Raw genomic sequence first — 62721 nt, 5'->3', positions numbered from 1 at the left:
AGATTGGATCATAGATGCATATCTGGTTGCATTATCGTACGCATGTTTATGTAACCTTTACCTAAAGTATTTTCATGTGATCCTGAACCCCATCTTAACCTACAGAAAGCTTGTGATGAATGGGCTGATTACAACAATTTCAAAGAAAGTGCTACGCCAGTAGATACTTGAACCATCATACATGCATTTAATTTGAATGGCATGTTAACTGATTTTATCAATTTTAGAGAAAGAGGTATGCCACCAGAGGCTCAAACCAGAGATGTTATTAATTTCAATCACATGTTGAAACTATTAGCAAAAGTAAGAATGATTGAAGAAGAAGGCACTAATATATCTTGACTGATCAGCATCCAAAATCTATCCTGGCACGTGAGAAATGGAGAGAGAGGCCTATGTAGAATGCATCGCTAAATTAATTTAAGGAAAGGAAGCGAGCAATCATGACAATAAAGAAAGTGAATAAACTGCACGAAATTCCACAAGGAGAGCCAAGCTTACAAAAAGAAAAGAAAAAGAGTATATACAGAGCGAAGCAGAAATGTGAATTGCAAAATCAAGATGGAATCTTGCCTCTTTGATGAGAGGAAGAGGAGGATGTCTTTCTTCAACAACTTGCTTCTCTGTGTGCATGATGCATGACTTAAGACAAGGCAATTTGCAGCTACTATGGAGCTTCAATTTGATGTTACTCCCCTAACGAACGACCATGGGTTTTGGATCATTTATATCTCTTCATTCCAATGCTTTCCTTGAGGGGTTGCAGCCGCTCAAAATTAAAAGAAAGAACTGATTGTAAGGATCTGAGGGCTCCCTTTTCCTACAGATCCTACAAAAAGAGAGACAGACAGAGGCAAGAAAAGCAGCAGGAAAGTTATATGTATACAGTATAAGCATATGCTCACCTTTGTGTTCTGCTGTTCTTCCCCTTGGTTTTAAATGGTTTGGTTTACTTTTTCTTAAATGGTTTGGTTTAAATACTTGAGAGTTCATAAACGGTTTGGTTTGGTTTGGTTTTTGGTTTATATGCATAAACGGTTCAGGTTCGGTTCGGTTCGGTTTCTTTGCCTTGAAACCGAACCGAACCGTGCCCCTCGCTACCCAAGGGTCTATTTGTTGGGAAATGGATGGGTTGGGGCAATACATATATATCCACATATCTCTATGTGTGGATGGATGTATACATATGGCATGGCATGGCATGGTGTGGTATGATATCGTCATGCATGCATGGTATGGTATGGTATGGTATGAGACCATGCATCTGTTATACATCTATGTTTGAGTTTGTTCTAAATGAACGAGCAACATCGATTAAGTAGCTTTACCCAACCATTGACTCACTTTACCCGCCCACCTCCCACCTTCCAAAGGGTGGTAGTCATGATGATGGTATGGTATGGCATGGTATGGTATGAGACCATGCATCTGTTATACATCTTTGTTTGAGTTTGTCCTACATGAATGAGCAACATCGAGCAAGTAGCTTTACCCAACCATCAACTCACTTTACCCACCTTCCAAAGGGTGGTAGTCACGATGAACCACCCAACCCATTTAGTTCTACCTCATCTCATTCCACTAATTCACCTTTTTTAGGGTAGTGATCATGTCGTTCCAAAATGTCACCTTTCAAGGGGTAGCCACGATTGTCTATTCCAATCTCTTTTCATCTCATTCAACCATGTTTGTGATACATTGCTTTTACACTACTCGGCCATACCTCCTTGTGAGGGGTTTAATAGAACTAGAACCACTCATGTTTACAATAGGAGGCAGGAAATGGTAATGCCTTCACTCATTGCGAGCTCAAACTAAAAATTCATTCTTTTACCTATTTAAGATGGTTTAAACTTTAGCATATGTTTGCGTGGAAAGCTTCAACTGACATCTCAATGTTGTAAAGCCTCCTACCATGCTTTTGAGAACTCCATCCTCCTAAGGAATGTTGAACCATGTGGAGGCATTTGTGCATTTCCATGCGAAACAATTATTCAGCAAAAAAAAAACATATTGGTATTTTTAATAGTATAAACCTTTTCATCACGAAATGTTCACTTATTATTTTAAAAAACATGATTCTCGTCCATCAGAAAATACATGTTTCTAGACGCGGTGGTTATAGCTTGAGGTCATCCCACTTTATTTGTTTCAATTTTGCTTCATTATAATCTAGCCTTTCACTAACACTCCTTTCCATTTCATAAAAATTGTAGTACTTGATACTAAATATATATCCTAGGAAATTAATGAATTTGTTCCTACAAAAAAACTGGATCAATCAACGATACAATGCAACAACTAACCTTGCAACTAAAATGCTTGTTGCAAAGGCACTAACAAAGTGCCAAAATTATTTGAATGTCAGAAATTGATGTCATTACTTTTATTTGTTCGCCCACCCCTCGAATTTGGCATAAATACTAAGCACCAAGAACGACATTGGCCTCTAATTAAATACAACCCACTTCTTTGTGAAGACCAAGGTAGTCCTAACATGCCTTTCTAACATGTGTATGAAGGCTTCGCAATCAAATACATAACCTATTTGTGAATCTTAAGAATAAAGCTAGGGCATGGTTGATATGACTCTATTACAAATGTTTGGGAGGAGAATCAATATAATGTTGTTGTTGTCTAAACGACAAAGTTGCCATAGTTATATTGCTGCCAGTTGCATTTTGAGAAGGGGGTCTCTTTTTCTTTTTAAGAAGAGGAACAAAGCTTTTTTAAAAACAATGAGTTTGTTTGGGGAGAAATGCACCCCTAAAAAGAGTTGGTTTTCTTTTTATTCTCTATTTTTTGCTCCCTCACTATCAACCCTAGTCATCATGAAGCAAGCATGGGCTAAGACATCACTATGTATCATCAAGTGGCACTGCCACACTTTGTAGTTGTTGTTCATTGTTTTCCTCGTTAGCTAACATTCCAAACAATGACATTGTTAATCGTTGTGACAAGCGTTAATCATTGTGAATATCATTAGAGCTTGTGGTTGTTGCTCACAATTGTAGTTGTTGATGTACAGTCATATACGGTGCTCAACTCATACTAGTATTACTATGAAATGAACTACAAAATTGAAAATATATTTAACTTCAGAAAGGAATATTTTGTGTGCCTATGGATCGATAACACTAAAAACATATGTTTCAATAATGTCATAGTTCAAGAGTTGGACATCCCAAGATTCATAAAATGTGTGTCCACATGCACTGTAAAAAACAATTGCTCGTGCTTTTACAAGGATATTAACAAACATGCACACAAATCTCCTATTTATCACGCCAATATATCCTTGAGGTAGCTAGTTTGTCATGACAATTGTGTATATCCCAATGCAAAGTGGGAAAGTATTTCAATAGTGAATTCCATTGTTAAAATTTTTGTCATAAATTGTCTCAAACTATAATCAAAACTTGACCGAATTTGGTTGAGGGCGTTCAATTGAACAAAGTTCTTGTTCAATAAAATTGATCATTGTGAAAATGGATGGACAAATTGATTGTACTAATCGAGTTCTTGAAGATATCATTTTTCCAAACACTAATGCAATAGAAATGAATTGGGGGGTCCGGGGATATTCTAACTCTTCGAGAATCCACACACAACAGTGCAAAACATCTCTATGGGGTTTAGTTCATACATGTTGATATATGGTTTGTACTACAACCATTGATCGGTATATGCCTACACAGATAAAGTCCCCTACATTCAAGAATTCATTGAAGATCATTAGGTATATTGGATATTTAAAAGTTTCCACTAGCTTTGTATTGACTTCAATGTGTATATCACATGGATTTCATAGACTTCAATTCACCTTCACCATGCTTGCACATCAAGATACATTGAGAGGGATAAGGATCATCAAGTCACGTGGATGCAAACCAACTTTCCATCAGCTTTGCAATGACTTTGAGTATATTGTCCAAAAGCGCGTAGGAAGTTTAAATGGTGATCATCTTGAACTCCACATAAAAAATGTGTAGTTCATTCCATCAAGCTTGTTGTTATGAGCAGAACGATAACTTATCTCGTGGTAGGGTTAATCAAGAATGTAAAGAAAAAAGGATTACTTTTAATCCTATGATATGGTTATCCTCCGTAATACTCGCTCTTTGAGAGTATTAGTTGTCACGACCTTGATTCAGATTCTCTCTTGTCTTTTTCATCTTACAAGCCTAGAGAACCAATATAACTCTAATATCATATATGGTTGCATGGGCAATATGGATGTAGACCAAATAACAAATAAACAGAAATGGAAATACCATGCACATATTGTAGAGTGTCCAAAGCATAATAGAAGTAGAGAGATGACAAAATTAATATTTATGCATAGTTTGCTTAAAAAAAGTTATACTTTACACATAGTTTACTAACACTAATGGTTACTTGGAGCCGCCGCCCACTCTATTGGCCACGTTTACTTAGTATGCTCAACTATAATTATCCCTCGTGCATACAAACCCTAGCATCTCTAGCCACCCATTCGATTGGGCACAACGATGTGGTTCGCGCAACTAAAATTATCCCTTATACATACTTTACTAACTCTAACGACTACTTTCACCAATCACCATCTCCATAGATCATGGCCAATAAGTTCACTCAACTAAAGTTAGCCCCGTACATACGAACCCTAGGGCCGCTTTCCATCAACCATCCATTTCATTGGCCTCAACAATGTAGTTTGCTCCACTAAAGTTCTCCCTTCTACATAACTTACTAACCGATGATGATTACTTTCATAAACTATCCATTGCATTGACCACAACCCCTTAGCTCTCTCAACCAATGTTATTTATACATACCCCACACAAGCTAATCCCTGTGGCTCCTTTCACTAGTTGCCCATTCAAGATGCTAGTCATCACACTTTGCCCCAACTAGCAAGTGGACAATCCGATAAATGGAAAGAAGATGAACAAGTTTGAAAGAGGCGCTTGTTCCCTGGTGGTGGACGGACGAGAGCACGTGTTTCGAGATGGGTGTTTTGCGATCACGTGAATCGAACCAGAACTAGAGAGAGAGAGAGAGAGAGAGAGAGAGAGAGCCCAAGTGGATGTAGCTCAGTTGGTAAGGTTGCAGGTGGTCATGGGTTCAACCCCTATATTCCATAGTGGCATCTAGTGAAATAGAGATATATATGAAGTATATAATAGAGAGGTGAGGAAATTGGGTTTCGAACCCAAGACTCAGTGCTTGTAGTGTTGTCGACTTACCACTAGGGTAATTAAATCTAATTACGAGAGCGATAGAGAGAGAGAGAGATTACCGGCCAAATTTGGCCCATGAGACAATTGGTGTACAATAAAATAGGGTATTTACCCAATCATCAAAAATAAAAATAGAACTTGAGCTAAAAAAGTTCTAGTATTGTACAAAACGTGTTATGATGTAACATATTCAATAAAGGAAATGACTTTGTAGTAGCACTAGTGTAATTTCCACCCAAGCCTCTCGAAAAGAAGTGGGAGGTCAAAGGGTTTCGGTGTGGGTGTGACCTGTGGTCCAACCATGGCATCTAGGCGGTGTAGCTCACGCTCCCTTATTTTCTTTAATTGCTTCTACACCATGTTGAGTTGCTTTGAAACCCGACATCTGAGGGTGTTTGGTTCTTCTTTGGTTTTCTGCTTCATCAAGGAAGAGATTGAGTGGTTGTAGGTGTGTCCACATTCGCCATCTCCCCATGTCCCCGAAAAACTTCGTTTGTGACATTCTAGTGAATCTTAGAAATATTATCGTCAAACCTTTTGTAGTTTGTTCTCTCTAAGTTGTTTTCGCTCTAAGATATTGTGGTGTGCATGTGTTCCTTTGTGCCACCCTTTTAGCATGTCACCCTTTTTAGGATGCATGTACCTAAGCCGACCCACCCTTTTAGCACACCCTTTTTAGCTAAGCCAACCCAAATGGGTACCTTTGTATTACTATCAACTATAAATTGAGTAAGAACTAAGGAGTTAAGTTGGCTGGTTTTGATCTCTTATGTGCATTTCACAACATATCTGCCTATTTTCTTTTATATCTAGAGTATCTAATAATAGTTTGGGGAGGGTGGGAGAGGGACCGACCAGGTATGTCTCGGGTATTTTGCTCGTATCTCGGCGTAAGCTGGACATTTGCATGGAAAGTGGTACTCATCTGGGTCTATCTCCATGTGACATAATTATATATCCTTTCCGGGGGATGCCATTAGTATGACCATTCTCAATATATATACATACATATATATATATGTATATATATATATATATATAGAGAGAGAGAGAGAGAGAGAGAGAGAGAGAGAGAGACCTCTCTGGGACGCCATTAGTACGACCATTCTCAATAGAGAGAGAGAGAGAGAGAGAGAGAGAAGAGGGCCAATAATAAGGTTTCTCTTAGATTCTAAGGAAGCATTCCACCTGTTTGATTTGGTGGTGATGGTGATGGTGATGGTGGGCGATGGTGATGCTTCAACGAACGTTTAGCTATGGAAGAAGGAGACAATACGACCTTTCTCTCTCTCCCTTCCCTCTGAAGCCAAAGCTTTCTTTACAGCGCAAACAAAACCTACTCCAACAACAAACCCACCTTATACAAAGGTACTTACTCTGTCTCTCTGTCTCTGTCTGCCATAGCTTTTGCTCCCCCCCCCCCCCCCCCCCCTCCCCGGCCCTGTTCCTCGGTTCCATGGACTCCCCTTCCTTTGGAACCTTTTTCTTGTCCCTTGGTCGTCGTGACAAACAATGCTGCTGCAATTTAACTGGGGTCTTTTCCATTGTTTTCTTAGGCTTTGGTGCCTTCAATTGTTGGTGGTTCTTAGTCCTTCCTCACCAAGGACCGTTTCCAATCACCTCTGTCGATAGTCACAACACCATCCCCATACTCATCAATGGGTCTAGTAGAGATAGCAGCAGTAGTATGCCTCCTCATCAGCCAGAAGAAGCTCCCACCATCCTCATCAATGGGTGTAATGGAGATAACATCAGTATGTTCCTTCAGAAAGAAGAGGCTTCTCCTCCTCTTTATGCACCATCCCAAGGTATTCTTTTGATTCCATTTTTTCTATTCTAATTTTATGTTTTTTTTTTTTTTGTGTGGAGCATAATTCAGTATTAAGAATCGTTAACATTCTGTATCTTCTGTTTTTGAACTCCACACATGCCCATATAAGACCACCATCTCCATATGTGGTAATTTTCAGATGGGGACATAGTTTTCTGACTCATTACCATTACTATTATGCTCCTAGATATCCTGATGGGTGTCTATATATAATGTCCAGCCTAATGTGAAAGGCCCAAATTGGACAGGCAGCTTGTGTAAGGCGTCCTTAGGGGAGGGAAAGGTTAATAAGGCCTATAACACATTGGCTCACCATTTTGTGGAATAGTCTTTACTGTCAGCCTGTGAATGCAGACAATTTCCGCAATTCTAGACCTACCAGATGTTTTTGGTAGATGGGTTTCACTATTTTGGAAACCAGTTTGTGACTACCATATTGGGATACCCTAGGACATAGGACTGACTTACACCTCAAATGCACCGATCAAAATTTCGGGGATATGTGATGATCATAGATCTCCCACCATCAATCTGGTTAAGTTCTGTACATTGAATTTAGCTTATAAGAATTTCAAGCTTTTTGCTGACTCGCCATAGCCTAGTTGTGCTTAGATAGGCTGGATTTGGTGATCTCTGTAGTTAACTTTTGCGATAAAAAGTGATTCTTTCTGCCGCTTTTTATTCTAACCATTAATGACAGTTTGCATTACATTTTATATCATAAAATATGCTGCTTATGATTTTTCCAAAGTTATTTTCTTAGGAATATTTATGCTTGACACATGTTTTAGGGAATTTCTGTGATCTTACTCGAGGTCATTGGATCTCTGATTCTACTCCACCATTGTATACCAATGACACGTGTAAATATATTCTACCGAATCAGAATTGCATGATGAACGGGAGGCCAGACAGAGGCTTTCTCTACTGGAAATGGAAACCTATAGACTGTGAACTGCAACCATTTAACCCTAAATCATTCCTCGAAATGATGAGGGGGAAGAGAATGGTATTCATTGGGGACTCGATTGCTCGTAATCAAATGCAAGCTCTTTTATGTGCCCTGTCTCAGGTCAGAAATATCTTCTTCTTTGTTTGTCCTCTTTAGCAAATTTGAACAAAACTGATTATGGACATAGTACTTACCTCAATACCATTGCAGGTTGACGACCCGACAAACTTGTATAATGATGGGAAAGAGAAAGAGTACACATGGGAATTTCTTTATTACAACTTCACATTAGCAAACTCATGGTCGCCATTCCTCGTGAATCACTCAGTTGAAAATGATATTTACAAGATTCATCTTGACCAACCAGACATGGCATGGTCACTCCCATTTGCTAATTACGATGTCGCGATAATCTCAACTGGCTATTGGTACTTTAGACCTAGTATATATTACATGAACAATACAATATTAGGTAGTAATCCTCGGTCTGGACTTAATCTTACACAGTTTGATATGCTCCCTGCCATGAAGATAGCCTTAGGAACTGTTTTAAGGCATATGGTGGATAAATTCAATGGGATCACCATCATGCGGACGATAACAGTACCTCATTTTGAAAATGGGTCATGGGGAAATGGAGGATCTTGCAATAGAACACAGCCTTACGCTGACACTGATATGAAAATGCCGTTACCATGGATGAGCAATGCAATGTACAACATTCAGATGGAGGAGTACATGAAAGTGATGGTGATCAAGGATGGGTTAATGCCTCCAAGATTAAAGCTTTTGGATGTCACATATAGTGCTCTCCTACGTCCAGATGGGCATCCGGGCCCTTATAGGATCCAAAAACCAAATGAGCCTGTAAATGACTGCTTGCATTGGTGCTTGCCAGGACCCATTGATATGTGGAGCCAGCTCCTTACAGAAACAATTAAACCATATTTTTATCACCTCGCGTGATGGTACACCTATAATTGATCGATGTCAAATGAGCATGCACAAGACCTTAATACCTTCTTTGGGAATGTGTTTCATGTGTGGAAAACCAACTACGTTACTTGCTGAAACCTCGAAACCATATCCTCATAATCTTTTAGCATACACAAGACTTGAATACCTTCACATCAACGAGTATTACACAAGACTTGAATGCCATCAATGGCCTTCCACTTCAAATTCGTCGCTCATGAGTAAGAAAAATTCTTTCCCCAAAAACAAAACCTGGCTTCAAAATCATGAAAAAACACAAACAGTTGTTGTTGAGGTGCAATTATCTATGAAGTTGTTGAAAGTGCAGATTTTGTTATAAATTAAAGATGTCGACAACTTTGAAAGAGTAGTTTTTGTAATAAATTAAAGGTGTTGACAACTTAGCACTTTCCCTCGCAAAAACTCTTAACACCTTGAATTTTCTTGTCCTTTCTATTGTATCAATCTTAAATAAGACAAGATATAGAAGACAACTCAACTCCTCTTCAATACAAGCATACATGATATCCAAACATGAATGGAATATGTAGAAACTACCAATGGAAGTTGAAGTTGGGGATCGCTATCCATGGACCATTAGTGCATTGGATTTTCATGTGAAGAATTATGTTACAAACCTTTGTATGTAACTTTTAAAAAGTGTGGGGCACATAATTCTAAAAAAAAATCATACTAATAAAATTGTGGGTTTGTATATGCACCTTACTATGCATTAAAAGTTGCATTCTGCTCGCACTTAATTGTGACCCTTGTCTAGTTGACATGTTAGCTACATCTATTTGAGAGAGAGGGAGAGTAAAAGACATGTAGCTCAATGGGTAAGTGTGGTCATGTTTTCAACCCCTACATTCAACAATGGTATTTGGTAAAGTAATGCAAATAGTGATATTTGAACCCGATTGCATAGTTAGTAAATATTAGCTTAACTTTACCACATGAAACAAATGGATATATAGTTTTAAAAAGGAGGAAGAAAAATGATCATTATATACTAGAAAGCAAAGATGGCCCGTGAGACTAAATGAGACATCTCATCTTGGCAAACAACAAACCACACAAATGTAAATATATAGGCAAAACCTCCTAAGGTACTTTAGTTTCCTTGAAGCATGTCTAGGCATCTACATGTCGACATTCCATTGCTCTTGAAGACATTCTTGTTAGCCCAAAATAAGATGAACCAAAACTTCAGACTTTAATAAATCTCCAGTATTGGTTGGTCCAAGATGGAGTAATGGCCTATGTACAAGACAAATTGCTTCTGAATTGTAACATCATAGGGAGTGGTGATGGCGATGAAGAATGTCGTGAGGATTCTTTGTAGTTACAAGCGTATCTGGTCTTCATATTCCATTATATTACGCATTAGACTTAAGTCATAGAAACAATACAATGGTGAACTAATACTCCTCCCATTCAACCTCGTAACGGTGCAAATCCATTCCACTATAGTGCATAACCCATGTGAAGAGCTCTTGCTATACCCTATCGTATCATAGAGTAGGAAATATATGTATCAATGTTAGAGGATTGTATGACAAATCCTCCACGTAACAAGTGTAAAAAAGGGCCTTATAATGAGCCATCTTCCTGCAATTAGCATGATGGGATAGAGCAATGTCCTCTTCATATCTTGCTTCAACTTATATATTTAGATGACCTTACTCTTTCCTTTCGTTCATGGGGGATAATGCATCATGCTCATTTCATTTGAGCATATTGATACCAACATGCCTTTCAACCAAATCTTTTGGTGGCATTATCTTTGGCAAGGTCACGCTAACATATCATTGAAAGGCATTCCGATATGAAAGATGGGAATAACTAGAGGTAAATATATGTTGCATAAAGAAAGTCAGAACATCAATGTAGCTTAGTTTCGATATGGTTTTTAGTCCTTAATGCAGAGGTTTCAACAAATTTAGGAAGCATCAATTGTCTATCTTTTACATTCAAACCTCATCTAACCTAACATTACTTCATGATGTAGGTGTGAAACAAAATTTGATAGATGTTGCAAATATTGAATTCATGGAGATGGTCACAGCAAATGCTTAGAGAACAAAAAGTAACTAGAAACCGGAGTATGAACCAGTTACTACATCAAAAAAGTAGACCAACCTATTCCATCTAGAAGAGCTGTTGAAACCCTTTGTTTCTATTTATGATTGTCACTTTTCCTTTTACCAACCAAGGTTTCGACTTTTCATGCTGATTGCAGAGCTAAACTTTTATCTGACAGGTAGTTGTGATTTTATTAAATTGTCTCTACTCAAATATCCACTTGTAACTAGGGGCATGTTCAATTCTTTTGTATGAAATGAACGTTAGTATTGGAGGGCTTAATCATATTTTCTAACAAAGACAAATCATTTTCATCAACAAACAAGTTCAATGCATTAAGATGTATCATTACCGATACAAGCTCCGAATTTACAATCATTGGCAGAGTCTCATTATTACATTTGCTTGGCTTCTTTTAGACTAAATGTTTGGACTTCCCTAAAAAATGCCAAATCTAGGAGCTAAGTTAAGCTGTTAAAGTGAAGCTTTAACTCAACCAGCAGATTCGACTCAAGCAGACACTTCGATGTAATCAATGGCTTGTTTACAGATCCCTGTCATGCTAGCCTCTGGACCATACACCTAAAAAAGCAATAAAAATCAAAAGTAAGCAAACTAAAAGCATGAATCACCCTAATACGTATATATAAAACCGCAGCTGAACAAAGAAGAAGAAAAAACATGCACATGCCTCAATAGGCACATTGATCTCTTTGCTCAATGACCGCATCTTTGCAAGACCTTGTTCCCAATTCGGGCCACCTCTCCGCACATACACTCGCAACTTACTCTCCTTCATTTGGTTTTGCTGTGCATGAAGAAACAAACCATAAAGAGAATAAGTTTCCTTTTTTTTTTTGCTGCACATTATATCTGTGTTTTCAGCTACAAGTAATTTTCATGACTTCTGTCACCTTTTCGCGCATTGCTCTAATGATACCACCAAAAGTAGCAGCCACATCAGTAAAATTAGCAATTCCTCCACCAACAATGAGGGCTCTTGGACGGCCATCAGGATTGGCTGTGGCACACTGCAAGAGAAAAACATATATCTTTTGACTGATGCTTGGTTTTTATAAACAATAACATACAAAACGGTTTTGTGCTTAGGGAGCCTACATCTAATAGTACTCTCGCATAGTGGAGAACTTCGTCTTCCTTTGGGGCACCACTATATTCAGCATAGTTACCCAGGTCAGCAGCATAACCCAAGTCTCCCACCTGCATTTCCAATTCATTTTCATATTAGTGGTGTTAAATAAATATATAGAAACATTATGAGAAGACACTATAGTTAGGTTTCCTTACTGTATCAGCATAGATGACACTTGCACCTCCACCTGCAACCATCGTCCAAATGCGTGCATTCGGGTTCAATATTGCCAACTTCAGGGATGCACTAGTCTGAGTAAGGCAAGAGAACACACATTAATTTCACAGCCACTAAAACTTTCATTTACGACACTCTAATGAAGCAAATTGAACGAGTAGGTCAGGAATATACTTTCTCATCCATTGCATAGACAAGCTTCTCTGAAGGACTCATGACCCTTCCGAAGGGCAGTGGAAATTCCACATCACCCCACCTACAGCATTTTCAGCACAAGCCTAGAGTTCATTAGCAGAATTGATAACTGAACATTTCAAGAATGGATATAGTTGTCTAAACACAATCATTACTTCTTGAAGTTTTTGAAGGCAGCAGTGTCATCAAGTTCCCCTCGCATGTCAAGAGGAAAAGGCTCCCCCCCAACAAGAGTAAAAGGGTTCATCTCCAAAAAAGTGAAGTCAAGATCTGTTAGCCCATAAGAAGCATTTTCAGCCAAAAAATAGCTAAAACTTTTTGCTACAAGAGAACCACTTCAAAATGCAAATTGCAGAAAGATGGCATCACCTTCAAAAACAGTGAATACACCCTTGATAAAAGCCTCAATTTTGGGTCGGATCTGGAGATGAAGATCCATTAAATGACATCTGAACACACAAAGAATCGAGACTTTCTGAACACGGAATATTATCACGAACAATGATGACCTACCTCCAATGACAGAGTGGCAATAAGAGGGGCAGCAAGTTCATCACTCAATGGCTGTGCAGTTGGAACAAACACCTGCTTCACCTGTGCAGCATTTGTACATATTACTCACTGGCTGGCTTTTAAAGTAAAAAACACATTGCTCAGAGTACATATTTTCACAATTAAATTATACAGATTTGGAAATCGGACTTATTAGATGAGGTGGAACCTAATTCCTTTACCTTGTCCCAGTTCTCCTCAATCTCAATTCCCCCACATTCAGAGAAACTAACTGTTGAACCGAGGCGCTCCGACACAATTGAGAAATAGTACTCGTCGTCATGAGGCACAAAAGGCTCCACGATGAATGTGGTGATTGGGGCTTTGGCTCCACCCATTTCAACCTACACAAAGTCAAGGAAGAACTCATTTGCTAGATTTGAATTGGATGTCGAAAATCACCCAGATATATCCATTCAGTAGAAGCTACCAATAAAGACGGATGCAAGAATCGCCTAGGGAATCTTGTTTAGTGGAATTCAATTAGTATAGCTATGAATAGAAGCACACAATGACACAAAACTATTCATGGTTGATGTAAATCCATATATTTACTGAGGTTATGTATTTTTATGTTGTATGTGCATAGAAAATCAAAGCTAAGAGTGCAATCTGTCCACGGAACGTAAAGACTGCTTTGTGTCAAAACTGAAAATCTTTTTAAAGGTTTATCTTTTACGATCAAAGGTTTAGTTTTAGTTTAGATTTGTGCTGCCTTACATACCTCTTTTCCAAGGCGCTCTTTCACAAACGCCCTGACTCCAGCAAGATCCAAATTGAGAGCAACCTAGACAGAAATGGAAAGGCCAGGGGAGAGAATAGGGAGGTTGATATACAGATCTACATACCACTAGAAGAAAGCAAGAAAGAATAGACAAGAATATATATATATATATATATATAGAGAGAGAGAGAGAGAGAGAGAGAAGGATACATACCAGTCCGCTCTTCCCTCTCTTGCCAAAGAGCATGTCTGGTTTGACGACGAGCTTGGTAGAGTTGAGCCATGGCTCCCTGGTCACAAGCTCATCAAAGTCTGTGGATTGGGTCACCTTAGTTGATGAAAAAGGAAGGAATGGGATCAGTTTCATGACCACATGTATGTATGTATGTATGTAGGTAGGTAGATAGGTATGGGTGAGTGTGTGTGTGTGTGTGTGTGTGGGGTACCTGTGCGGACTTGATGGCGAGTGAAATGTTGGCAAGCCTCTGCAGGTGTTCCTTGAGGATCCTCTTCGAGTCATACTCTCTGATCTTCTTCCTGGCCATGGGTCTGCAGAAAGCACTACAGCAGTCAAATTACAAGAAGGGGAGATTAAAAAAAAAGAGAAGAGAAGGAGGGGAAGAACAGAGAGTAGTGATAGTGTGTGTGGAGTAGAGGGGTACATACAACAGGAAACACTAGAAGCAGGGGGAAGGAGAAAGAGAAGAATCAGAGAGAGAGAGAGAGAGAAACAGAGCTACTGAATGACTGGTGATGGGTGGGAATGGCGATGTCTATAGGCTATGGCGGGGTTACGCACGAGGTATGAATGAATGAATGGAATGAATGGAAGGAAGTAAAGTCCTGTTCTTCTTCTTCTTCCTTCTTCTTGTGTCTTGCTTTTTCTTTTTCCTTCTTCCTTCTTCTTCTTCTTCTTCTTCTTGCCAAAAAGACTCTACTCTGTCTCTGTTCACGTGAGTCAGTCTATTGTTGTATATATTAATTATATCATGTAATTAATTCACAGACACTACACACGCGCTCTCACACTCTCTACACACTAAAAGCATTTTCTTTTCTGTTTTTTTGTTTCCTTTTCTTGTGTTCCTGCTCTTCTTTTTCCTTCACATACATACATACATACAGCCCCCACTCCATCACTCCCAAAGAGCATGAAGCCCATGGTCGACCACTCCCCCAAAAGAGCATGAAGCCCATGGTCGGTCACCCCCAAAGAACATGGAAAGCCAAAGGCAGGCACGTTGATCGCTTTGCAAAGTACATGGAAAGCCAAGATGCTGGCAACATCGGTCACTCCAACAATCGTGACCCTTTCCATCCATTTGCCTTTCTATCTCTCTCAACCAGTCCTGATCCTGATCCTGATCCCGATCCCGATTCTGGTTCCATTCCTGATTTCGATCCCATGACCATTAATTCCATCCCACATTCCACCCCCCTCTTGAGCAATCGTACAAACAAAAAACAATATACTAACACGTATATATAGTATAGAGATATACTTGAGTAAAGTTTTATCCCAAATGATGGTACATTGTTCATCGAGTAGCCACCGAGGTCACAAACTTTTTTCACGAACAAGAGTTTATTGGAAATGTGATGCCAATGGTGTTGCCATATCACCCATTACATTATCACGTATATGATTTTGAAATTTATAATTGATGGGGGTGACAATGAGAATGAGATGAGGAAAATGGTGATATAGTTCATGCGGATTAAAAGATGAAGGAACATTGGTTTCTAACCACTAGAGCTAAGAAGGTATTTGCAAGAGGTTAATGTTGAGCATACAAATATTAGCATTACCCAAAGTGTACATATCTCACAATTTTGCTGACACACAATGTTTTACACAAACAATGCAAATCTCACATACCCACAAGGCTCACTGGCTCATTTGAAATATTTAGTGACATGCCCACAAGGGTTTAACAACTAGAGGGGAGCTAATAAGGCTTGAATGTGTCCAGATTCTATACCTTTGAAAACCAACATTTATGCACCCAGCATTAGGCAATGAATTGAATAAACATAGTAACATGGAAAATTGCACAATTACACCGGTTTCTCTCTTTCTATGCTTTTAATGGTCTATATATGCAACTTTTATAACCAATTAAAGGAGTACCCCTCGAGTAATGTGTGATCATATTTACCTACCTTATTTTACTATTTGCAAGTTGCAACATTGAACTCCCTTATGTGCATATGTTGAGCAATGGCCTTTTATTGGTTAATATGCATACCCACCAAACCACTTATAATTTTATTCTCTTTCTTTCTCTTCTTGTCCTACTGTCGTATTGCTTATTGTTCAAACCAAGGTTAGCATATACATTTGGGTTTAGGAGTAGGGTTGAAGATTAGAGTATTGACTTTTTTAAAGTTTATGTTTTATTTGGTCCATCAATGTACGCGACTTTTGTAAAGCCCATACCTTGAGCTTGACAATATGACCATAATCCACCTAGAACGAGCATCTCTGAATATTACTCATTCAATAATTCTATTTTTTAAAAGTTTGCTTGAATCAATATTGCACATTGTATCTTGTTTCATTTACAAAGACCACACATTAGAAAGCTCACAATTTTAATGCCAACCATAAAAAATTTAATGCAAAGACTAGGTGTACAATGACATAATACGAACTAAAACGAAGGGGTAATCTTGATATTTTGACCTATCCTTAATGCCCGTATGAAATCCATAACCTAAATTTTCTCTAAAAAAGCATTAATGCATGCATGGTGTCAAACATCAAATACCCTAATACAACTGTTTCATACTCTTAAAAACTTAAGGACATTAAGTTTGGTGTCAACAAAACCAAATTGTGTTAAAGATAAGTCAGATATGACATGAAATTAGTATAGAATTAGATGAATGAACTTCCATCTTCGAATCAATAAATGAATGAATTTCACTACAATGAACTACGACAACATCAAATTAACTTATTTCAACTTAACTAAAAATAACAATAAATGAAATAGCTTCGAGTTATAGAGGACCATTTTGAAATTGTTTTGATGTTCTGTGTTTGCATTGTTTTGAGACCACTTGGGTTCTAAAACATCAAGGATATAATTACAAACAAATCTATTGATGTTTGCAAAACTCATCTTTAACATGGATTGCTGTCTACTGCTGTTGATCAATACTTATCATAAATAAACTAAGATTCTCATGATATTCATACATAATAAAAATAAGTCAAGGAGAGATCATAGATCCAAATATCAGGAAAAGAATACTTAACACAACAATGATATTCATACATAATAAAAAATAATTCAAGGAGAGATCATAGATCCAAATATCAGGAAAAGAATACTTAACACAACAATGATACTCATACATAATAAAAAATAATTCAACAAGAGATTATAGACGCAAATATTACGAAAAGAAAACTTAGCACAACCAACTGGTGTTTACAAAAACTCACTCTCCTTGTATTGATCCTTAAGGAATGAAAGGTGAGAAAGATAGCATTCTATTACTACTACTACTCCTCTATGCATGCAGTTAACATTGTTCATTGAAAGAACTCCACGTTGAAGGTGACAATACAATGACAACAGTTCATCAAGATTTCAATGAAGCATTTTGTTCCAAGATTCTGAATAAGGTGGTGCAAAAAAAATGTACAACGATGAATGACACCATAATAATAGACACCAGCAGCATCGTGTCATTCAAAGAATTTGAGAGTATAACAAGTTTATATATCCATAATAGAAGTCTAGAACTCTCGATTTTTGAAAATGAAGGGACCTATCATTGTCCATGCTGTCAGCAAAACATTATGTTAGTATCAAGTTCCATAATCTTTAAAGAAACACATGTATAGAGTTTAGAACTTAACTGTACATAGCTGCAGCTATCCATTGGCTGACAATTTTTACCCAAACACTAGCTGAACCAACATCTATACTCATCCTGTATTTAAAGTTAATCCACATCATGAGTTAAAATTCCCTCTATAGGACTAGTGGAAGGAGCAATTTGCTGCTATATACTTGTGCATTGTTTGATGCAGATTCCAGCCAACAAACAGCATAGCAAAGTACATCGCACCCATTGCAAATACCAAGTGGAAGAAACCATATCCATATGGGATGTCTTCCTCTGTGCGTACCTTGTCCTGTTTTCTGAACTGTGTACAGTAAACTCATTCGTAAACATTTGCCGTAAACAAGTTTCATCAATTTTCTATTGGGCAAAAAAAACTGTGATGAGAAACGTACAGTGCAACACTCTGAGTCAGTGCCTGTCGTCATCGTTGCCACAACAATTGCCAGCACTGCAATAGTGAAGCTCTGAAAAATGACATCAAAGTTAGTCACCTCTTACTAGTACTGAAAAAAGAAAAGTAATTTCATGGTAAGTATGCTCACACTCCACAATCATGTTTAGAGACGTAACAAGTAACATAGGTCATTTAATCCACTGACAATTTAACTTAAATAGAAACTAGAATAAACAATCATTTAAATCCTGTTCTACTATTATGTGTTAAAGTTTTCTCTTTTTTCTAATGGATCTTGGAACTTAATTAAACTTATTATGATCGATTATTTACAATGATAGTTAGCCAATCTCCTTTTCCACTCTGCCGAGGCCGTGTATTGCATTCTGCTGAAAATGGCTCACTGCAAAAAAAAAGTTTTCCAAATGCATTCAAATTAAGGAATAAGCTTATACCACGAAATTGGAATGAATGAATAGTTTTAAGTCTCGTCAATTAAAATCTGTTACAGTACAATTCTCAATGTTACTAACTGCCTCTGCTTCTAAACGATATGTTTGCTACCATTTTACGCTAAAATGCCTATTAGAAAAAATTCCCTGCAAAAATAAACTGATGCAATACACTTCCACAGGCTCTAAGGCCAACATGATTACAGTTTACATGAAAGAAAATTTTATAAATAACCATGTCATATAAACTAATTACAAATGTAACAGAGTAGAATGAGGGAACAATGCATAAACCAAATTATTCACAAGGATATACCTTGTTATCGCAGACCAGCACAAGAACACAATATATATAGACATTAACCCAGACGTCATTAGACCAGCTTTGACCTGTCATAAACTATTTTTTATTGAGAGGAATATATTAACAAATTAAAGATGTTCAATTGAAGAAACTCTTAGATGGCAACTAGGAGAAACAAGCGTACTTTGGAATGAACTGAGATACTAGTCATCAGCTGGATCATGACTAAAGTTGTTGTAATCAGCACTATATTTAATCTGCATGAGATCTTGGGAGCAAACCACATGTACATGAAGACAATTCCACTAAGTGAAGCAGAATAAGATCCTATGGTTACAATGACCATTGGTATACGACTGCAGAAAAATCAAAGCCAGTTACTGCAGTGGAAACTATTTTCTATCATGAGTTCAGAAGTTAGAACATTCTACACGGACAGACATTTAATCCATACGTGATTAAAAACGTAGGGATTATAAAAAGAAAGAGATGCTATTTTCTGAAAAACAAATATACGAATTCTACAAAAGAAGAGCGCATGCACAACATTGCAGATAATAAAAGATATCAACATTATCTGCATCATGCTAAGCAGTGCATATCACAAATAGAATACTGCAATACTTGCTACCAATAGTCAGAAATAGTGGCAGAAACTTGCCAGCGTCGAACTTTCTTATCTGAAATCCAGTCTTCATTCCACCAATATATAAAATTGATGATACTCAATAACTGAATCAGAAGGAAAACCCTGCCAAATGTCAATCATTACGAAACCTCTCGGTGAGTTAATGGCATATTGCTTGAAATGGAAGAAATCAAAGAAGTTATAAAGGAAACTGACACTTTTCTATTTTAATTTCACTCTCTACTCTCAAGGCATGGCCCTTTCTAGCTTCAACTTTGAACCACGTATTTACTATGGGGAATTCAGAACTCCCAATTATGCATAAATATAAATTCTAGTTTTGATTATTCATGGTACTTTTTTGTCGCATGAGGAATATTCAGTCCATGTTTTAAAAAGCTTTAGAGACATCAGCCACTGTGAACCTTCTACAGGAGGAAGAAGGGTTCGAGTTCTTCGGGAAGCTTTTGAGTCCACCTCTGTTTTGGCCCCATCTAACAGCCACATGAGCAGATTGTCGCAACCATTCTTCCTACCTTTTCTCATAAACTATAATCCTATTCAGTACATTTTGTACATGTTTTATGTATGTGCTGTGTGAATCCACTCCATTATCACTATCATATTAAAATTTTCTTTCTAAGGAAATTATTCACAACTACTCATATTCCAATTCATTTCCATTATGGCTTTAGGATGTTGCATAAATTTCTTATATCACAAATAGAACTTTTCAGCTTCATGATTCTTAGGTACTCTTCTCCATTCTCATTACTACTCAAGAAATAAACATCAGTGAGTATTGTTTTGAATATTTCCAAGCCTTAATTTAATGAAAATTATATATTTATATACACAGAGTAAGGCATCTTGATTAATCAAATAATTTTACTCATAAAAAATAGGTTTAAACAATCATTTTTTGGTTTTTGTAGTTACCTTTCTTCACTCATACAAATAATTATCAAATAAGTATATTACAGTTAATATTCAAAAATATAGTGACTATACACAATGATCGTTTCCACACATATGTGAGAAAGATAAAGTACAATATGTTTCTCTGAAGGGCTTCAGATGCACTCACCCGGCACCAAATCGTGCAATTTCACCTAAAGAAAAAGGATCAGAAGTCACATATTTTGCCAATGTTTTTATAACTTCATAGATCATCAAAGCAAATTCAACTAACCATAAACATGGATGAAGGCAGGAGGTACCAAAAATGGTGTGACCATAAAAATAAGCCACATTAAAGTTTTGACAGGCCACCAGCCTGAATGCCAAGAATGCCTTGGATCGCTTACTTTCTTCGTACGAACAGTTGTAATAAACATTGTGAAAAAGAATATCTATATTCTGTTCAGGAACATCAACTGCTAGATATATTCATATCTGAAACTTCGAAATGTTCAAATGCAAAAGGATACAAAACATCCCATGCTCAAACGGAGTACTCCTTCAGAACCTAGGCAATCATGGCCTCCTTGACAGCCCTTCAAATCTGACGGAAAGCATAGCATATTCATGAATCAATTACAAACAACTGACAAGTAGAAGACCAGATTTTTTTTCGTTATTCCCTCTATGTTTTTTGTTATTTCCCCAAATGCTATCACCATATATAGCTCTAGGGGGGGCAGATTAACCATATCATTGATCAAATTGTACATATAATTGAGACAAAGGAGATGAATTGACCATATAATTGCTCATAAAGAAGACAGTCGCAGCAGACAGGGTTAACCACAGGCATTGGTGGAATAGAGAAAACATAGAGACAGTTGGGAAAAAAAAGCAAAACTCAGAGGTTCCTCCCTAAAAAGTATTCTACAAGACATATTGAAACACGGATCTGAGAAGAATAAAGGGAGCGTAGAGCTATTGTGAATGAAAAACTTACAATGGAACTGATTTAAGGCTTGGTGGCTGTAATCTCGGACTACCCAAGCAGAGAGGTTGGTTAGAAGAAAGATGAATCCATAGATGTACCGTGCCACTGGAGGAGAAGGACCCCCACATGACTGTCCAAAAGCAGCCTGTCTTCTGGAATCACCAAGCAGTCCTCCAGATGGCTTCATCGTGAATGTATCCTGAGCACAATTAATGAACCAATGCTAGCCATTCCACGTAAGAATTCGTATCCCAAATATAGAGCACCATGATCGCATCCCTGAAATGTATAAGAGCTGTTAGAACGTAGCAGAATGAGGTGAAAAATCACAGTGTAGATTCAAAGAATAACGATACTCCATATTCAAAGCAAGTTAAATCTGCAGAGACTGCATAAATGAAAGAAAATTCAATGCACCAATAGCGAAGTGGTGAACTAAAGAACTGTGCTACATACCATAAGAAAGAACAAAACAAGTTATATTAAGTTGCATGTATGAGAGTTGAGAGATATTGGCAGCTTTCAATGACCTTTGGAGAAGGAAAGAGCTCAAGATGGATTAACAAAACTTAGAGCTTTTATTCGAAGAAAAACTCAAAGTTGCCAAAAGCAGAAGTGATAAGGAGAAACGGATTATGCACGAGGTGCGCGTTACAAAAACTACAATCAAAAGCAAATTCGATGTTGCAACAAAGAAAGGTGAGCGAGAAGCTCGTCGTTCTAACGACAGAGAAAAATGAAAAGGACATGTTCAGTGAAGCTCAAGAGAGAAGAAAGTTTTAGCAGGTTTTCAATTCATCTTCTTCGGAACTTAAAGCAGACGCGAGAAACAAGTATTCAGAACTGAAGCAAATCACGAGCAAGACATACTAAATAAGATCCCTAGAAAGGAAGAGAAGGTTAATAATTTATTCCCTCAAGGACTAAAAATAGCCATCTCAGGAGATCATGCTCATCACTACAACAATTCTCATTCACATGATAGATGCATGCAAACAAATCCAAACTATCTACCAATGGATCTTGGTCCTCACTCTCATCCATGTCGTCCATACACTTTGTATCAGTCTAACAGCGAAAGTTTCAACATTCGTCAATTGGAGGCTTTTGCATAAGCATCACATGTTTCACACTGTAGGTAGGATCTTTAGTTCGCCGATTCCCACAGTAGCAAAAACAGAAGCACAGAATAAACAGAAACTGGATCGTCCAATTAGTGCATCCGTCTCCACCACATATTGTACCTACTCCAACATATAGGTTTCAACCTACATTGCAAATTCTCAAGTTTCTTCTTTGTGTAATCATCACATTACAGCTAGAAAGCGTAGCTTCCTAAGACTTAAAATACAAGATACACGTTTTAGATAATCTCTCTCTCTCTCTCTCCACAATCTGCAAACATTGCAGTTTGCCTTCTCGGCCAGCATATTAGACTACACTTTTCGTGTTGTAAATAAAGGTATGTTCTTTGCGTGAGGATCACATTTCTCGCTATGAATCAAAATCCTTCGCTTTCCATTACTCTAAACAAACAAACCAGAAGCACAGAAGAAAAAGAAGACAAATCTATCATTCTGATTCCCTTAATCTTTTAGTTGGCGTTGCTTGTTGTTTACATGAGCACGCCAAAAGTAGAAACCATAGCTGTCTGATACTTAAATCCACGAAAACAGAAGAAATGGGAGCTCAATCATCAGTCTCATCCTTTCATGAACGACGTCGATTTTTCAACTTCCAAAGGCTTGTGTTTCGTTGTAAAAGGGCCACGCTTCCTCTACAAGACAGCTAAAATTCCCTAGCTCTCCATTACGGAAAGCCGAATAGAACAGAAGAGGCCTGATGATACCTAGTCGGAGAAGGGGGGGCAAGAAATGTAGGTTGAATTGTGCAGGAAAGGAATGAGGAAAGAAGACTTACAAGGACGGCGCGCATCCGAGATAGGAGGGGAAACCGAAGCGGCCGAGAAGCAGGGATGAAATTAGGGTTTTGGCAGCAGAGAGAGAATTAGGGTTTGCAGCAGCGAGAGAGAGAGGGAGAGAGAGAGAGAATGGGGGAGCACGATTATGTTTTTTCCGATTCTGAACTTTTATTTTTTAAAATTTTTTGGTTTTTTCTTTCTTCTTTTTTCTTTTTTGGAAAATCAGTGTATATGTATGTATGTATAAGAAGAAGAGGGTGGAGGAGGAAGAGCTGGTGGTGGTAACGCCAGCACTTAATACGGCTGTTCTTGGAAATCCAATGTGTCACCGGCCGACCGGCTGCAGCCGGTGGTGGATGACAACTGCCGGTGGTCCGGCTCACGTGACTGCCGTCGACTTATTTCTTTCGTTTTCAAAAAACGAAGAGTCAATCATCTCTCTCTCTCTCTCTCTCTCTCTCTCTCTCTCTCTCTCTCTCCCCTTGTCGTTTCCGAACTCATCTCAAATGGCTCCGTGATTCGTGAAGTCTCCAAAAACTACGGACACCCAACGAACCTTGCCTCATATGAAGGCCATGCCAATTCCAACATTTGTCACTGGAAACCCTAAACCTCCCACCCGCCCGTTTCCTGAAGCTCAGACCGCTATTTCCACCCGCTTCCTTGATCTTTTGTGCCGCAATTCAGTAGAATTATCAGAATGGTTGACGGTCATAGTTATGTAGCATGCATGGACATTGTATATTCTTAAAGAGATACATTGGTCATGGTTTGCAAGGCTCCCGATGCAATGCTTAAACACCAGGACAAAGAAACTGAAAAGAAGAGACAAGGACCTAAAGAGTACTTACCACGTATGCATAGATGAAGATAACACAATATGCTAGACCCATGGACCTAGAACTTTATGAATAAGACTTGTCTCTTCTCTTATCACATGCACATGCTAACTTTATTTCATCCATTTCTCCTCGTCAAAGGTCTTCGTTGCCCGAATACCTGAGGGATAATGACCTAGTTTACATTTTCTAAAGGATCGTTATAAACTCACACATTCAATGTCTAATTATGACATATCCACAAACTTCTCCACCCCACCTCTCAGGGGAGCACAACACAAACATTGAAGAGTTGGTGGTACATACAAGTCAAAGTTTTGTAACTTACACTATGTAACACTTTATTTCATTTACTTGGGTTTTTTTTACCATGTGATTTTGGATTTTAACAAGGAAACTTTATGCCACTTGATCGCCTTTTATCGTCACTCCAAGAAAGAAATAACTAGGCATAACAAACATGGAATTCATGAGAGTGCATTAAGCGTGTTGTACATTGCCTATGATTGTGTGCCAAACTTTTAATTGTTGAAATTCTAGAGACTTAGAGTGTGATCACTAACTTGGGTTGGTATGGGAAGTTGCATCAGCCATTTCTAATATGAGAGGAACCACCCTCATTTAGGTGGACGAGAAATTGAAACACTTTTTTGTTATTTTCAAAGAAGATGTAGTGGGAAGGGAATCCCCTAACATGGTCCGCATTGGAATGTCTTGTCTATGAACAGACTCCAAACCATGAAAATGAGATATAATAAATGGTCACAAGGAAAAGGTAGAGAATCTGACATGCCAAAAGAGGTCATTAATACATCGCTACAAAGTAAGTTCTTGCTTAGGATTGATAGAGTGAAAAAGAATGCAAGCCCTTAGGGGAAAAGAGCATGTCTGTCTAGCCAAATCAAATGTAGGTTGATCCCCCCCTCATTTAAAATGATTAGGTGAGATCTTGCATGTTCAATGTTATCTCCACATGTGTACTGAATATTTCGACAAATTATAATCACAAACATGTTTGTAAATCCATTGCCTTGTGAATAGTAATTTATATATATAATCGTGAGTATCGATGCAATTTCTATTTTCATGTTTGCAATTTGATTAAAAGTCATTAATTTGCGTTGTGTGAAATGATGTTTTGCATTTGTTTGATTGGTGCTTCTCACCCGACATCAAGTATGTCCATGGCTTCCCCCTTTTCATAGTATCATCTAGTTTTCTTTCCTTTGTTCAATGGAGATTCATGATTTTTTGAATCATCCCTTCCGATTACTTAAATATGAAGGTGAGAAATATGATAACGTAGAAGTCATTCTTCCAACCAATGGATATTGTTTTTCATCAAGTGGACTATATTATTTTCATAGGTAGATACACTTTAAGGTGAGAGTGGGAACTTTTACTAGGAATGAAACTTAAGAGTCACAACTCATGGATTTCATGATAATATAACCTTGAAATCACACGCTTAAGAATTTTCACTTTCTTGCGACATTGTAATGGCTTAAATCCACCCCAATATTGAATGCATTCTTACATTGATAAGAAGTGTATTTGGGATTAGTTAAGTGGGGATATCTAATGCAACAAAAAGAGCTCATGCTTTTTCACCAGACATCGAACATGGTAAAGTTTGAGAATGAGCTAACTTAAAGTCAATTATAAACAAGTATGCCATCATAAACCCTAAAAATGATTTTTTTATTATATATTTTTATATTTTTCCAAAAAAAACTCCTTCCATTAGTTACACAGATGAGATTATTATATACAAATCCCTATAGGGACACGATAGGTCCATCTTATGTGGATGCCCACTGCCTCAAGAAAGGGAGAGGACAACCATTGTTGGATAAAGGCTAGTCGTTGTCTTTCAACTCTATCAGAGTCGCCCTTGAGGCCATCATATTGGCTCTTTAGAGTGGCTACAACTTCACCCCATATCTCTTGCATTAACATTATTGGTTGCGCACTTTGGTTGGAAAAGACTACACCGTTGTTTCCATAGAATCCAAAGAGTTAGTGGGCTGACCAAGTCCAACACAACTTAAGTTTGGCACTAATAGGAGTTGAGTGGATATTGCAGATGGTGGAGAAAAAAATCTCTTGTGCTTTTATAACCAAAGCCATCCCCTCTTCCTAATGCTCATAGCTGTTAATTGGGGCCTACCATGACAGCCAACATACATTCCCCCATTTGATTGAGCCTTGCACCTGGCATAATTGTAATAAGTGGCCAACCCCCCGTCATATTCGATGGGACTCTAGGCAGTCCCATAGAGCATGTCGAATGGATTCTAATACAATTGGACACACTACACAATTAGGAGAGATGAGGTTCCCACGCTGCCATGCACCAACCGGTAGTGACTTATGTATTAATAGCCATTGGAAAGTGGTGATTCGTCTCGCGTGTTGTTGTTTCCCGAGTTTCTGCCAAAATTTGGTGATAATTGTGTAAGGAACATTATATTTGTGCGAGACCTTTGCAGCAAAATTGGGGAAAACCAACTTCTACATGTAAAAATAAGTAGCACATGCATGAAATGGATTATCTCTTTGTTCATCATTAATCTATTCAAAAAAATCGTACACAAGCCGTAAGTACACCAAAGTGCCACAAGACAAGCATGCCCATGAAACACCAATGTTTGCCATCGACCTTGCAAAATAATAAACAATGTGACAATCCTTATTAAATTTTGTACTTATTCTAACATTGTCCCGATGAGCTTGATGCAATTGTCTCAAGTATCATTTTGTTGTATGTGTGTGTGTAAATTTGGCATCAATTTCCAAGCAAAATTACACAACTCAAAATCTCGAATTTCTTATGGTCGTGAACAATAATAATGATGGGTGCTCTCAAACTTTTTCCTCTAGTTACAAGGTTGATATTAAAATATTGAAGTTTCTTCTCACTAGGAGTTTAGCCATGGCATTCCATTTATTAGACTATAACAATTAGTTCTCATTAATATGACCTATGCATATAGATGATATGAATTAATTTTGTAAATTGCAGCGAGTTTTCATTACCATCAATTTCATGGTGACGGAAGCATGTAGAGAGCTTCATGCAAAATGTTCTCGAGAAATTTTCCTGAACTAAACACGATTGGAAAGGTTTCCACATATTGAATTGGAAATCTTGTGCATGCCACATGTGCAAGTGTGTATCAATACCTCAAATATACATATATTGGTGTAGAAAGTGACTTTCCTCAACCTGTGACTGGAACCTACCATGGATGCAAATGTTTATTGCGTTATGATGTTGGGATCTAAATGCCCAACTATGTTTCGTCTTTGATAATCAAGAAGGCAAGATTGTGAAGTGCCCATTTACACCAACTACAATTACTATTAGACCAAAATGACAAAACATCTCACGTGAGTGGGAAAGTATCCAAATAGAGGTTGTTATGTGGGGTAGGACAATATCAATCCTAAAAGTTTATTTTTTTAATAATCATTAGCCAAATTAGAACCACGTCAACCTTCTTTTTTCTCTAACAAAGGTTTACATTACCTTCGGGGATATCACAATATATTAACTTTTCCTAGTGAAAATTTGACACTTGGACTTGGTATGTATTACATGATCCTTTTGGCATGACATTCAACAAGTTGTTTAATGCTTGCTAAATGAAATGTGTGTCTATAAACCTTAGCCACCTTGTTATAATAAATTCCAATTGATAAATGTTGCTTGTAGTTGTGATAATACAAAATTTGAATCAAGATCCCAATATCAAAGCTTCATGATTCTTTTTGTATTGGTGCTACCAAAATCCTCATATTGTGTGTCATGGAATAATGAACATTATTATTTTACTATTACCATAAAAAGTTAAAGTTCTCGACCAAATTTGTCACATGTAGTAAACAATAGTGAAGTTATGTAGTAAAGTGTAACATTATCAATTGGAGCACAACATGAAAACATTCTCCTTGAGACATTTGCATTTGCAATAAGATTTAACAACTTAATGCTTGTACATTCACTGTTGTGCCTTACAAAAAAGATTAAATCTAAATACATAAACATGAATTTATGGTAAATGTTCAGGCTACACAATCTCAAGAACGAGTCTAAACCAATATGTTTCAAGCAATGGGTCTAATGTTGTGTTCATTAACAAAAGTTTTAATAATGCACATTACCAATTTGTGCACCCTTTTTTGTAAGGCAATTGCAATAGATAAGACCTAAGGTTCATAATATTGTTTCCCACAAAGTTATTGCAAAATGTGGCCACACTAAAGAAGCCAATACGATGTCATCACGGGCAGATCCGACAGAGCCGAAAGATAACAATTAACCTTCATCCAACAATTGTCATCCTCTCTCTTTCTTGAGTCAATGGACCTCCACATAAGATGGAACTATTGAGTCCCTTCTGTGGTTTGTATATAACATTCACATAGTTGTAAAATATTATAACCATAGATTGAAATATTCGCATTCGTGGGGCCTGCCCCACGAATCCATACGAATAGGAATACGAATACACGTAAATATATTCGTTTTCTTCTTTTTTTTGAAAATAAAAAAAAAAAAAATAAAAAAAAATTGTGTTTTATTTACGAGCGAGTGAACAGTGGCCAATAGGAAGCAAAGACGCCTCACCCTACTCCCTCTGCGTGCTACTTACACCCTCGCTTCCCTCTATATCCTGTTCTCGGCCAGAAATTAGGGTTTCGACAGAAAACCCTAATTTCTGTCATAATCCTAATTTCGACAAAATTTCTTCTTTTCGGCCTGCGTCATCGACTCCCTCTCATGCTCTACCTAATCCTACATCCTGTTGTCCGCTACAAATTCAGAGTTTCACTGAAACCCTAAGTTTTGCCAAAGCCCTAATTAATTAATTATTAATGCATTAATTGATTATTAATTAATTAACTAATATTTTCCAATGAATTAATTAATGTGTTAATGAATTAAGATATGTATTTGTAAATTAATTAATGTATTAGTGAATCAATTAATGTTTAAGTGAATTAATTAGTTAATAGTAAATTAATCATTATATTAATGAGTTAATTAATTATTGATGTATGTCTGTGTACACATATATGTATGTGTGTGTATATGTATCTATGTATGTGTATATATGTATCTATGTATGTGTGTGTATATGTATATATATGTTTGTGTATGTGTGTATATATGTATGTGTGTGTATATGTATCTATGTATGTGTATATATGTATCTATGTATGTGTGTGTATATGTATATATATGTTTGTGTATGTGTGTATATATGTATGTGTATGTATGTATGTGTGTATATGTATATGTAAACGAATGGTTTTATAATATTCTTAGGGCCATTTTCTATTCTCGAATACCACGAATATTACGGATGTCGAATCTCAAGAATATCACGCATGGCTCAATCTATGATTATAACTATGCAAGGAGTTTTGTTTTTGGGAAAAAAAACATCCACTATGTTTGTGTTGTAATTCTAGTGCATTTTTTTATATTTTGAGTAATGGGGACATAAATCGTGGAAACGTTTTAAGGGTACCATTGTCTCAAGCACAAAAGGTTCCTTATGAACACAACCTTTAGTGAATGAAGGGCCTTGTTTTTCCGACCTACATAATATCATCTAATTATTCATTGAATGCTACAAAGATAAGAAATTAAGACTTGTATGTGCGATATCATGACTTTGACACCTAAATTAGAACATTAGGAATATGGTGCCTCCACAAAGAGGATTTTGATCTATGAATATTATGGATTTCCAAGCCTCCTATGTCCTAAGGTGCCGTAGTGGGATTTCTTATTAGTGGGTGTTTGGTTGCTGAAGTGTATGATGACTGTGAACTGAGAAGACATGAAGACACTTTGTGTGTATTTTAGGTGTCCATCGCGACATAACATGATTGGTCCTACTCGACAATGGTCAAGAATTAAATCAATGTTTTTCCATCTTGGCTTTGGGCATATGCATAAGCTTTGCACCTCTTTATGGAATACATGTGTACAAGTCACCTTGAGACCATTCCTTTAATATCAGACTAACCATATAACATGCTAACACATATAAACTACTAGATGTTCATGTCTAGTATCGTGTTGGTTGTAACAAGGAAAGGGTTGAGACTTCATAATAGCTAATGGATGAAATCGACAATGAAGTCATTGGTTCATGAAGATGCCACTTCCAGGTTTAGAATTTGATAACCAATTTGTATGGACGAGTTTTCTTGAAGAACCATTCCAAGAATTCTATTTGCGTTGTTTGAAATGTTGCACAATGATTTAGCTTGAATTAGTAATTTAACTCATTCTTGTGGTTCCAAGGGCAATTGTGTACTTTACCACGTTATGAGCTTGCAATTCCACACAGTTCAACTGTTATAATAAGTTATTCATGTACCATATACTCATGAACAATGTGACATGCTCATCTAGATCCTCCTAATTGTGAATTTTGGTGCATATAAATTACACGTGGTCTTCTAGAATTTCACAATAGTCACTTCATATTCCTCTACATCTCCCTAGTAGTCACTTCATCCATCTTGTGTCCTCCTAAATGATTTTGGGCAAGTATTATCACATATTCACATCCTTTGCCAATTTTCTTTGTTTTTTTCCGTTACTTAGACTTTTGCATGCATGTCATTTAGTCTTAGATAATATTCTTGATGATGGTGTTTTCAGTATTCTAATGCTATCTTGGATTACACCTCACAACATCTCCCCAGTAGTCACTTCATCCATCTTGTGTCCTCCTAAATGATTTTGGGCAAGTATTATCACATATTCACATCCTTTGCCAATTTTCTTTGTTTTTTTCCGTTACTTAGACTTTTGCATGCATGTCATTTGGTCTTAGATAATATTCTTGATGATGGTGTTTTGAGTCCTCTAATGCTATCTTGGATTACACCTCACAACATCTCCCCAGTAGTCACTTCATCCATCTTGTGTCCTCCTAAATGATTTTGGGCAAGTATTATCACATATTCACATCCTTTGCCAATTTTCTTTGTTTTTTGATTTGATGGTCCACATTACGTTTAGGTGGTAAAGTAAGCGGTAATTCAGTAGGAAACACATCTTGAAAATCCTCTAAAATAGAGTCGAGTAATCGTTGCTCAAAATGTGGTAATTGTGTGGCGTCAATATTAAAATAATAAAATTGAACCGCAGGATCAATTACACACGAATAAATTAATGAACTAGAATACTCACTTAAAGATTTAGAAGACACAAGTGAATGAGAAGGAAGTTTGGAACATTGAATAAAATGTTTACAATTATTAAGTTCAAATGTGATTGAGTGATTAACCCAATCAATGGACAAAGAAGGGTTTTTATTAAAAAACCAAGGATATCCTAAAATGACATCTGCGGATTGTAATTTCATAACCTGAAAGTCAAGCTTCTCCAAATAAGTATCTATTTGAATTGGCAGTTGACAAACAATGCCACTGATGTATTGAACGTTTCCATTTGCCATGTGAACTTGATAGATATGATCACTTGCGTTTATGTGGAGCTCTATTTGCTGCACAAAGTGATCATTAAGAAAATTGTGAGAACTACCGGAATCAAACAAGAAATGTGCTTGTGTTCCATTGATATATCCGACTGCTCGGAGTAAATCATTAGGTCCAAGTAAATGTGAAGGAAAAGTGCATTCACATAAACTTAAGTGATTGGTATGAACTTCAACAATATCAAAAGACTCACCTGTGTGACTCGTAGATTTGTCTTGAGGAGGGGTGTTCATTGACTTCCTCTCAAGACGACGACAGGTATCCTTTGTGTGGCCCCGCTTCTTGCAATATGCACAGAAGAGGTTCGGTTTCTTTGAGTCGCGGTCAAGAGTGTCACTGGATTGCTTACGTTTCCCAATGAACTTGACATTCGGAGTTTTGGCGAACTCAGGTTTATTGTGGTCTTTCTTGGAAGTCCTATGGTATCGCAGCACAATGTTGACGGCTTCCTCGAAAGTTGTGGGGTCCTTGTCATGGACAATCCAATGATAATCCCCATTGGGAATACCATTCAAAAAACAAGCGACAAACCATTTCTCACCCGTAAGTCCCGATTTTTGGATTTGGGTCCGAGCGTGATGCACATAATCCTCGAGAGAGGTAAATGGCTTACTAGACAATGTGAGCAAGTGTTGCGCTTGTTCGGTTTGAGAAGGTGGCTGCAAGAATTGTTTCTTAAAAACATCAACGAAACCTTCCCAAGTTGTGGGTAAGTTTTTTGCGGTCCTTAGGCCACGCCACCAAGCAGCAGCTTGGCCACCTAACTCACGACCGACATAACCAATTTTTACTGCATCGGGCTTGGGATGAAGCTCAAAGTGAGACTCCCAACGACCAAGCCAAGTGCTAATGGCCTCCTCGGTTCTTTCTTTCTTATCTCCCTTGAAAGGCGTGACTACGAAGGAAGGTTCACCTTCTTTCTTGGACTCAATAGTTAATTCTTGGAATTTCTTTTCCAATGCCATATTGGCCTGTCTCATTTCGGCCAATTGATTCAAGGTAGTAGTGAGCAATTGCTCAATAGTGATCTCAGCTTGTGTGCAAGATGCAGATTGGGGTTGAGAGGTCTCATTTGGAGAGATCGTTCCAATTGCGTTCAAAACTTGTTCCATGATGCACGCTGTGGGTATGCAATAAAATAAGGAGGTTCAGAAAATACACAAGCAAAATGAATGCTTGAAATTTTGATTGAAAGAACTTTATCCAAGAAAGTATCTCATGTCTTTACCCCTCTAGACATATGAGATGTGATTCGAGATCCGATAACTATGGTAACACTATGGTGTTTTAAAAACCATGGGGGAAAACATAGCTAAGATGTATTTCTCGGATCTCTATCTTGAGTAATCATGGCGGCTCCCCGAGGCTCAACCATGGTTCTTACATCAATGAAATTTCCTAGATAGCCTTATATTAATGCCAACCCATCATGTATTATATGGTCGAGAAAGTGTATTACGTGAAAAAACAAGTGCACTCACAAGTAATATTCTAGTCTTTCGAGCAATAAGCAAACGTGATGATAAAATGATAAAATAAGGCACTACTCATAAGAGTTAAGTAGTGACGAAAACAAGGGTAAAAAAAGAACCCATGTGTTACCTACGAAAAAAACAATGTCACAAATAAATGGGAAGTGCAAGGTATGCACTTATACATCCCAATATGATTGTTATAACTTGCACAATTGTGACATAAGCCACAAATTGATACAAGTGATGACGGTGTTGTGCGCAAAGATGTAATACTCAAATCCATGAGTAAAACATCAATAAGGGAACTCATATGGTTTTACTCGTTTTCTAAGGCTTGATGATAAGAGTTAAACCTAGATGACCCGTTGAAAAAAAAAATCGTTCAACAAGCCACTCCATACGAAAAAAATAGTCTACGCGTAAAGGTTACATTAAAAATAAACGATGTAAATACTTTATACATGAAAAGGAAGTGGAAAAAGGAGAGTTAATTGTGGGCGGGTAAATAATAATTACTAGAAAATCATATAAGTGAAACAATACTTATGAAATTAAAATTTAATTAGAATAATCAACAATTAGGTGTATGAAATCAAACATGCCCTAAGATACGAAACCCTAGGGTAGTTGACATGCACCTCCTCAAGACCACCACATATCCCTAGAATCGGCCAAGTAATGGCTAATTAAAGAGGAAAGTGGCATAGGTAAGTGACATATACCTCGTCAAGGCCACATCATCCCTTAGAATCGGCCAATTGATGGCTAATTAAAAAGGAAAGTGGCATATGTAAGCTACATATACCTTGTCAAGGCCACAACATCCCATAGAATCGGCCAATTGATGGCTAATTAAAAAGGAAAGTGGCATATGTAAGTTACATATACCTTGTCAAGGCCACAACATCCCATAGAATCAGCCAATTGATGGCTAATTAAAAAGGAAAGTGGCATATGTAAGCTACATATACCTTGTCAAGGCCACAACATCCCATAGAATCGGCCAAGTGATGTTTCAATAGAGGGGAAGAGTGGTATACTCAACATCATATGCAAAACGGCCATGAGATAAGCGTGTGCGATTAGAGCAAACACGCTCGACCCGATGCATAATAATAAGTAAAATCGTAGCGTAGTAGGAGGTAGAAAGAAAGAGAATAAAACGTAATACCAATTTGATTCGACCATAAAGAACGCATAATAGAAAAAGAGAAGAGATCAAAAAAGAAGAATACCGGGTTTAGAGTGTTGTTTTGATCCTGAGAAGAGCATGACGAGCCTTGTTAGATCCCCCTCGCTCACACGCAAAAACATCAAAACAACAAAAAATTGTTAGTAAAAGCTCTGATACCACTGTTAAGAGTCTATTACTAATCAATAGACCAAATCAAGTAAAAAGGAAGAAAATAGATTGGATAGAAGAACCCGTTCCACCCGACCACCCCCGAGCTATGATCTAGACATAGCCAACCTACCACCGACGTCCCATACCGCCGGATATTAGGATGACTAATACCTTGGAAGAGATAAACACGGTCGTCGAAACGAAAGCCTAGCCCGCACCACCGGTGTCTACGACAGCAGCCTTCCGACGTGATTCCTATGAGGGTAGCTAAGCCTCATATTTATACCTTTTCCTAGGCCCCTTGAATAGATGTGCCTTTCTAAAAGGCTCTCTATTCATTGGTTGTCTAAATCATGATAGTGCATGCACATATCATTCATTCTATCCAATCATTAGTCCCCTTTTTAATAATAGTGAACATACCCTTCACTAATGTAAATATTAGTGACCTACCCTCACCAACGTTATGTGTACATAACATACTCCCCTACTTCAAAAGATTGCACTCTTGCAATATAAAGTGAGGAAATTGTGCCTTAAGCGAATGCTCGCGTTCCCATGTGGCATCATCAATAGGTTTATCCATCCATTTGATCTTGAATAGCCGAATCTCTTTAGAACATAAACGTTTAGTACGAGAATCAAGAATTCGTTCAGGAACATGAGGTTTGTAAGAAAAATCCTCTAATGTTACAAGATCTTGGATTGTGATGGTGTTATCACCAGAGCCTAAAAATGGTTTTAGACGACTGACGTGAAAAACAGGATGAATACCAACGTTACGAGGTAAGGCAAGGTGATAAACAGATGACCCAACTCGCTTAAGGATTTCAAATGGGCCACAATATCGTGGGGCTAACTTAGCGCACTTGCCCGTAGATAATGACGTAGAATCAGTCGAGACACGCAAAAAAACTTTTTGACCAATAGTAAATGCACGAGGACGTCTATCCTGATCAGCATAAAATAGAGCACGATCTTGAGCTGTCTTGACATTTTCTTTGGCAATATGCAACATTTGGTTCATGTCTTGCAAAAAATTGCGTGTACTGTCTAATGTATCACGATGAATCGTGACATCAACTGGGGCACGTGGCTGAAAACCATACATCAACATAAAAGGACTATATCCAGTGGATGTATGTTTAGAGCTATTATAGGCAAATTCTAAGATAGGAAGGTATTGCTCCCACTTAGAAGGGGTTTTTGCTACATAAGCTCGAAGCATGTCCTCAATAATTTGATTAACTCGTTCAGTTTGTCCATCAGACTGAGGATGATCTGCGGAACTCATGCTCAACGTAGTTTCTAGTTTCTTAAAGACCTGAGTCCAAAAGTCACTAGTAAACTTGGAATCTCGATCACTAACAATATCCATCGGTAATCCATAAAAACGAAATAACTCATCAACAAATTGATAAGCCAACTGTTGAGTGGTTACCGTGGTTTTTGTAGGAATAAATCTAGCTAATTTTGTTAGCCTGTCAACGACAACCCATATGGCATCATGACCCCTCTGTGTACGAGGTAAACTAACAATAAAATCCATCGAGATACTTTCCCATTTATTGTTGGGAATATCTAAAGGATGTAAAAGACCAGCAGCTTTAAGTCGTTCCGACTTATTAATCTGACATTGTAAGCATTGAGTTACGTATTTATGCACGTTAGAGCACATCTTAGGCCAGAAAAAAGTACACGAGATGAGAACGAGTGTGCGTTGTATTCCAGGATGACCAGCAGATGGTGCATCATGACATTCATGAAAAATTTTCTGTTTAACATTTGGTAAATCTGGAACACAGACCTTTCCACTATGGTAGAGCAAACCGTTTGTAATGTGAAAGGTCGCCTTCGAGGGTAGGGTGCTAGTATCGGCATCTAAACCAGATTCGGCTTTCGTCCAGTATTTTGAGAAATAACTGTCATCAAGGTATTTCCCTCGAAGGTGATCTAAAAGATCAGATTTTATTTCCGTGAAGCTAAGCATGTTAACTTCTTTAATGCGACTAAGAGCATCAGCAACGGTGTTCATAGAACCCTTGCGATATCGTATGGAAAAATCAAAATCTTGCATAAGGTCAGCCCAACGGCCTTTACGACCAACAAGATCGGGCTAGTCACAAAAATACTTTAATGATTGATGGTCTGTTGTAACCACAAATTTATTTCCATAGAGATAGTGCCTCCATGTTTTAAGTGCGTGTATTACCGCAAACAACTCTTTCTCTTGAACCGAATACCGAGATTGAGCAGCATCAAGCTTCTTACTTTCAAAAGCAATAGGGTGACCACCTTGATAAAGAACGGCACCAATAGCATAATCACTAGCATCGGTTTCAATTGAGAAAGGCTTAGAAGGGTCTGGTAATAGAAGAGTGGGAGCCTGACACACATGCTCCTTGAGTGTCTCAAATGATTTGTCAAATGATTTGTCAAATGAGTGTTTACTTAGACTTTTGCATGCATGTCATTTGGTCTTAGATAATATTCTTGATGATGGTGTTTTGAGTCCTCTAATGCTATCTTGGATTACACCTCACAACATCTCCCCAGTAGTCACTTCATCCATCTTGTGTCCTCCTAAATGATTTTGGGCAAGTATTATCACATATTCACATCCTTTGCCAATTTTCTTTGTTTTTTTCCGTTACTTAGACTTTTGCATGCATGTCATTTAGTCTTAGATAATATTCTTGATGATGGTGTTTTGAGTCGTCTAATGCTATCTTGGATTGCACCTCACAACTTCTACAAATCTCCATCGCATCTTTTAAAATGTGTTGGGAATCTTGATATTGAGAACAATTAGTGTAAGTAGTCTCAATGGTTGTGCTTGACTCTCTCTCAAGTCCACCTAGATGTACCCTTTGCAACTTTAAGAAGCCTTGATTGCACATTAGATGGAATAATTAAGATTCTCTTGATTTAATTGTCATTTATTTTTGTTGTTTCATTAAACTTTAAACTACACAAACACGTAACCAACTATAACAAGGGAATTGGAAATTTTCATCAATCAATATCTTGAGCTTATTATCGAATGAGTTTAATATGGTTTATTCAATGGATTTAGGTTGTCGACATGATCATGCAATTGCACTTGTATAATGATACAATCCTCTATTGTCGAGGTGGGTATTACACAACTATTGATTTACAAGTGTAATATTAGGGAGGGTGGTTAATTCAAACTTCACAATCACCACCTTGGGAACTCTACTAGGAATTTGGCATGAATTATTCAAGTTCAAAATTTGGATGTTTCCAAACAATTTTTGGGTGTTAGTTAATTCAAGCCTCACAATCACCACTTGGAAACTCTAGTGTGAACTTGGTATGCATTAATGATATCTAATAGCCTTATATATAACTAGACAAGTGTTTCTGAGGACAATCTAATAGTTTTTGCAAGTGACTCTCTATTGAGGGGAGGACACATATTTAAACTCTTGAATGGACACAAAAGAAGAAGAGGAACAATTGTTATTCATTTGAATACTAATCCATCCACCTAAACTCCTCATCTCTCTATGCCTTTTCCATCATTCTAACCTCTTTTCCAAATTTCTATTCCATTCCATATTTGTGGTCTCTCTTGGTAGCCCCACTTCAAAACTAATACCATTTATCATTATTTTGTTATTTAACTCTGTAGTTTAACAAGTAGCCTGCACATTTTAATTTCAAATACTACTTGATAGGTAGTGTAGACAAACAAACACCTTAACAATACATCCATGAATATCAAAATTAATTATACTATTATTTTATCATCAATCATGTTTTTAGCTGGTTTTCTATTTCCTTCTCATTGTAACAAGGAACATTGACAATGCCAATGTTATAACGTTTCAAAAGCCTTTTTCACTCTTTGGAATATAGAAAAAATGGTGATGTTCAAGTTATCAAGTGTTGGTGTTTCCCCCTCTTTGTGCTATGAAAAAATGTGGCAATGTTGCAAATGGTTAGTGTGATCACAAACTCTTAAGTCTCTAAACATCCGTTGCACAACCCACAAACCCATAACCTCAAGGTTACAAGTAAATTATTCCTTAAGGAGGTAGCTGTATCACACCTTTAGAGTTTACCACAATTTGTTAAATCTAGTGGGCATTTCAGCATGTATTATTTTAGTTTCTGTGCTTTCTTTTCATATTACATCCCGTTACATTGCATGAGCTGGAATTTCTAGAGAAATACTTGAGTTAAAAGAGCAATAGAAAGAGATAATTTTGTTAGTTTTAAATCCAAAATGCTTTCAGACTCATGCTTTCATAATTGGAAGGCTTTCATGTACACAAGAGTAGATGATTCGTTTAATGGTTATAAATCATGTATATGTACAGTGAAAGAGCATAAAATGTCTATAAATGACTAGTTAAATATACTGACATGGATGATTGACATTGACTTCAAGGAATCTTCATAGAGACCGATAGTTAGATACATTCAAAGATGGATAGAAGAAGATATAGTTACAATCTAATATGGCATGCAAAGAAAGTCCTTTGCAATTATCAGCAAACACACAAACCTTATAAAACTCACTCTGTAGTTAGCATTGTAAAAGAAAATGATCTTTCACATTAGTGGAATGATTGGAAGCTCATATCATGGTTTCATAGATGTCATAAGGCTAACAACTTACAATAAAAAAGAAGATGAAGAAAGTAGAGATACATAACTTGTTTGGGGTAGAACAAAAAGTTTGACTGAGTTGCCCAATACCAGGTTCGTCCGAGCAAAAAAACAAAAGAACAAAAAAATATGCAATTGGCAATATGGATATGTTGGATAGGTCTTGATGCCTCTTATTCAACTTGAGCACTCCCCTCAGCATTTCAATAGTGCCCGATACAGCAGCCTATATTGTGTGAAAGTCGTGATGATAGCATTGTTCGAGGTGCCCAATCATTTCATAACAAATTTTCAAATGACAATACAGTGAGTTGACAGACACAAAAACTGATGGCCGAGAGAGTGTGTGTGCATATCCAGACAAAGACTACAGATCTCGACAAAACAAACAATGAATCAATCATGCAAAGCTGATTTTGATCGGTGAACTCATTCTCATCTTGCAAGAATGTTGTTTTGGGCTGGGGCTGGGGCATTTTACACATGCACTACCTATCTTCATATATATACTTCATGTTACGGGTGGATGGGGCATGGCCCTCAGTGCCCAAAATTACATGCTTGGAGGAATTCCATGTCATAATCCACATACTTTGTCCAGTATTCCTTGTATTGCTTCATGGCGAGGTCAAGCCATGGCTTCATGTTCCCATTATAATGAATGACAGCCGCAGACTTGATGTCCTCCTTGCTGATGTTGGGGTTGTATCCCAGGCCAAGCACATGCCAACTCTTTTCGATGGGTTTCGTGGTCTTGTAGAATGTGATGAGACCAGGAGGTAAAGTTCCGAGCTTCCATAGCGTTCTGTTCTCATTCTGCCCACATTGAAGCAAAAAAAAATTCAAGCTTAAATATGACTTTTTTTTATGATACAATCAAACTATTTGAAAGAAATGACAAGTTCCAAAATCAAATATATCTACGACACACAAAACTAAGACACTTTTATACAGAGTTCCAAAGGATAGCTTTAAAAAATGATGCATGAAGAAAATTTCTAGCAGGCATGAACTAAGAAATTTCTGAAGAAGAAATTTATGCGACTATTCTTTTTCTTCTCCCTACTAGAAACACTACACAAAGAACTTACATTGTTCTGCCAGAAATGGTATTCCTCGGTACACTTTTCCCGTCGCCAAGAATCAAGATCAAAAAGGTTCATACCATATGCCCACGCACACGCCTTGGGATCAATCTTCTCTTTGATGAGAGGGTGAGAGAAGTTCATGTAGTTATCGTACCTATGGAATGAACCAAAGCACGTCTCGACAGCTGCATTGACCTTACCATCCATGTCAATGCCCCAGAGAGCAGAGAGGTCCCTCTGAACAACCACATCATCATCAAGAAATAGGATTCGGTGTAGCTTTGGGTACATCTCGGCCAAATAGAAACGGATGTGGTTGAGCATTGAGAGGTACTTGGGGTTCCTGAACTTCATGTTTGAAGCATCTTTGGTTGCATTCTCCATCTGGTTCTCAAAGTAAAACTTCTGCAAATATGCAGATTCAAGCTGCCGTAACACAGGGACATAGGAAGAGTTGAGAAATGTGTAATCCTCCACAGCTTTCACTTCGATGTGAGCATTCCTGGGGGGCCTCATCTTGAACCAAACTCTCATGGCCCATAGATTCATCTTATCAGTGACAACATGAAATACATGCTTCTCGGGATCTTTTGCATTAACAACTGCAGAGTTAACTACAACTGCAGCGGCAACTACATTGTCTGAGAAGATAGCATAATGATAGAGGCTAGGGTCTTCAAGCTCAGGTGCCGGATCACCAGATTCAACGTATTTGGTTGGATTTGATATCCTTTCTTCCATGAGACGAGTTGATAAGCAATGGAGACTCTTGGGAATTGATTTCGCTGCAATCAAACTAGCAAACGCACCTTGTTTCTTGGCCTTTGTGAGTTGATCATTCACAGAAAAGATAGTATCCTTGAGCTTTTGTACCCTCAGTTGGCTGTCAAAGTACTCTTTTGCCTCCATCATATGCTTCTTGGAGGTTCTGATGAGATCTTTGAGCTCTGATTCGAACATAGCCAGTTGATTCGCGTTCACTACAGTGGAAGTGATGAGATCTCTGCTCGCTGGACGGTTCAGGAGCTCCATGAAAGCTTGAGCTTGTTCTGTGAAGATCCTGACCTCTCTCATCATCTCTAGCTTGTTCTTTCGAGCATAGGATGCATACGCGTTGATTACCGCGATCTGGTCATTACCTTGCTTGAAGAGAGCGTCTACTTTTGCTTTCAAAGGGTCAGATCTGACAGCCGTTAGCCTTCGCATCTGCTGAGGAAGCTCTAGAGGTGTATCCTCACTAGATTCCACCTGAAACAAGATACATACATACATATAGAAAAGAAAGCTTGATGAACACAAATCTCTGCAGAGAAGAAAAGAAGGCCTCGCGACTCTCTCTTCTATAGATCGACCATTGTTACAGATCTTCTATTATGTGCGAAAAATATGAGGGGAACTGTCTTACTTACCAGCGGAGAAGCTCTGAATCAGAAAACGAAATGAGAACGAAGGGAACACACTAAGATCTAGCAGGAAATGAAAAGGGGGGGTGGAAAGGGAAAGGAAGGGAAGGCAGGAGGTCAGATCTGATAGAAAGTAGAAGCGGCACTTACGTGTATTTCTGGAAGGGAATGCTGCTGTTGCTGCTGCTGAGCAGAAGTGGAAGAGGCGAAGGCAGCGAAACCTGCAGCACCGAGCAAGAGAAGGAGATGAAGGATGCGCCATTGCGGTTTCTGTGGCGGAGAAGATCTGCTGATGGCCATAGGGGTGGGAGGGGACGATGGATCGGGTCAGTCAGTGGGGTGAAGCTATCGATTTGCAGATGTACATCTGGATTCTGTACATATATATATATATGTAAGGCAGGTTAAGGGGGGGGGGAGAGGACGGGCTCCTTCTTCTGTCAAGAAGAAGAAGAAGAAGAAGAAGCCATGGAAGCAGTAATGGTAGCTGTAGCCTGTCACTTGGAGAATTTATGGAAATGTTGAGAGAGAGAGAGATGGATGATGATGATGATGATGATGATGATGATGGATAGTGCAGGAAGTCAATCCCCACCCTTCCTTCAGAGCACCCACAAAAGACTGAATGAATGAAGAAGGGATTGAAGGAAAAGGAAAAGGAAAAAGAAAGGAAAGGTTGGTTTGGTTGGTTGGTTGTTGTGGTACTCTCTCTCATCATGTCCATTAGCCCCCATCCCATCCCAAATGTCCGCCCGCCCATCAGCCTCCGGTCACACACCCCACCCGTCCCTTTTCGCTGCCTGCTTGGCTACCACCTTTCGAGTCCTGACACTGTCTACTTCTGTTTTGTTCGTGTAAATCCCCCCCTGCTGCCTCATTGCATTTCTTTCTCCAGACCCTACGTCTTTGCCGCGCGCAGACTCTGGACGCAAATATCCTGTACGTTACGTTTTTCAAGTGAAAAAAGGTTTGGAATGGAGCTGGTGAGATATGTACACAGGCTCGACGGGGTTCACCATGCTAAGCTAGAAGCAAAGAAACATGCCCCCCCCCCCCCCCCCGTTCCCCTTAGATTTCTGTGATTCGTTGTCCATCACGACAAGTTGGAGGGAGTCATTCCCCGTGTTTCTTAGGCGCCTTTAATTTTTGGTACATGGGTGGGGGGGATGGCATCCTTTAGTACCTACACACCACATAATAATGGATCCATTCTTTATAATCATTGTGTCGGTTTGTTCGTAAATTTGATGAAGCATTCTGATCATGCCCTTTGGCTTTTTTGTTTGATATGTTATACATGTTTCGGAACTTAAGCGAGTTGTGTGTGTGACTACCTAAATGACACGCGGGTTTTGCACATCTTTGTCCCTCTCGTAAGCATTTCTTTTATTTAATGCTAATTATAGCTACCACAAGCTAAAAGAGAAAACAGAAAGCTTTGATGCCTCGCAAACGTAGTTGTCTCGATGTTAACACGACAAATTAACTTTTAGAACTTTTATTGGCATTGACTCTTGTAAAGAGGGTACTTAATGTTTTGAGGAGTGTAGTTTGATAAGCTAATAATTTAAGTTCTATATCATAAGGACTATATTTTAGGATCCAAACGGGGTGTGCCGTTTTCTATAATAATAAAGACTTTATGTTTTGCACAATAGCCCTATTTAAATTTTGCCCTATAGCCTTATTTTAATTAGAGATCGTTAGCTTATTCTATTGTGATGTTTCGCCTATAAAAAATATATAGAAACATGCACATGACTATTTAAGTATTCTTGCTTACCAAATACATTCACAAAAGGTGCCAACGTCACATTGAGTTGTGCAGGTAAGTCTTGTTTGTACCTATTTTGATGCACATCATCACTTTAAATTCTTGCAATAATACCACGACACTATGCATATAACGTCTTATTCGTACCTATTTTGATTGATGCATTTTTGTTCCAAAGTTGCGAATTGTAGTCTCTACAAGCGAGCTAGATCTCCCCATGAGGAGGTATTACATGGACACCCAAACCTTTCAGAAAGGAAAGGTTTGGTGTCTCTTTGGGTAACTTTTCCCCCACTACGTCAATTCAATCTATATACCATTTATTCTACATATATGATTGGCCAATTTATAAGCTCATGTTGATCCATTCTCATGTTTGTTTAGTTACTCTCTCCAAATGCAAGATTCAAACATGTGACACATGAGCGTCCATTACTATACCAAGTGAGTAACAATCGGCAATGGTTCGGTTTGAACCAAACCGAACCGCGAAACCTCGGCTTAACGATTTAAACGGTTTAGTTCATATTCAAATTTCTTTTAATGGTTCAATTTTGGTTCGGTTTAAATGGTTTGATGGTTTCGGGTTGACAATTGATTATTTTTTTAAATAACCTTTTCATTTTTAAGCCTACTTCTTGCATTTTAGGAAAAATCTTTAAAATTTTGAAAAATTAAAATTTGAAATAATGAAAAATTATAAAATTATAAAAATTGAAATTTGACCTAACATGAAAACCGAAACCAAACCACGAGATCGTGGACGAAACCATAGTTTTAACGGTTTCGATTTTTTGTAATGGTTCGGTTTTAACAGTTTGGATTTTTTTGTAATGGTTCGGTTTAAACGGTTTCGGTCTAAATGGCGTTGTGGTTCAAATCGGTTTGGGTCAAGTTTCAGAATTTATATATATTAGCTCATTTGTAACAATTGACAATGGTTAGGTTAAGTTTGAGAGTGTCAAAACCAAACTGGTTTATTGAAACTTTATTTATATATATATATATATATATATACAGAGAGAGAGAGAGAGAGAGAGAGAGAGAGAGAGAGAGAGAGAGATTCTGTTTTGCAACCTCTTCGATATTTGTTGTGGAAGAAGAGGGATAAGATGGGAATCACATGGATTGCTTGGAATCATCTAGCAACCCCTAAGCGATTGGGGGGGGGGGGGGGTTGGAATATTGAACTTATCTATGCATATGATGGCTCGTAGATTTTCATTATTACAAGACATGTGTTCAAACTCACAACCATGATGATCTATTGTTCGATATTTCATTGAGAACAAGGGTTTAACACATGGGAGGACAACGATTAAGGCTTCATGGTGACAATTACTGAATGGATGTATTTCACTTAGGATTCCAGGTTCTTCATGTGTTCAACACTTAGTTACCTCATGGCAAGAAGCACTCTTGTTATGTGTATGGAAACCATCATCTAGTAGAGAGCATTGTAACTCTTTGCAACAAGAGTTACTTGTGTCTTCTCGGTTATTATGTTGGCCAAGAAAGGAGAGATTACGTTCTCAATTTAATTGTTTGTAACTTTTTTTGGGGGTCAAAGAGGTGGGAGATATAGTTGAGGCTCCATCTCAAAGAATTTTGGATTTTGCTGAAGTGCGACAATTATTACGAATTCCGCCTAATTATGGGTTTATTTGGCAACAACTACAGAATATTGCATTGATACAAGGTCCCTTACCTCTACAAACAAGAGAACAACCGTGGATTGATTGGAGTTTAAGGGGTCAAACACCATTGTTACAAGTGACTACTAATCTTTTGTATCATTGTTCCGTTGAGTCTCTTGGATGGTTATCATCTAAGGTTGAAGAAGAATGGAAAATACACAAATCTGATCATGGGTGGTGGCAGATCTTACAACGTAGTTGGCATTCTAAATTGCCACTTGTTGCAAAGGTATTCATTTGGAGAGTTTTGATCGGAGGATTGCCTTTGGGATTAGCTTTAAAGCGTCGTGGACTAGCAACGGGTACTTGCTTCTTTTGCACAATTCAGATAGAAGATAATACTCATTGATTTATACAATGTCCAATTGCTTGTCAAATTTGGAGTTACATTTCTCAAATTTGGCAAGTTTTATCACGGAGTTATTTGACACCTAAACAATGGGTGTTTGCACAATTTACACAGGCTGACCCAAAATTAGAGATGGAGATTGTTTTCCTATTTCTAAGATATTGGGGATTGCGTCATAATTGGAACATGCGCAACGCTTTTGTATTCGATGGTAGACATGGAGTGAAAGCATATCTACGAAAGTTGAAGGGAGTACTAATGTGACAATTTTCTTTATTGGAAGAGGTGGAAATTCTTTCCTCGGTGGAGTGTTCGTCTTGCCTATTGGCAATTCAACATGTTCCACTACCCAGACCATACTCCATTGTCACACGTATTGTAAGTAGTGTTTTTCACACACATTTATTAATATAATTGTGTGTTTTCACCAAAGAGAGAGAGAGAGAGAGAGAGAGAGAGAGAGAGGACATCAAGGAAATGCCTCATTCTTGGAAGATTGGTCTGATAAAGCTTTTGCCGAAGGTGCCTTCTCCATCTTCCTTTGATCAATGGAGGCCTATTTCATTGATGGGGGGAATGTACAAGATTTTTGCAAAAGAGATGGCCAATAGGTTGCATAAGGTTCTACATTCTATTATTCATAATGCTCAATGTGCGTTCTTAGAAAAAAGAGACATTTTACATAATATTTTCAATGTTCAAATGACAATTGACTATGCAAAGGAGTCTAAACAAGAATTAGTGTTGCTACAATTGGATATTGAGAAAGCCTATGATAATGTGGATTGGTCATCTATAAATTAGTTGATGTCTCATATGGGTTTTGGTGATCGTATGTCTAAATTGATATACACATTATGGGAGGGTTCGGTTTCACATGTGATGTTTAATGGAGGAGTAACACAATCGATTTCTATTTGGAGATCAGGTAGGTCCAAGGATGTTCGGTAAGTCCTTTACTCTTCACTATTGTGACACATCCTATTCTTGTTAAGTTGCACAATATGGCTATGGAGGAAGAATTGTTTGGACTAAGGTTGCCATCGGGGATGTCATGTATTGTTCAAGCTCTCGCAGATGACCATATTATGGTTTTGACACCTAATTGGGAAAATATTAGTAAGACAAGACATGTGTGAGAATCGTTTTCAAATGCTTCAGGGTTGAGAATTAATATACATAAATCTGTCCTCATTTCATGTAATTATGTAAGACAAGACATGTGTGGGAATTATTTAGTACTATAATGGATTTAGACAAATTAGATGCATATACAAAAGAGTGGCCACAAACATTAAACCATCATTTTGGTAAAGAGTTGCCTCCATTGGTTAATCAAGGAAAAATGGATTTTTATTATGAGAATGATAATTTGTTTTAGAGATAAAAGCATGCATGAGGCTTGGAAAGATGGTTGTAATCATGATGAATGGGAGCAATCTTTTCTATGGATAACGGAACGTTCAAGGTTGATTTTTGTTTTGTCCCTATCATCATGTGAAAGAGGGGTTTTCTAATATAAAGAAGATAAAAAAACAAATCTCTTAATAGTTTAAGTGTTTGTGGTAGTTAATGAGACAAAATTTGAAGAGCTTATGCGCAACTAATGCTTTGGAGCTTAGATGGTATGAAGAATAGAAGAATCAGATAATTAACAACATAAATTTGATCGATGAGTATGGCATGATGTGTGGGTAGATACATTATCTTTCTATAATATTATGTGGATTTATGCAAAGTAACAAATTCCCGTGGTATTTTAGGTAATCTTTCCATAATGTTATGTGAAGTTTTGAGTAAACATTACATTTTATAGGAGTTATGAAAATGCATGTCAATTTCAATTTCTATAATAGTATCTGGATTTATAAAAATGGTCTATATTTGTGCTTTTGGACAATTATGGAAAGTTTAGATTGTCATTAGAGTGCCAAGTTAGAAAATTTCCATTCCAATATGATTAACATGTTTGTAAGATGCGTGTCTCGTGAAATTATAGGTTGCAAATAAAATCCCCAAGCATCTAATGCTGCACCATTTGGGAACATTGTCTTTTGTAACATGTCATCGACCATCTTGTTGTATATAGGTAGGTGCTCTTTTGAAGTTTACATACAAATAGGGTCACCATACACTGGGGTTGAATTTCATATACTCAAACTTGTCATGACCCTAAATGTGACATCTAACTATGTAAAGAGTTAGAAAGGAAGTGCCATTGTAAGTTTGCGAGAGGGTGTATTTGTGGGTTGCCATGTGCAAGACTTTAAAGATCGCTTGTTGATTCGTACATGTGAAGCACTTGTTCTAGCTAGCAAACTCCATGAAGACATTGGCATCAACATTGGTAATAAATACTAAGAGAATAATAATAAAACTAAGTTTGCTCTAGACTTGTAGACCTAATAGTCAACCCCATGTAAAAGGGGACAATCTCTTTGTAAAAGAGTGATAAAAGTAAAACTTGTGCCTTTTTAGTAGTTTCTTCAATCCTTGGTCTAAAACCCCCTTATGATCCAACGTTAGAGGATGATAAAAATTCTAATTCTAATTCTACCATACTTGTTGTAAGTCAAGTGATTAGGGTTAAGTGCTACTTAGACAAACCCTAATAAATCCTTTATATCATAAGCATTGTGTGCGGTTACACCAATGGAAGTGTGGTTTGTTCTTACGTGTTATAATGCTATCACTTGTGTCTATTACTGAACACATTTAACGCTAAAACCCATTAAGGAATTAGTGAGCTTCTTAATGAGGATAACATTACTAATGGAGGAGAGTGAGAGTTCACTAAGATAAGGTAAGCAAGGTCGATTAAGGACGTTACCCCACAATACACATGATGGGAGTTGTTCAAGGCTCCACATCATGTTTGGTTAGACTTTTTCAACCTCCACACATTGGTTTGATTTTACTTGTCAATCTACACGATAATAAGAATCAACCTTCAAGTGTGTGAGTGTAATTGTGCACGTATGTGTAAGTCTATGTGTTTAGCTTATTGTTACACCTATAATAGTATGACATGCTTTTCTAGTATATCCATCAATTCTCTAAGGAGTTGAGTAACTACCTCATTAAGAAATTGTGTTCTCAATTAATTGTTGATCCTAGAGGTTAGTCATCATGGGCTATGTTGTAGTCCTTGTGCCACTTTTTCTAGATGTATGTATCGTCTCTAATTTGAATCTTAATCTAGTAGATTAAAGTGAGGAACTCCAACAACACATCCTAGTCTTGGTTGAGGTTATATTGAGCCATCTTAACATCCAAGAAATGATCGAGGGAAGGAAATTATGGATTTCAGTTGCCGGTCGTGGAATGGAGCTCAATGTGGCATGAAGACACTACATCAACAAGAGATGGCTTTGCCTTTGATTGTAATTGAGGCTTCGTTGATACCACAAAGCTTGTATCCTCACCATTGATTCAACCAGACTATTTTGACTATAAACATTTTATAATCACTATTGTGATTATTTGTAACCATTATCATTGAAACCCCTACTTTTAATAAAAGAGATTCTCAAATGTAACCAAGCTCCTTTGGTCTTAAATCAAGGTTATAGTGAATATCCTTATTAAATCTTGTGTTAACCTCTTGAGCGTTGAATTGCGGTGTTGGCTAGCAAGGTTCTGATTCTACCAAGCCCTCGATTCTACAAGCACTTGACTCAAATCATACCCCTGAAACCCAACATTGCTATTTCACATAATAGGGGAATTTACATGAGACAACCCACAAATAGGTTTTAAATATTCTCACATAGCATCATGCTCTCTCGTGTTCAGGTCCCTCGCAATCCAACTTGAGTAGAAAACACACCCCTATTTACACGACAACGCCTCCGAGCATTTTATGACTATATTACACTCAAAATGACCTATATTTGTCTATTGAACCCCTCTCACTTAATTATTGACCCATTGGCTAATTAGCCACATACTTGATTAACTTTAATACCATTTGTAATTAAGAAAGACAATTATGAAAATCCAACATGTACATTAATGATGGAGCTTCCATCCTTGGAGAGGTAGTACAAAAAAGATTGTCAGATAATATTGCAACCTATAAAATAAAAAATAAAAGTACCTATTATCTACGTCGGTTAGAGCATATGGATAGTAGTGTCTAGATGTGGAAACATCGTGGCACGAGCTGGGGTATTAACATAAACCATGTAACTTTGTAAGTATTCATTATGTAGGTTGGTTAGAGCATACAATTATTAACAATAAGCTCAAAGGTTTAAGCCCTCCTAGTAGTGATGGCCATATGCGTAGTCAATATCAAAGTTTCTTAACTATAATATAAACTATATGAGGGTAAAAGCATGCGAGTGGAAACACTATTATAACTAATTAGTTGGTAAAACGGCCATAGCTATTTAGCTATTTGTTTAGCTAGTTTTTTGTGGGCCAATCATAAGGATCATTTACGAAATTTTATGCTTTATTAATTAAATATATGTCATTTAATTTATGAGAATACTAAAAAATTTGAACTTTCGTTTCTCACGTAGTAGAACTTGGGGAACAATGCCCTCATCTAAACTTGACTTGAATGTCACCAAATTCCTGTTAATCTTGAGTTTGAGTTCGAAATCCAAACAGATGGAGTACTCTGAGCATGAACATAGACGAAGCTCCCGTAGCAACACAAAAACTCTGATATCGACATTACACCTTCAGAGCTACAACACACCACCAATTCGATCCTCGTCCAAGTATGTATTAGTTACACATTAAAAAATCATTTTATTTCCTTTCTGATAACTGTAACTTTGTTGCCTGTTTATCTTTTATAAAAAACGATTAGGGCAAAGTCGTTGGAGTTCCAAACAAGGATGTCTCGAAGATCGGGGTGTAGCAACAAGTGTGTTTTTTATTGACAAAAAATTTGATTAGGGTTGATTTCATACATATTTCAGATTAGGGTTCCCGATTTCCTGAAACAATTGTTTTCTAATTAAGGTTTTTGATTTCCTTAACCGTCTGATTTCTGATTAGGGTTTTTGATTAAGGTTTCTACATAGGGTTTCTAATTTTTTAAGTGGTTCATTTCTAATTACTATTGAAATTTTCAAATTTAGTGTTGGAAATTTCCACCAATTCACATTTCTGATTTTAATGGCTATGTGTCTGCAAACTTCACCCAAGTTTGATTTAGGATTTGGGTGAATGTGGCTGATTTTTTATTTTTGATTCTTCCCTACCAATCGTGGTTCTAAATACACATGTCCCAGTAGAGTAGAGGTAACATGTATTGATTTTTTATTTCAGGTGGCTCGTTCCTCCATATCCTAGAGTGCTGAACTTTGCAAAGTTTTGCGTGACAAAAGAGGACTTTAACAACATATATGGTATGTCGCTAGAGAGTATTGACCTTGTTGTTCTAACAGATAAATTGATTAGTGATGTAGACTGGTTGTCAGTCTATAAAGTGCCCAAAGTGAAAGGCAAGATGAAGCTCAAGCATGTACAATCGGAGCTGTATGACGACTGCATGAGGCTCCACCATAAAGTACATCAAGAGATCCTGGTTAACAACGAGTTGTCCGTTGCATTCGCGAGAGCTTTTGCATATGAGTATTGCAAAACAACGAAGGAAGCAACAGACCTTGAAATGTACAGGGTAGCTTGGGCTATTTATGGTGAGGCATCGGTAGAACGATGCCGGAAGATGGGGATCTTGCAACAAAAAATGGCAAGATTCTGGAGCATGGCAGTTGATGATGCAACTGTTGACTCCCAACAAACCCGGAAGTATACACGACACCGAAACACAATGAAAGCCAATGTCGATGATACAGGTGAGACATTGATTAGCTATATGCTGAAAAATGTCTATGAAGCTTGTAAGACATTCGAGACAACAAAGTATGATTTAGAGAGAGCAACATTGGTTGTTGCGATGGAGAGCAAAGTCACTTTGGTAGTGACAAAAATCAGAAATAAGATTCAGGTAGCTATTGTTTTGCTAGTATGTAGCATGTTATAAATAACTTGTACATGAAAATGTGCGTAGTGAGACATTATCTGGAATAGGTTGCTCAACATGAGCTCGAAATTGAGGGGCCGCTGGATCCCCAACGGAAAGTACAACTGTAGACAAAGATCTAGGTTCTTTCAATGAACCTGGACCTTCTAACTGTAAATACTGTTGCTGATTACAATTTGGAGAACCTCTAAGTAAGTTAATGATTCTTGTATCTTGTTCTATCTTCCTCATTAAGGAATGATAAATCAGTAATTGCTTGGCAACATTCTAGGAACAATACTCCCGTCAAGAACAAGTAGTTAGCTACCTTAAGAAGCAGCTACATTTTGTGGAGGGGATGATAAAGAGAGTAGACAAGAATTGGACCTCAACATTCTTGCTCCCTTACCAAACGAAGGAGAACCAGGCAACGATATATTGACTATTCAAGCACATTGCATCGCTTGCGGCTTAGGCGTAGAGGACAAAACTGCTACTTTGTTGGTACACCTACGACCATGCCAATGCACATACCATATCGTTTGTTTTCAACATGCCTGTCACATTGCTGTAGTCTGTTTGGGGGATTGCAATACAACTCTCCCAGATGAGTGGAGAAAACTGACAGGTAAAATTGTTGCTTGTCTCTATAGTGTAGTAGCTAATTAGTTACATCTTAGCTAATTGGCTAAGTTGTATAAAGTGTGGTAGCTATTTAGTTGTTATGGTTCAATAGTGTAGTAGCTAATTAGCTACAACCTAGGTATTAGCTAATTAGCCAAGATGTAGCTAATTAGCTACTGTAAATCTATGGTCTCGCATTAGCTAATTAGCTATAGTCTAGCTAAGATGTAGCTAATTAGCTAAGTGGTAGCTAATTAGCTATTGCCAACCTATAGTGTAGTAGCTAATTAGCTACTATCATACTTAAGTAGAATAGCTAATTAGCTATTGCTAGCCTATAGTGCAGTATTAGCTAAGATGTAGCTAATTAGCTAAGTGGTAGCTATTTAGCTATTGCCAGCCTATAGGTTGGCAGTAGCTAATTAGCTACCACTTAGCTAATTAGCTACTACCATAGTTAAGTAGAATAGCTAATTAGCTACTGCTAGCCTATATTGTAGTAGCTAATTAGCTACTACCATACTTAAGTAGAATAGCTAATTAGCTACAATGTAGCTAATTAACTACTACCATATTTAAGTAGAATAACTAATTAGCTATGATGTAGCTAATTAGCTAAGCGGTAGCTAATTAGCTACTGCCAGCCTATAGTGTAGTAGCTAATTAGCTACCACTTAGCTACTACCATACTTAAGTAGAATAGCTAATTAGTTGCTGCTGCGTATAGTGTAGTAGCTAATTAGCTACTAACATATTTAAGTAAAATAGCTAATTAGCTATGATGTAGCTATTTAGCCATAGTTAAGAAGAATAACTATTTAGCTAAGATATAGCTATATAGCTAAGCAGTATCAAGAGTGATAGCTACTTAGCTACTGCCATAGTTAAGAAGAATAGCTATTTAGCTAAGATGTAGCTAATTAGCCACTACCATACTAAAGTAGAATAACTAATTAGTTAAGATGTAGCTAATTAACTACTGCCAACCTATAGTCTAGCAGCTAATTAGCTATGATGTAGTTAATTAGATAAGAAGTATCAAGAGTGATAGCTAATTAGCTATTGCCATAGTTAAGAAGAATAGCTATTTAGCTACTACCATACTAAAGTAGAATAGGTAATTAGCTAAGATGTAGCTAATTAGCTACTGTTAATCTATAGTCCAACAACTAATTAGCTAAGCAGTATCAAGAGTGGTAGCTAATTAGCTACTACCATAGTTAGGAAGAATAGCTAATTATCTTACTTAGCTAATTAGTAGCTAATTAGCTAGGATGTAGCAATATCATGCAGTATCAATAGTGACCGCTTACTGATTAGTGGGATATGACTATTAGCTATTTTCCTAGTAAATTATGAAGATGGCCTATGATCTATTTGGACAAGTAAAACCTCAGATTGGTTGTTGCTTGATCCACATTATGTAATGGAACTCTATGATGGATTTTAAGATAATATTATTATTTTGTTGCAGAATATTTCATGTTCATTATGTTGTTTAGTGAGACTGTTAGCTACTTTGTGAGTGTGAATATGTTGGTGTTTTTTGATGTGCAGAGTCTAAAGGGTTTGAATCTATTGCTCCTAAGGCTGATGGCAGTGTGGAAATTGTTGATGTTGCTGTGTGTTTAGAGGGCCCCATCTTGAAAGTAGATGTAGCAACTGACACAAATGATCTGGTCACGCAAGTAGATCAAGCATGTTGCATAGATGATCTGATTTTGCAGGTAGATGCAACATGTGATATTAGTGGGCTGATATCGACCAAAGTATGTACATGCACATAGGTAATGCCAGGACTGATGACACAATCGACTATACAAGAGCAAAACAGTGTGAAGCCAGGCCCAATGACTGCACACGAGCAAAACAAGGTGAAGTCAGACCCAGTGATATAGCCGACCAGGGGTTTGAAGAGGAAAAGGACACCAATTATGTCGACAGAACTTGAGTTGATTGAAATTGCCCAATTCTTGGTGTAATAGAGGCTCAGTTGCAGGAATGGAAACCTAAACCATTAGAAGACGAAAGAAGAGCCTTGATCTTGGAGCTTGATAAAGTCCTGATGAGTGTGCGATATATGACACCAAGGAGGGACGCAAATCAATTTCTAGAGTGGGTTGTGCAATACTTTTATTTGTTTATTTGGAGTGAAAAACCACGTTCAGATGTGTGGAAGTGTGTAGAAAGATTCTTCCCAAAATGGCGACAACACTTCAAGGGTTAGTGGACACGAGAAAGATGTGAACAACAGGATATTGCAAGATTCAAAAGACTTTCTATTTTTGGCATACCTGGCCCGAATATAATGTCGACAATACGTTGCTTGTGGATACAGAACATTTCCAGCATCACTACAACCTTCGCAGATGCTGTCTCATTGTACATGATGAAATGCTTGATAACTACTTGGTGAAAACATTGAGCTGCCAACTAATTGCATGGTTGTGCACACCATACCGAGCTTCGTATGCAGATCACATATGTAGAGAAGTTCCACTGACCAACAAGAGCTTAGCTATTTATAGGAGCTTGTAGACATTGCTAATGGTGTATTATAAATATGTAATTTGATGACAGATTAATCAATGAAGAATTAAATCGTTTGTTTTGAGTACATCATCTACTGTGTAATTTTAAAATAGGTCATTGATTTCTGATTTCATGTTGCTGGTTGTTCTCAGAATGACAAACTGTTTGAACTTGTACCTGGTTCACTTGAGAGTAAAAAAACCATTGCCAAAATGTAGTCCAGACAGTATAATCGTCATTATGCACATCGAACAGTCTAAAACCGAAAGTTGCAATAAGTAAAACTGACAATCAATACACATTTAACAACCGATTTTATTAAGAAACAAGAACAAAAAGAAGACTCCCAAACGATTTTATTAAACTTTTCTTTAAGATAGAAGAACACAAAGAAGACTGTATATAAAAAAGACACACAATTTTATTAAACAAACATGATTTTATTAAGAAAGAAGAACAGAAAGAAGACTGTATATATAAAAAAAAAGACTCCCAAATGATTTTATTAACAAACAAGAACAGAAAGAAAATTGTATATAAGAAAGAAGACAGACTCCCAAATGATTTTATTAAACTGTTTTTTTGCAATACAACTACTTTGTCCACTTTACAAGCAAATTGGTATGATCTCCTTGTAGATACAAATTCCATGGCATACTATTGTAAATACGTTCATACACATTAGAAGTAACTGTGTATAAACCTGAGCAACTATGGTATTGCGACATCGAGGCGTTGATGCACCTGACCAAATGAGAGTACATGTACGCTACTGGTTTGTCTTCTAAAAGCCTATACACATAATCGTAATCATCTAGTCTTGCATAAAAAATACCTTCGATGTAGAATGTCCCTACAGATACAAAATTTCCCCAAGCATCTACAATATTCTGCGTTGCCCATTGTTTACAAACCTTGCACTTCAATATATAGAAACCAACACCCTCTGAATTGTCTTCTTCTGCATTTACAACGAAATTTTCCCCAGCGTTTATGACATCACTCAGAGTATCTCCACGGCCTTGATATGTGAAGTCAACATTGTTTTCTGTTTTTGCATCCGTTCGGTCCTTATCATTCAATGTATGGTACTCCCAATTCTGAATATATGCTCTATTTAAATAATACCTCCAATTTCCCTGCACACAATGGAAGCAAAAACAAGTTAATTCTCTAATTGCAATACAATGACCATCCAACCTAGAATAACCCTAAACAACATGGAGAGATCTCAATTCAGGAATTCCTTGGCACTCCTAGGTCTTCTCCCTATTTACTTCATCTATCTTCACTTCGTAAAATTCACGTTTGATGTCTCGGACATCCAAGGAATAAACACCAGTTGCACTCGTTGACATATTAGGTCTTAAAAATTCGACTACATGTGCTGCACAATTCATATGCACACCATCCGCCTTTAGTTGTTCATGGGTAAGTGCCCGTTCCTGCTCCATCATGTTCACCTTTACCATGGCTAGACCCAAAAAAATTGCATCTCATCTCGAAACCTGTTACAGAAGGATACCTGCCAACAAAATAAAATAGACGTCTAGCCTTGAATCGTGACGCAACTCCGTTAGACCAGACCCAATGTTGAGTAAGCTCCAAACGTTGACTTAATAACCATTGCCAATGTAACTTAAAACGGTGTTGGACAAACAAGGTATCATGCTTCTTATCGTTAGGAATAAAAAAATGAATTAGTTTCTTAAAATCACTTGAAACTCAAAAATATGTTATGTGCACAAAAATGGTTTACTTGCACTGAACAACAATGCATGGATTGAATTCATTCTACTGCTTGAAAGTATAATTCTTTGTGAAATCTACTATTGAGACTACTACATCATTTGGAAAATCAGATATGCAAGTCTTAAACTGATGGGCCTGCCATGAATAAATGAAGTTGTGTTTAATGAACTTTCCTAGAGATACTACAAATAGAGACGCCAAATCCCTTGGTTTAAGCGACTTCCTAACTAGATCCTTTCTTTTACACACCTTTCCTTCGAAATTGGTGTCCACAGACTCAAATAACTTGACAGAAATTAAAATTTCACTACTCAACTCTTTTGGACATCACCTACATCTACTAGGGCCACAATCTTGACATAAACCCATGACACATTTATGACTGTGGAAGATAGCCTCAGATTCTCTCGGACACAATATTGAATCTAAAAGACCACTCATGGAAGAGATAACATGCTCTGATGATTTACAATGCTCTTGCAAACTACATCGACAAATTGGGCACTCACAAGTGCAGACTGCATCCTCTAGGGAGGAGCTATGGTGACATAGTAGATTAACATAGTCCTTGAGAAAACCCATTTGTACATGGTAAATGCAACAACATGTGTATCTATCCTTTAAGCGTCTCACAAAGTGTGGATTAAGAGACTCCAATGTTCATAGTTGAACTTTGATATTTGGATGTATTCACCTGAACCTAATAAATAAATCAACTTGCATAATAAAAAGGGAGTCCAGTGAGTAGCAAAAATGTGCCCTGATGTAGCTAGTTAGATACTCACAAAGTGTGGATTAAGAGACTCCAATGTTCATAGTTGAACTTTGATATTTGGATGTATTCGCCTGAACCTAATAAATAAATCAACTTGCATAATAAAAAGGGAGTCTAGTGAGTAGCAAATATGCGCCCTGATGTAGCTAGTTAGATATAGTGTGGTAGCTGATTAGCTATGATCATACTCTCATAGTAGCTAATTAGCTATTAAGAGTAGCTAAGTAGCTATTGCGAGTAGCTAATTAGCTACCTTAATAGCTAATTAGCCTTTGACATAGCTAACTACTGTCACGGATAGATCATAAGCTCAAGTGACAAGAAAGAAGATAGACAAATGGATGAGTAGTATTAACGAAAAGACTCCATAACTAGTGTTGTTCACCTTGAATTCCTTCAAGGTGAACTCCTCTATTTATACTACATGGCATGCATACTTGTTGCATGCATGTGAATCTACAATAGAGCATGTAGGTATGCATGCATGTGCCAAGTGTAAATACTACAAGGGAGCAACTATGCACATGATGTTAGCAAAACAATAAGGACCAATTAATATATAACTGTGTACTAGATATATTGGTTAACCCATGATACTAGATTATAACATGGTCGTGTCAAGAGTTCAAATCTTGACATTATCCCCCCTCCTACGCCGCCTTCCCAAATCTAGTATTCAACGCCAGTCATTGACACATCAATCTAGTATTCTTTTTTAGCCCCATCTTCTCTCCTTGATGTACATCTTTGTCTTTATGCTCTTGTATTGTTCCTAGCGTCTTAAGTTCCTCATCTCGTCGCTCCCAACTTCCCGAGTTTCTAGCCTCATCACGTCTAGTTCCACGTTCGTAACCTTATCAATCATAGCCTCGCCATCTGTGCTTTGTCGTAGTCTGGGGTTGGTGTGTCCGTGACATTTTGAATCCCTTCCAATTAGAAGCATCACCCATCTTCATCATTGTCCTTGCTTCTAGAGTTACCATTGTCACCATCCTTGATTCCAGACTTACCGTCATCAACATCCCTTCGTTTCCTATCTTCCTCGCCATCTCTATCTCATAGTTTCTTCTCATCGTTGCCATTGTCTTTTAGTTTCTCCTCATCATCGTCTCTGTTTTTTAGTTTCTTCTCATCCTTTACATATCTATCTCTGTGTTTCTTATAATCATCATCCCTACCTTTTGCGCTTCTTATCATCTTCCACATCCCTATCTCTGCGTTTTTTGTCATTGTCATCCTTCTCCTTGTGTTTCCTACCGTTTTCATCTCTATCTATGTGTTTCTTATCATCATCATCCCTATCTATGTATTTCTTATAATCTTCGTCCCTGTCATTGTGTTTTCTATCATCCCTTATATCTCTATCTCTCTATCTTTGTGTTTCTTTTTATCCTCAACTTCTCGATCTCTGTGTTTCTTATCCTCTTCATCCATTTCTTAGTTTCCATCATTGCCATAGTCACAATCATTGCTTCTAGAGATGCTTCCTCAACATCATTGTCTTCATTGCTTGGTCTTCGACATCATCATCTTCAACACCTCTTGGTGTCGTCATCAACACTACTTTTCCTAGCCTTCATCGACGTCAAGTGTCCCGGTTGCCGGTGAGGACCGCACATGGTATGCTCACACCCGTTGGTGTGCCAGCCTCTGGTGAGAACCGCACATGGTCACTCATGCCCGTTGTTGTGGAGAAAACCGTCCCTAGGAGGAAACGAGAGAAACCGTGCACGAACTGGCCCTTCCATGTGTGGGCATGTGAATTGATGACTTGTACATAATTATCTCTAGGCGGCTGATGTAAATATACTAGGTGCGACACATTTATTAGGAAATAGATGCGTATCTCTGTCTGAAGGGACAAAGAATAAAGTAATGTGACTGTGAGTGAAGAAGAACGGACTCTCCCCAACGACCTATATAATGAAGAAGAGAAGTGCTTTAGCGAGGACGAAGTGCTGTCGGACCGTGTACCGAGCTCTCTCTCTACTCCTTCGGTGGTCATTCTCTGCGGGTTTTGGGAGATCGTCGCCTCTGCTTCGTGGACAGCCCGAGCGCTTCCATAAGAGGCTCTCCCTTTGTGTTTTTGTGCTTGGTGTGTGACGCCCGTGTGTGTGTGTGGGTGGACTCCCGTGTTGGGTCTGTTGCCGATGTGTCGGTGTCGTGCCTTTCGGCGCCAGATCGTTTGCGTGAGTCGGGTGAGAACCACTGAGGTTTTGGACTAGGAGAAAAGAAAATTCTAAGGCAATGAAGAATATGAAATATGTTGTCAGAAAGAAAGATATGAAAAACTCGTGAATCCCACGAGTATAGTGTATTAGTGAGTACTTAGATGAAGGGAGAAAAATAGTTAGCAAATTCGTGAATCCCACGATTATATTATATTAATCGACCCTTGTAAAATAATCAATGACCCCCCATACATCTTTCTCTCCTCCTTAGATAAGGATGGAAGAGGCTAAGCATAGCTTCATGCTTTTTCTAAAGTGTTCATGCACACTAAATGTGCATGAGTTGCCTTTTTACAATATGCTTTTATTTCCTAAATATAATACTTATGCTCGCTAGATGTGCACGAGTCATTTTTTATTGGTGTACATTTTTCTTATAAATAAAGTATTCGCGCATTCTAAAAAATGCATGACTTACCTTTTAATAAAGGTAGGCGTAAATAAAGGTCTTATACGTATTAAATCTATATTTAGAACACTTCAGATAAGTTAGTACAATGGTAAGGTTGGGGTTTGTCTATGTGGAGGTATAGGGTTTGAATCTTGCCCTATGCACGTAATAAATACTTTTAATATTTTATTTTATTTATTATACGTACTTTAAATCGGATATAGTATTTTACATATTTCACGTAGTGTGTGATTCACACTACGACATTCGCCCCCTCCGAACCCGCACATCCTCCGGTATGTGCCGAAGTCCCCGATGCTTGCTATTCACCTTCATCCGAAACTTCCTCCGATTCTCCCCTTAAGTCGACTATGAGTTGTAATCCACTTTCTTCGCTTTCCGCATCATCGCGATCTTCGTCCAATTGCTCCTTGTTGTCGGTCTTGTCTAGGATCACATAGGGTTCTTCATCAGTCCGCTTCTTGAAAATCTTCACCCGTTTCCCGGCTATAGGCACTCGTAGCATCGTTCCATCCAACTCGCATAGTCGGTAAGTTCCGTTGTCGAAAACTTTCCGAACCTCGTATGGCCCGAACCACCTTTTCGCGAACTTCCGCATCGTTGTATGTTGATGATCCAAACTACTGTCGTAGACAATCACCCAATCTCCTTCTTCAATCTTCCACGGTCGTAGTCGGTGCTTTGTGTCGAACCGGCTTTTATTCCAGAATCACGCTTCTTGTTGTTGGCGTATTGCTTCCGCTATGTCTTCCGGTCTTCCCTCTAGTTGTCATATCCGGACTGCTAGTAGTTCTTCCTGGCTCATCTCTTCCTTCCATGGTAGCACTGTCCATGTCGCGATCGCGGTTTCCGTTGGCATTACCGGTGGTTGTCAGGTCATGAGTTATGCCGGCATGTAACCGATTACGGAGCTATGCGTCGTCCGATCCGCCCATAGTGCATACGGAAGCATCTGCAGCCAATCCTTCACCCTTCCATCGCATGCCTTTGCAAGTGCTTTGACCATCGGACTATGTCCTCGTTCGATCTTCCTGTTGGCTTCCGGATTGTATGCCGTTGTCAGTGTTAACCGAACTCCATGTTTGGTGAAGAATTCTATACCTTTATCAGAGTCGAGTTCTCCCCGATCCGCAATCACTTGTCCTATGCACCCGTACCTGCAAAACACTTCTTCCAAAAGGAATTGGCATACCGCAGAACATGTTTTCCTCCGTAGTGCCTGACCTTCTACTTGGTTTGTGAGATCTTCCCGAGCTAACACCAAGTACTTCTTTTGTCCGATCCCGGTTGGCATGGCTACAATATCGACCATCCATTTGAAGTTGATTGTCGGTGAGAATGTCGGATGTAACTCATCTCGGTATTGAACTCCGGAGTAGATTTGACACTTCTCGCAGCTTTCCGTGAACTCTGCTATATCTTTGTACATGTTCTTCCACCAATATTTTTGTTTGATTTTCACAAAAGTTGCCCATGTTCCTCGATGTCCAGCCCAATCGGATTCGTGAAATTCGGACATTATCCGGTTTCGTTGCTCTTTCGTCCCGACTACCCGAAGTGGTATGCTATCCGGTCTTTTCGGCTCCCTCTATATTAATCCATTTTTCAAGAAGAACTTTCGGACTTGCCGCTTCTTACTTCGGATCTCGGCTCTCTTTTCTTTATTGTTCGATGATTCCTCGATTTCTTGTAGCACTTTCTCGATCAGCAAGCTTTCTCCCTCGTATTGTTCTTCCCGGAATTCTCAGATTACGTTCACCCGGTATATGTGCTCCGAAGCAAAGTAGTCTTCGGAAACTTCTTCATTATCGGATTCGGTTATGTCATCTCCAAACCGCGCCCTTGATAGCATATCCGCTACCGCGTTGTCTTTTCCAGAGATGTGTTGTACCTCCGGATTAAGCGACTTAACATATGCAATCCATCTTAGCATAGCCACATCCGGTATCGTGCAACACCGCATCATCCTGAGTATCGGAAGACAATCCGTTTCGATCACTACTTCGGCTCTGATCAAATAATCTCGATCCGATTTGATTGCCGACAAGACTCCCCATAATTCTCTTTTAACTTGTGCATATCCGCGTTGCCTTTCGTTGAGAACCTTTGCTCCAAATCGGATCGGATATTGCGAACCATCCGGATCGGCTTGATTGATGACCCATCCGATTTTGGTTGGACTTGTGTCAACCGTTACTATGATCGGTCGGTCATAGTTCGGCTTCTTTAGTGCTTTTGCCCTCCGTAGTGATTTCTTGAGCTTCTTCACGACTTTGGTATGCTCTGGTTTCCATTCAAACTTCTTACCCTTCCGCAACAAGTGATAGAGTAGGTTCCCAATATGTGCATAGTGCGGAATCCATATGTGGTAGAATGCACATGCTCCAAGAAACCTTCGGACTTCGGATTGTGACTCGCATACTTCTTTCATAGCTTGAATCGCGTCGATCTTGGTTGGTGACGGTCTTCGGCCGTAGGGCCCACATAGATGTCCGACTACCAATATTTCTTCTTGCCCGAATGCCAATTTCTCACCGGAAAGTGTTAGGTGCACATCTTCTAACTTTCGAGGCACTTTCTCGCAATCGCGAATATGGTCGACTACGAACTGTCGGCATTCCCGATCATCTGTAGTCTCATCTTTTTCTTCCACCGTGCATCCTTTTATCGGAATGTCATCTAGGAATGGCATTGTTATCTCCGGAATGCAGTCCTGGAGCACCTTGTTCATTGCATTCATCATATGTGCGACCAAGTTTGTTGCGCCTTGTGGTAGTGTGCACATACGGACTAATCCTAGCGGTGTCCGCATGGTAGTGATGTCTCGGCTCTCCACGGGTAGTTGGAATTGGTCATATCCGGAGTATAGGTCTCCGATGGAGTATATCGCGCAACCGGCAAATGCTTCCGCAAATTCGTCCACTATCGGACCGACTCCGGAATTC

General features: G+C 38.0%; 4 protein-coding genes across 4 annotated transcripts; 1 reads left to right on the top strand and 3 right to left on the bottom strand.

Annotated features, from left to right (window-relative positions):
• The first annotated feature begins 6682 nt into the window (after positions 1-6682).
• On the top strand, positions 6683-9683 carry LOC147863887 (protein trichome birefringence-like 25). Its single transcript, XM_087320350.1, has 3 exons — positions 6683-7030; positions 7845-8125; positions 8216-9683. The coding sequence occupies exons 1-3, from the start codon at positions 6910-6912 to the stop codon at positions 8969-8971; spliced, it is 1158 nt and encodes a 385-aa protein (XP_087176476.1). The 5' UTR covers positions 6683-6909; the 3' UTR covers positions 8972-9683.
• A 1690-nt stretch (positions 9684-11373) lies between these two features.
• On the bottom strand, positions 11374-14415 carry LOC147863886 (ATP-citrate synthase alpha chain protein 3-like). Its single transcript, XM_087319699.1, has 13 exons — positions 14313-14415; positions 14081-14194; positions 13867-13929; positions 13325-13486; positions 13104-13184; positions 12960-13011; positions 12746-12860; positions 12570-12651; positions 12374-12469; positions 12185-12286; positions 11980-12096; positions 11757-11873; positions 11374-11647 (listed from the first exon to the last, which is right to left on the bottom strand). The coding sequence occupies exons 1-13, from the start codon at positions 14409-14411 to the stop codon at positions 11576-11578; spliced, it is 1272 nt and encodes a 423-aa protein (XP_087175825.1). The 5' UTR covers positions 14412-14415; the 3' UTR covers positions 11374-11575.
• A 2856-nt stretch (positions 14416-17271) lies between these two features.
• LOC147863885 (uncharacterized) lies at positions 17272-21589 on the bottom strand. Its single transcript, XM_087319540.1, has 12 exons — positions 21412-21589; positions 20939-21012; positions 20701-20860; positions 20596-20620; positions 19542-19631; positions 19065-19236; positions 18893-18966; positions 18458-18527; positions 18123-18194; positions 17895-18031; positions 17741-17814; positions 17272-17664 (listed from the first exon to the last, which is right to left on the bottom strand). The coding sequence occupies exons 1-12, from the start codon at positions 21587-21589 to the stop codon at positions 17618-17620; spliced, it is 1173 nt and encodes a 390-aa protein (XP_087175666.1). The 3' UTR covers positions 17272-17617.
• A 17481-nt stretch (positions 21590-39070) lies between these two features.
• On the bottom strand, positions 39071-41961 carry LOC147863884 (galacturonosyltransferase 8-like). The gene is made up of 3 exons (XM_087319538.1): positions 41795-41961; positions 40245-41489; positions 39071-39969 (listed from the first exon to the last, which is right to left on the bottom strand). Exons 1-3 carry the CDS (start codon positions 41942-41944, stop codon positions 39694-39696), a joined length of 1671 nt encoding a protein of 556 aa, XP_087175664.1. The 5' UTR covers positions 41945-41961; the 3' UTR covers positions 39071-39693.
• Between the last annotated feature and the right edge of the window lie 20760 nt (positions 41962-62721).

The sequence above is a fragment of the Azolla caroliniana genome, unplaced genomic scaffold, assembly GCF_043228905.1.
Source record: "Azolla caroliniana isolate FFs.n. ecotype wild unplaced genomic scaffold, voAzoCaro1.0.p SCAF_5, whole genome shotgun sequence".
Lineage (NCBI taxonomy): Eukaryota > Viridiplantae > Streptophyta > Polypodiopsida > Salviniales > Salviniaceae > Azolla > Azolla caroliniana.
Note: the sequence above shows the minus strand (reverse complement) of the source record. Positions and strands in the feature narration are given on the sequence as shown.

Bases quoted from the DNA above. Each gene is read 5' to 3' on its own strand.
- LOC147863887 (XM_087320350.1), top strand. From the start codon at position 6,910: ATGCCTCCTCATCAGCCAGAAGAAGCTCCCACCATCCTCATCAATGGG. The intron at 7,031-7,844 runs GTATTCTTTTGA...CACATGTTTTAG, and splicing joins TCTTTATGCACCATCCCAAG to GGAATTTCTGTGATCTTACT. The intron at 8,126-8,215 runs GTCAGAAATATC...ATACCATTGCAG, and splicing joins TTTTATGTGCCCTGTCTCAG to GTTGACGACCCGACAAACTT.
- LOC147863886 (XM_087319699.1), bottom strand. From the start codon at position 14,411: ATGGCCAGGAAGAAGATCAGAGAGTATGACTCGAAGAGGATCCTCAAG. The intron at 13,012-13,103 runs GTAGGTCATCAT...CTTCATCTCCAG, and splicing joins TTGCCACTCTGTCATTGGAG to ATCCGACCCAAAATTGAGGC. The intron at 12,287-12,373 runs GTAAGGAAACCT...TTGGAAATGCAG, and splicing joins GTGTCATCTATGCTGATACA to GTGGGAGACTTGGGTTATGC.
- LOC147863885 (XM_087319540.1), bottom strand. From the start codon at position 21,589: ATGAAGCCATCTGGAGGACTGCTTGGTGATTCCAGAAGACAGGCTGCT. The intron at 20,621-20,700 runs GTTAGTTGAATT...CTTTTTCTTTAG, and splicing joins TGCCTTCATCCATGTTTATG to GTGAAATTGCACGATTTGGT. The intron at 18,032-18,122 runs GTACGTTTCTCA...TACTGTACACAG, and splicing joins CTGACTCAGAGTGTTGCACT to TTCAGAAAACAGGACAAGGT.
- LOC147863884 (XM_087319538.1), bottom strand. From the start codon at position 41,944: ATGGCCATCAGCAGATCTTCTCCGCCACAGAAACCGCAATGGCGCATC. The intron at 41,490-41,794 runs GTAAGTGCCGCT...ATCTTGTTTCAG, and splicing joins ATTCCCTTCCAGAAATACAC to GTGGAATCTAGTGAGGATAC. The intron at 39,970-40,244 runs GTAAGTTCTTTG...CAATGTGGGCAG, and splicing joins ACCATTTCTGGCAGAACAAT to AATGAGAACAGAACGCTATG.